The sequence below is a fragment of the Aegilops tauschii genome, chromosome 5 (genome assembly GCF_002575655.3).
Source record: "Aegilops tauschii subsp. strangulata cultivar AL8/78 chromosome 5, Aet v6.0, whole genome shotgun sequence".
In the NCBI taxonomy this organism is placed as follows: domain Eukaryota; kingdom Viridiplantae; phylum Streptophyta; class Magnoliopsida; order Poales; family Poaceae; genus Aegilops; species Aegilops tauschii.
Window position 1 is genome coordinate 288,728,470 of NC_053039.3, and position 72,089 is coordinate 288,800,558.

The 72,089-nt window shown below is 45.2% G+C and overlaps 3 protein-coding genes and 1 long non-coding RNA gene across 4 annotated transcripts; 3 read left to right on the plus strand and 1 right to left on the minus strand.

Annotated features, from left to right (window-relative positions):
• The first annotated feature begins 33,833 nt into the window (after positions 1 to 33,833).
• Positions 33,834 to 44,339, plus strand: LOC109782318 (GBF-interacting protein 1-like). Its single transcript, XM_020340922.4, has 11 exons — positions 33,834 to 34,313; positions 36,355 to 36,398; positions 36,831 to 36,936; positions 38,158 to 38,281; positions 38,866 to 39,203; positions 39,301 to 39,405; positions 40,146 to 40,530; positions 41,353 to 41,614; positions 42,063 to 42,221; positions 42,607 to 43,107; positions 43,526 to 44,339. The coding sequence occupies exons 1-11, from the start codon at positions 34,157 to 34,159 to the stop codon at positions 43,817 to 43,819; spliced, it is 2,475 nt and encodes an 824-aa protein (XP_020196511.1). The 5' UTR covers positions 33,834 to 34,156; the 3' UTR covers positions 43,820 to 44,339.
• An 818-nt stretch (positions 44,340 to 45,157) lies between these two features.
• Positions 45,158 to 48,045, plus strand: LOC120964934 (uncharacterized). Its single transcript, XM_040389997.3, has 2 exons — positions 45,158 to 45,899; positions 47,168 to 48,045. The coding sequence occupies exons 1-2, from the start codon at positions 45,277 to 45,279 to the stop codon at positions 47,793 to 47,795; spliced, it is 1,251 nt and encodes a 416-aa protein (XP_040245931.1). The 5' UTR covers positions 45,158 to 45,276; the 3' UTR covers positions 47,796 to 48,045.
• Positions 48,046 to 49,258: 1,213 nt separating this feature from the next.
• Positions 49,259 to 50,672, minus strand: LOC123494146 (uncharacterized). The gene is made up of 2 exons (XM_045228873.2): positions 50,170 to 50,672; positions 49,259 to 50,083 (listed from the first exon to the last, which is right to left on the minus strand). The coding sequence occupies exons 1-2, from the start codon at positions 50,647 to 50,649 to the stop codon at positions 49,427 to 49,429; spliced, it is 1,137 nt and encodes a 378-aa protein (XP_045084808.1). The 5' UTR covers positions 50,650 to 50,672; the 3' UTR covers positions 49,259 to 49,426.
• A 3,775-nt stretch (positions 50,673 to 54,447) lies between these two features.
• LOC109782316 (uncharacterized) lies at positions 54,448 to 55,638 on the plus strand. The gene is made up of 2 exons (XR_002237481.3): positions 54,448 to 55,102; positions 55,214 to 55,638. It is a non-coding gene; the product is annotated as an uncharacterized lncRNA (long non-coding RNA).
• Positions 55,639 to 72,089: the final 16,451 nt, after the last annotated feature.

A 72,089-nucleotide genomic window follows, 5' to 3' on the forward strand; every position in this document is an offset into this window, starting at 1 on the left:
GGTTCGCCGTCCGGCTTAAATAAATGTGCAGCATCACGTGTACCCGCGGGTGCACAAATTGTAACATACGTGTCTGCTTAAGTGGGCGTCATGTAACTGGTGTGTGTGTGTGAGAGATTCTGAGAGACAAAGTGCGTGTGTTCCACTCTACTCTTCGGACATGTACTCAACCTTTTGCATCGGGATATAAGTATAATGGTATTTACTTTAGCTAGTGATTTACGTGGCCATGTTAACGTGGTTGTGTAAAAAAAATGTCACTTCCTGCTCATGATATGCGTTATATAATTACGAGCAAGATGCTCGTGCATTGCACGGAACATTAATATGCATTTTTTTACAAAACACACGTTGTGATTTACCCATGCAGGAGTAATCCCATGTGTAAAAACTAATGATATTTCGAGAATTTTATCAGAAAACTGGTATCTCGAGTATGTCATCGAAAAAATGAAAGATGAGAGATAAGGTGAGGAGGAGTGGAGCGTGGTGGTGACTGGTGGTCGGAATGGGCGGAGGCATGGGGATGGACGGCGCCGGCAGGCGGTAACGGCCACCATGCTTGATTGTTCCGGAGACTTTCTTTTTTAATTTCTCAGCAATGAGGTGTGGGAGATAAGGATGTGGAGAGAGGTGCGGCTATCTTTTGTAAAATTATCATAGTTTGCTTTCTATCCGTCAGATATAGATCAGATGGTCTATATTACAAGATGGCAGGCACACCATCATCGCCGACTCGGTTTTTTATAAGGGTACAAATTATAAGTTTGCTAACTACTAAAGTAAAGTGGAATTTGTCCATGTTATACAAGTAAATTAAGGTGATTGTTTATCATACGGGTAAGGGTGGATGAAGGGTGGTAGGAACAAATGATCCGCCTAGAGCATGTGTGTGTGAGATGGAGTCTCAGTGTGTGTGTGTGTGGGGGGGGGGAGAGAGAGAGAGAGAGAGAGATGGAGTCTTAGTGTGTGTGTGTGATGGAGTCTTACTATGTGTGTGCGTGTGTGTGTGGGTGGGTGGGTGGGTGCGTGCGTGCATGCGTGCGTGTGTATGTGTGTGTTTGTTTGTGTGTGTGTGTGTGTGTGTCGCGGGGTCTTCGGTGGCGGATGTAATTTAAGTGTGCATGGCTTCATCATAGAGAGGTGATGTGTATGGCAGAGGCCACCAATGATGGGGTGCGAGAGAGAAAATACCCGTAGAGAGGGAAGAGAAGGTGTGTGCGCGTGAGAGTAGTCGACATCAAGAGAACGTGTTTGTTCGAGAGACACCAAGGAAGACTACTATATATCGATGGTGCATGTAGGTGGGAATTAAACGAAGGGATGGTCTTATTGGTTTCGGGGATATAGCGGAAGAGTGAGAGGGGGGTAGCTACAAGGAGATTGTTAAGTGTGAGTGTGTGTTTTACCCATCCAGGCGGAAGTTATGTGCACACAAGAAGAGAACGATTCGATGTGGCGTTAGGGTTGAGGGTAATTAACTACGTATGGAGACATAGAGACCTTCAACATGCATGTGTGAGAGGTATACATGTATACGTGGGATGTGTGCGTGTGTGTGCGTGCATGATCGAGATAAAAGAAACAAGACATAAGTCATAAGCTAAGATCAACGACATGGGAGAGACTGATCGGTATGACAATATGCATGCATGCGAGAATGCAGGGAAGAAGGCCCAACAATTGAGCATGTGTTTTTGTCTTTAAGAGATAGTGGCGTGGGCTGGAGCATGCATCTATGGCGAGCAGAGGGAGTGACGCACAAAGATTGTGCAAAAGAGATCAACCTATAAATGAAAGAAGGTTGATGGAGAAACAGATAAATAGAAAGATAAAGATGCTAGCTAGTGTGCGTTAGAGATAGGAGTCGAGTGGATCAGAAGGCTGAGTTATGGGTGTGGGTGTGAGAGAGATGAAGAAAGGGTGCATGTGACTCACATACAAACAAATATCGGAGAGAAATGAGATCCCGAGAGACGGAGTTTTGTGTCTGCGAGAGAGAAAGATATTTCAAAACGAGAGTGATAGCTAGAGAAACATATGAGGGAACGCAAGATATCTCTAGGGAGAGACAGTGTGTGTGAGCGACATGCAAGAGAACAGTGGAGAAATATGAGACCCTGGGAGTCAGAGTTTGTGTTTGTGTGTGAGAAAGAGATTAAGAGGAAGAGTCGTAGGTTCTCATACCTAAGGAGCGAAAGACATCTCTGTATTAGGGGTGTGCGAATAGCACACAGGGGAATAGTAGAGAGAAATGAGACCCCGGAAGACAAAGTTTTGTGTTTGTGTGAGAGAAAGAGATTCCACATGGAGAATCATAGTTAGAGACACATAGCAGGGAGCGAGATATACTTAGAGAGAGATAGAGTGATGAAGGTCAAGGGAGAGAGTACCGCCAGTGTGTTATGAAGATAAAAGATCATTGTCGACATACAGGTAGCACGAGAGATACCCGAGAGACGATGAACGCGTATAGGTCTAGAGAGATAGTCCTATATAAGCATGAGTGATAGTTATATGAGACGAATATTTGGATTAAATGGGATTCAAATATTTAAACTGGAGATCACGACATCGATAATATATAACGCAAATTGGTGTATCAAACATGCATATTCATTTGAATTTCGGGACACGTGTAATGTTATATAGTTTATTAATATTGGTGATCCATAGATTCTTTAATTAGAAACAGTGCATGGTTTATATGCAATTAATGTCTAAACGGGATACACTATATGCTGCGTGTGTGAAACACATTATACATGTTTGAGAAGTAAAAAAAAACCCGCATGAAACACACATCAATTGGAGACAGTTAGCGAGGAATGCATACATTGGATTTCAACATAAAGTGGTTTCAAATATTTGAAAATCCAAATTGATGGATACAACCTTATGAATCTGAGATCATGCCATTTGTAAACCATATTTATGTATAAAGGGTGTTGTGCTTTTGAAAGTATATATATATATAAATGATGTATATAGAATTTTATTCCAATCGAAAATGGATCCCGCCCGAAAAAATAGAATACAAACGGGATTCGAATTGAGTTGGCACGGTAAATCTGCACTCTGCAAAATTTGAACGAAGCGGGGAAAGTCGCAGTAACCGCCCGAAACCAAAATCTGCGAGATGGAAATTACTACTGCCTATCCCTGCCACGCAAAGCCTATCTGCTCGATTTTCTATAGGTTTTGATAGGGGTAGGTTTGTAATTTCACTCGAACGTGACATAACCGCCTCTCACCCGGATTCATACACGGTGGGCGCCAAAAAACAGTGTGTCCTCGGCCGAAATCGACTCCCTTTCCGATTCATACACGGCGGGCGCCAAAAACAAACTCTCATCGGCAAATATTCGGTGTATGCGAGATTACCGTCCTATCCCCAACCGACTAATATTGCTGTGATGTAGGAAATTTGAAACGGGGTCTAAGTTTGTAAATTTCCTCGCATTTGAGACAAGCGCGCCCTGAAGACATGGTTCCCCCTTCCTCTCCACCTCCATTTCCCCATTCGTACTCCGTGGGCGCCAAAACACCCTCTCCACCCCAGCCTCCTCCGTCCACCACCCCATCCACCACCGACCTCCTCCACCATGCCGGAGCTGATACCCCGACGCCGCCGTCCATTACAAGAGATCGACCTCTCTCATCCACGGCTTCGGACCGGGATCCTTGCATCCCGTCCTCTCGCTTCATCCCCGCCGTCGTCCACCTTGCCGGCGCCGCTCCTACGACCGTCTCGTCCACCGCGCCCCGCCGCCACTGTCTACCCTCCTAGATCTGCTTCCACACCGCCGACAGCCATCGCTACCGCAGCACCGTCAAATTCTCAGCAGATGCATACACGGCGCCGCACCAGAGGCGGTACTCTTTCGTATCTGCTCAACTTATTTATCGCAGCAAGAAAATAGATCGCCACTGCTTTACTCTGATTTCTTGTCCATCACTTACTTGCTAGTTGAGAGCAAACATTGGTTGCGAAGTTGCCTTTGTCCGGTTTGCACCTTCAGATCCGCCATGGCACGCTCAACACTATACTCCCAATGCTTATGGTTTTCCCCTTTTATATTCCACACTAGTTAAATCACAGTAGACTAAATTTAAAAATTGGGTCAGTCGATTTTTCAAAGCTCGCCGGAGTTCGCCGGTGCGAACGAAGGGGCTCAGGTGGGGACTTTGATTGGGGGGGTGGGGCGGTGGTGGGGCCTCGTCGAACAAAGAAAACTTGACGCGGGTGGGGGTGGGGGTGGCGGAGGAACATATGCGATGGGGGCCGATGGTCCGGCCGGCGGCCCGTGCGGTGTTCTGTATGGGAAGAATCAGAGACGAGGAAGAAGAAGGGTTAGGCGACGTAGGATCTTCATCCAACCGCCTGAAATGGTCGACTGAACCAAATGCAGACATGCCTTTATATTTAGTACCATCATCGTACCTGTTAGCACTGCTCCTGAATCCATCAAGCTAAACAACGTGCCACTCATAATTCCAAACTTGTTGCTCAAGTACGAATCTGATATGATGCTGATATTACTAAAACAGATAACATTTAATTGGTCAGCTAATGTTCCTACTTTACTTTTGAAAAAGCATGTGCACCACTGTAAGGGCATTTTTATCCCTTAGTTGGTTTTGGTGATTGATGACAATGCTTTTGCGGACTAATCATGTGCATCGAATATTTCAGATATATTGACTAGGCACAAGCTGATTGGGTTCCCCTCAAAGGCTATAGAAGACGGCGTTTCTCTTCGTTTCTTTTCGGTGGTATTGAGTCGTAGGGAAGCCGTACTATTAAGAGGGGGTCCGCATTGGAAAGGTTGGGTGGATTCATCACGTACACATCTTCCTTTGCACCTCCTTTCCTCTAGCCTTTGGAGTATCCTATGTTTCCTTGTCTATGCAAATATTGCTCTTGCCCGCTGAACTAGGGCTTGCGGTAGTACTGCTCCTTAGAGCAGTTGTACCGCGGGACCTTGCGGTAGTACCGCCCGCTGGTGCGGTAGTACCGCTTCTAGTAAGCGGTAGTACCGTGGTCTCTGACTTAGTTCCGCAAGTACGCGGCAGTAAGGGGCGGCTGTAATTTTTTACATCCGCGCCTCACGCGGTAGTACCGTTGCTGGCTTACGGTACTACCACGTCGGGTTTTTGCATCGACTCCAACTCTGCGGAAGTAGCCACGGATGTAATTTTTTTATATCCGTGCCTTCCCATCCCTGGACAGCCCCTACCTTGCGGTAGTACCGCAAGGGGGAGCGGTAGTACCGCGCCAGCAGTACTACCGCCCTCTGCTTTAGTGCATTTGTGGTTGTTCTGGTCTTTGTTGTGTGGGCGGTAGTACCGCGGGGCCCTGCGGTAGTACCGCGCCTCAGGTGCGGTAGTACCGCATGCCCTGCGGTAGTACCGCGTCTCAGGTGCGGTAGTACCGCGCTGCGCAGGCTGAGTTGGTGGATAACGGTTGGATTTGTTCTTCCACTATATAAGGGGTGTCTTCCTCCTCTAGTTGACCACATCTTCCACCTCCAAGCTCCATTGTTGCTCCAAGCTTCATTTTCGCCCGATCTCCTTCCCTAGCCAATCAAACTTGTTGATTCTCTAGGGATTGGTTGAGAAGGCCCCGATCTACACTTCCACCAAGAGAAATTTGAATCCCCCCCAGTAATCCCTTGTGGATCTTGTTACTCTTGGGTGTTTGAGCACCCTAGACGGTTGAGGTCACCGCGGAGCCATAGTCCATTGTGGTGAAGCTTCGTGGTATCGTTGGGAGCCTCCAATTAAGTTGTGGAGATTGCCCCAACCTTGTTTGTAAAGGTTCGGTCGCCGCCTCCAAGGGCACCAATAGTGGAATCACGGCATCTCGCATTGTGTGAGGGCGTGAGGAGAATACAGTGGCCCTAGTGGCTTCTTGGGGAGCATTGTGCCTCCACACCGCTCCAACGGAGACGTACTTCCTCTCAGAGGGAAGGAACTTCGGTAACACATCCTCGTCTTCACCGGCTCCACTCTTGGTTATCTCGTGCCTTTACTTGTGCAAGATTATTTGTGCTTTATCTCTTGCTTGCGTGTGTGCTTATTGTTGTTGCATCATATAGGTTGCTCACCTAGTTGCATATCTAGACAACCTACTTTGATGCAAAGTTTAAATTGGTAAAGAAAAACTAAAAATTGTTAGTTGCCTATTCACCCCCCCCCCTCTAGTCAACTATATCGATCCTTTCAACCACATATAGAGAGACAACAGGGAGTTGCTTTCTTAATGCGCTCTGGTTCATCATGTGTGGGCACTGCGCAACGAACATTTTATTATCCAAAATCTGCTTGCTCTTATTTACCATGTTCCTCTTCCGTTCTTCTTTAATAAGTACTCTCTCCGTTCCTAAATACAAGTCTTTGTATAGATTCCACCATGGACTACATATGGAGCAAAATGAGTGAATCTACACTCTAAAATGTATTTGGATACATCTGTATGTGATCCATAGTGGAAATCTCTACCAAGACTTATATTTTGGAACAGAGGGAGTATGATAGTAGTATAGTATGTTCCTTGTAGTGAAGATGAGTAGGGACATTTGTAGTGTAGAGGTCTATACGGTCGGTTGGTATGGACACTTTGAACTCGTCGGGCCTCTTTGATTCGTAGGATTTTGTAAACATGGGAATAAGATTTGTAGTGGCCTGCCCACTTGAATCCTATAAGAATAGCAAGAAAATGCGGGGAGCTGTGTCGCCTTTGAGAGTTACACTGATATTAACAGTACCACACCTTCAGTTGAAGAGAGCTGGTATCCGAAGCCTTTCTAGCCGTACCGGCAATACCAGCACATATATTCCAGCAAGTTCCACTTTGCTGATTTTACTCTGATGCTTATGGTTTTCCCGTTATATCTACACTATGATCTTGTAGCTGCTTTGTGTCGCACTAGCAGCAGTCCACTCTTGAAGCTAAACACCGCAATGACTTACAAAATTGGCACCAAGGCATTGAGTGCCATTCTGGATGCAATGAAACTCATACGCTCCCCACCTGTTGACTCTTGTTCAGAATATGATCCTAATGACTCTTGTTCAAAATTGCCACATATAGAGAGACAACATGGAATTGCATTTCTTTGGGCGCTGTGATTCATCATGAGTGGGCAACCAACATTGTATGCAATTAAGCGGAACCTCAAGAATATGCTTCCTCTTCTGTTCTTTAACATGTTCCTCTTTTGTTATTTTGTATTTAGTACGTACAGTATGTTCCTTGTCAGGAAGGGGAGCAGGGACATCTGCAGTCAACAGCTGATAGAGCTGGCATGTACTTGATCGATAGGCTTTCAATTACTAGCGGCAATACAACACCGTATTTTCAAGCCTGTTCCACTTTCCCGATTTATATATCGTGCTTATGGTGTACCCCTTTTATGTACACTATGATCTGCCTAGTTGCTGTGTGCTCTTGTTATCATGGTTTGGCAATAAACTCTCTATACAGTATATTTTGAACCTATCATCTGCCAACTATCCTTACTTCTGGAGCCTATTTTTTGTGTACTTGTGCCAGATTATATAAATGCACGCACCATATTACAGCACACATGAGCTCTCTCATCAGAATCCAGTGATAGCACACAAGTGTTTACAGGGGCGCCCCTATATTAGAATATCCTCTGCATTACAAAGATAATCTCACAACTATTTATGTTTTCATGGTTCTCAGATATTATACGTAATTACAGTGAATATCAAAATCCGCGCATCAGAAGAATATTGTGGAACACTGCAATGACTTACAAAATTGGCACCAAGGCATTGAGTGCCATTCTGGATGCAATGAAACTCATACGCTCCCCACCTGTAGATTCTTGTTCAGAATATGATCCTAATGACTATTCTAACCTCGAGGAGTCAAAGGCAGATAGCCTGTCATGTTCACCCATCAAGGTGCCTGCTCTAATTTGGCAAGGTTTTATTGATTGCGCATATCTTGCATATGTTGTCTTGCATTTCTTCTACTTTGTTGCACCGCCATCTGCTTAGTTTACTCATCATATATGTCGAGATGCCATGCCCATCCATTATCAATACATATTCCATCTGTCATCATACCATGTTTTTCCACTCAAATGTTGTTCTTGTGCATCAGACATCAAAAAGGAAGAGGGTGATTGCCGAACCTGAAGGAGCACCAGCAAAGTCCTTGAAAAACGTGGTTGTGCCAGATAAATCAGACAGCACCCCACTTATATTGGTTGTACAACCAGTGACACAAAACGTAGGACCGACTCCAGCAGACTGTACCCATACTTCACTAGCCACACCACTAGCCCCACCACACAGGACCTGCACTCCAGCAAAAGGTATGCCGATTTCAGTTGCCATAGCACCAGCCGTACCACAGAAAAATCCCACTCAAGCAAAAAGTACAGCAAGTCCACCGGCCGAAGACCTATCCCAACTGCAGAGACGGCCAATTCCTGCAGATTGGAACCCCATTCCAGTTATTCCCAGTTTAAAAGACAATGCTTTCAATGTTGTTAGGGACTACGTGCATATATTCCCATCATTGGAAGATTATAGTGAAGACAAACACCATTTTCACATCTTCATGTCCCACTTACGTGTAAGTGCTATTATTCATGGTGATTTTTTTTCCTGTTTTCTACTGATTGAACACATCAATGATTTACATTACATTGTTGTAAGTAGGCGAGGGTCAATCTGGATAGTCATGACGAGCAAAGCTTGCTTGCGCTTTTCAAGGAAGCATTGCAGCAGTATTGGTGTTACCTGAGGAAATCACACTTTGATGGCAAGTCTATAAACGAATTTCTGGTGAAGTCTCTTGTGCTAAATTTAGAAGACATTGAATGGAAAAACCTTGTTATGCACTGGTCTCGTTCCGAGGATGAGGTATTGTCTATGATATCGCATGACAATTTGAACTTCTACTTTTCCGCATGTGCCTTATGGATCTTTTTTGCAGGAAATCTGCTCGAAAAAGAATTCCGGTTTGAAAAGAACGACAGGATATCGCAAATATGTTGCCCGCTGCTTTGCTCTTGTTAGTACATGTTGTCCTGTATCACTGTACTTGCATACATACCTGGTTCATTATGTGACAGTAGTATGCATGATAGCTTGCTTATCAATTGTTCGCTCCAAATTATCTGATCTGTATGAATGGTTACATTAGTGTAGAATATATCCAATGCCAATGAATTTTTTTAGCTCTGCATTGTTCTTGTAAGTACCTACTGTCCTTTATCAGTGTACTTATATTGACAGGTAGTTGTTCATGTACTATCACTCTGCAGCTTATTTTCCTTTGCCCTCCATTTTCTACACATAAGATCTATATTTACTCTTACCATAAGGTTGGATAACACCGATGGTACTGAAGAAGTTTAGCTCTGCATTGCTCTTGGCTATACCTTTTGCCTGTATCGTTGTACTTACATTTATAGCTACTTGGATATGTAGCATCACTCTTCATCTTATCTTAAATATTCTCCATTTTTTCTTATATTGTCACATCTATATTTACTCTTAACAAAATGTAGAACAAAGGCAATGCTTATGAAGAAGATTCTGTGGTAAACTTCTTGAATTGCCCCCCCCCCATCAGCATGGACAAGGGCTTTATAGAGCCTGCCTTCACCAATAATGTAAGTTTGTCCTTCTCAAGCCTTCAAACTTTGTTGTGTATATTTGGTTAGGCATGACTGCAACAGCTGTTTATTTTTGGTGTTTGCATCAAATTGCATGTTTAAAGTTTATTATGTACTCCAGTTCATAAACAAAAGTTTATCCTTCTCAATTTAAGTTTTCAGTTGTACAACCAAGTTCCTTCTTCATACTATGTAAATTAAACTATACAGAGCAAGTGATCTTATTTTGCCAATCTGAAATGGGATAAATTAACAGCACACTAACCATTGATACTTATGAGTTCTTGATCTGTAATCCAGTGGTGTCGTGAAGCTGCCAACTCCTTCACAATGTCATTTCCTGCCATGTCTTGACCTGAATAATACCATATTGTGTTAATGCTATTTTAAACTGTGTCACTTTATTCGTCAGTAAGAAATGTGATGAATTGTCAGCACTGATACTTGTATGTGCAAAACCTGTCATCTGTCTACTTGTTTATCTTTAAGAGTGAGGAGGATATAAGTGTCAAACAAGTGCAGTCTCACCAGCTTGCTCAGCTGCTTGCGCTGCAGCTCCTGAGCAGGGCTATCCTTTCTTGAACTCTATTGAAGGGATGTCGGTTTTGTATATTATTTTGTCGGCGTGTTTAGTTGCACTGGTGGCGATCTTTGATGCCCAGTATATGTAATCCGCTGTCTGCTTGTGCTTTATTATCATAGTGGCGAACTTTGATGCCCAGTGGATGTAATATGTCGTAATTTCTTTATTATATAGTCTAGGTTTTTTCTTATTCACGATGCTGCAGTTATTTTACTGTATATATATCACGTCTTCGCACTAAACCGGCCAAGCCGTAAAATTACGGTACATAATCGGGCCGTCATGCAAATCACCATGTATGATCCGCATCATGGGCCCCGTCATCTTGGTCCGTTAACAGGCCTAAATGTAAACTGGCCCACTAGTAGATTCGGGCCTTTAATAGGCCGAGTAAACCGCCGGCCCTATTTTCCCAAGAAAACTCAATGGGCCTTTAGGAGGCTGAAAAGTAGGTTGGGCCTGAAACGTGCCGAACAGCTCACGGGCCGGCAGCAGGCCGAAATAGACCCCGGCCCATGAATGTGACAATCAAATCATGGGCTTATAACAGGCCAAAATTGTCTCGGTCCTTGTTTGGCCCAATCAGATTATCGGTTGCGAGCAGGCCGGATGCAAACCGTGTCGTAGTTAGGCCCAACTATATGACGGGCTTTTAACAGGCCGAAATTAATATAGGGCCAAAATGTTAAACGGGCCCTTAACAGGCCGAAACTAATATCAGGCCGAATTACTAAATGGGCCTTTAGCAAATGGGCCCAAAAGCGTAGTGTCCAGTTGACGGGCCGAATCTGATATGGGCCATAATTTAGCCCAAAGCCTCTTAAAGGGCCGGAACTGATCTGGGCCATAATTTGGCCCAGAACGTGGTAGGCTTTTAACGGGCTGGATCTCATATGGGCCATTATTAGGCCCGGAACGTGGCGGACCATTAATGGACCGGATCAAATATGGGCCGTCATTTGGCCCAAAACATGGCAGCCAGTTAATGGGCCAGCCTACTAGGGTCCTCAAAATCTTGTGGGCCTAAAGCTGGGTCGGCCCATTAATGTCAGCGAAATCTCATGGGCCTTTAGCTGGGCCGGCCCATTATGATCCACAAAAATCTTGTGGGCCTTCACCTGGGCCGGGCCATTATGGCGCGCAAAAATCTTGTGGGCCTTTACCTGGGCCGGCCCATTATGGCCCGCAAAATCTTGTGGGCCTTTAGCTGGGCCGTCCCATTATGGTCCGCAAAATCTTGTGGGCCTTTAGTTGGGCCGGCCCATTTAAACTTTATGGGCCACTGTTGGGCCGTGCCACGTGTCGACGTATCATAGGCGCTTTGGGTCCAATGAGTGGATGACATCTGTCCCAACGGTGAGCCGACATGTGTTTCCTCCAGCCAATGATGATTTTACACGTGGAAAATCCCTATTGGTCGGGGCTGTTAACGGGTTATCGGATCCAAAACCGGACCCGATAGCTTAACAGCATTCCGTTACGGTGGATGCCACGTGTCGGTCACCCTTGACGAAAGCACTTCTGTGATGCGCGATTTGTCATCATGGAAGTGGACACTTCCGTGATGATAATTTTGGTAATGTCATGGAACACTTCTACGACAGCACAGGTATGACTATCTTGATTCTGTCATAAATTTGTCATGGATGTACATGCATGACAGAAAACGACCTACTGTGACAAACACGTATCATCACGGAAGTGTATTTTTTTTTTGTAGTGAAGCGGAACTGCCCCAAGTATTTGGCGGATAAGAAGGATGGCAAGGTGAACAAAGGTATATGTGATATACATGTTATTGATGTGTACCTTACTAATGCTCGCAGTAGCACCTGGGTATTTCATACTGGTTCTGTTGCTAATATTTGCAACTCGAAACAGGGGCTACGGGTTAAGCGAAGATTGGCTAAGGACGAGGTGACGATGCGCGTGTGAAATGGTTCCAAAGTCGATGCGGTCGCGGTCGGCACGCTACCTCTACATCTACCTTCGGGATTAGTTTTAGACCTAAATAATTGTTATTTGGTGCCAGCGTTGAGCATGAACATTATATCTAGATTTTGTTTGATGCGAGACGGTTATTCATTTAAATCAGAGAATAATGGTTGTTCTATTTATATGAGTAATATCTTTTATGGTCATGCACCCTTGAAGAGTGGTCTATTTATATTAAATCTCGATAGTAGTGATACACATATTCATAATATTGAAGCCAAAAGATGCAGAGTTGATAATGATAGTGCAACTTATTTGTGGCACTGCCGTTTAGGTCATATTGGTGTAAAGCGCATGAAGAAATTCCATTCCGATGGACTTTTGGAATCACTTGATTATGAATCACTTGGTACTTGCGAACCATGCCTCATGGGCAAGATGACTAAAACGCCGTTCTCCGGAACTATGGAGCGAGCAACAGATTTGTTGGAAATCATACATACTGATGTATGTGGTCCAATGAATTTTGAGGCTCGCGGCGGGTATCGTTATTTTCTCACCTTCACAGATGATTTGAGCAGATATGGGTATATCTACTTAATTAAACATAAGTTTGAAACATTTGAAAAGTTTAAAGAATTTTAGAGTGAAGTAGAAAATCATCGTATCAAGAAAATAAAGTTTCTACGATCTGATCGTGGAGGAGAATATTTGAGTTACGAGTTTGGTCTTCATTTGAAACAATGTGGAATAGTTTCGCAACTCACGCCACCCGGAACACCACAGCGTAATGGTGTGTCCGAACGTCGTAATCGTACTTTACTAGATATGGTGCGATCTATGATGTCTCTTACTGATTTACCGCTATCATTTTGGGGTTATGCTTTAGAGACGGCTGCATTCACGTTAAATAGGGCACCATCTAAATCCGTTGAGACGACGCCTTATGAACTATGGTTTGGCAAGAAACCAAAGTTGTCGTTTCCTAAAGTTTGGGGCTGCGATGCTTATGTGAAAAAGCTTCAACCTGATAAGCTCGAACCCAAATCGGAGAAATGTGTCTTCATAGGATACCCAAAGGAAACTGTTGGGTACACCTTCTATCACAGATCTGAAGGCAAGACTTTTGTTGCTAAATTTGGATCCTTTCTAGAGAAGGAGTTTCTCTCGAAAGAAGTGAGTGGGAGGAAAGTAAAACTTGATGAGGTAACAGTACCTGCTCCCTTATTGGAAAGTAGTTCATCACAAAAACCGGTTCCTGTGACACCTACACCAATTAGTGAGGAAGCTAATGATGATGATCATGAAGCTTTAGATCAAGTTACTACCGAACCTCATAGGTCAACCAGAGTAAGATCCGCACCAGAGTGGTACGGTAATCCTATTCTGGAGGTCATGTTACTAGACCATGACGAACCTACGAACTATGAAGAAGCGATGGTGAGCCCAGATTCCGCGAAATGGCTTGAGGCCATGAAATCTGAGATGGGATCCATGTATGAGAACAAAGTGTGGACTTTGGTTGACTTGCCCGATGATCGGCAAGCCATTGGGAATAAATGGATCTTCAAGAAGAAGACTAACGCTGACAGTAATGTTACTGTCTATAAAGCTCGACTTGTTGCAAAAGGTTTTCGACAAGTTCAAGGGATTGACTACGATGAGACTTTCTCACCCGTAGCAATGCTTAAGTCTGTCCGAATCATGTTAGCAATTGCCGCATTTTATGATTATGAAATTTGGCAAATGGACGTCAAAACTGCATTCCTTAATGGATTTCTGGAAGAAGAGTTGTATATGATGCAACCAGAAGGTTTTGTCGATCCAAAGGGAGCTAACAAAGTGTGCAAGCTCCAGCGATCCATTTATGGACTGTTGCAAGCCTCTCGGAGTTGGAATAAACGTTTTGATAGTGTGATCAAAGTATATGGTTTTATACAGACTTTTGAAGAAGCCTGTATTTACAAGAAAGTGAGTGGGAGCTCTGTAGCATTTCTAATCTTATATGTGGATGACATATTGTTGATTGGAAATGATATAGAATTTCTGGATAGCATAAAAGGGTACTTGAATAAGAGTTTTTCAATGAAAGACCTCGGTGAAGCTGCTTATATATTGGGCATCAAGATCTATAGAGATAGATCAAGACGCTTAATTGGACTTTCACAAAGCACATACCTTGACAAAGTTTTGAAGAAGTTCAAAATGGATCAAGCAAAGAAAGGGTTCTTGCCTGTATTACAAGGTGTGAAATTGAGTAAGACTCAATGCACGACCACTGCGGAAGATAGAGAGAAAATGAAAGATGTTCCCTATGCTTCAGCCATAGGCTCTATCATGTATGCAATGCTATGTACTAGACCTGATGTGTGCCTTGCTATTAGTTTAGCAGGGAGGTACCAAAGTAATCCAAGAGTGGATCACTGGACAGCGGTCAAGAACATCCTGAAATACCTGAAAAGGACTAAGGATATGTTTCTCGTTTATGGAGGTGACAAAGAGCTTGTCGTAAATGGTTACGTCGATGCAAGCTTTGACACTGATCCGGACGATTTTAAATCGCATACCGGATACGTATTTACATTGAACGGTGGAGCTGTCAGTTGGTGCAGTTCTAAACAAAGCGTCGTGGTGGGATCTACGTGTGAAGCGGAGTACATAGCTGCTTCGGAAGCAGCAAATGAAGGAGTCTGGATGAAAGAGTTCATATCCGATCTAGGTGTCATACCTAGTGCATCGGGTCCAATGAAAATCTTTTGTGACAATACTGGTGCAATTGCCTTGGTAAAGGAATCCAGATTTCACAAGAGGACCAAGCACATCAAGAGACGCTTCGATTCCATCCAGGACCAAGTCCGGGTGGGAGACATAGAGATTTGCAAGATACATACGAATCTGAATGTTGCAGACCCGTTGACTAAGCCTCTTCCATGAGCAAAACATGATCAGCACCAAAACTCCATGGGTGTTAGAATCATTACTGTGTAATCTAGATTATTGACTCTAGTGCAAGTGGAAGACTGAAGGAAATATGCCCTAGAGGCAATAATAAAGTTATTATTTATCTCCTTATATGATGATAAATGTTTATTATTCATGCTAGAATGGTATTAACCGGAAACATAATACTTGTGTGAATACATAGACAAATAGAGTGTCACTAGTATGCCTCTACTTGACTAGCTCGTTGATCAAAGATGGTTATGTTTCCTAGCCATAGACATGAGTTGTCATTTGATTAACGGGATCACATCATTAGGAGAATGATGTCATTGACTTGACCCATTCCGTTAGCTTAGCACTTGATCGTTTAGTATTCTGCTATTGCTTTCTTCATGACTTATACATGTTCCTATGACTATGAGATTATGCAACTCCCGTTTACTGGAGGTACACTTTGTGTGCTACCAAACGTCACAACGTAACTGGGTGATTATAAAGGTGCTCTACAGGTGTCTCCAAAGGTACTTGTTGGGTTGGCGTATTTCGAGATTAGGATTTGTCACTCCGATTGTCGGAGAGGTATCTCTAGGCCCACTCGGTAATGCACATCACTATAAGCCTTGCAAGCATTGTAACTAATGAGTTAGTTACGGGATGATGTATTACGGAACGAGTAAAGAGACTTGCCGGTAACGAGATTGAACTAGGTATTGAGATACCAACTATCGAATCTCAGGCAAGTAACATACCGATGACAAAGGGAACAACGTATGTTGTTATGCGGTTTGACCGATAAAGATCTTCGTAGAATATCTAGGAGCCAATATGAGCATCCAGGTTCCACTATTGGTTATTGACCGGAGACGTGTCTCGTTCATGTCTACATAGTTCTCGAACCCGTAGGGTCCGCACGCTTAAAGTTAGATGACGATCGGTATTATGAGTTTTGTGTTTTGATGTACCGAAGATAGTTCGGAGTCCCGGATATGATCACGGACATGACGAGGAATCTCGAAATGGTCGAGACATAAAGATTGATATATTGGAAGCCTATATTTGGATATCAGAAGTGTTCCGGGTGAAATCGGGATTTTACCGGAGTACCGGGGGTTACCGAAACTGTAGGAGATATGCCCTAGAGGCAATAATAAATGATATTATTTATCTCCAAGTTCATAATTATGTTTATGTTCCATGCTATAACTGCTATGGTTCTCGAGTCTGCAATAACACGAGGCTCGGAGGAAGACTCATATGCACGTGTGGAATAATAAACGGTAAGAAGTATTCTTAGTTTGACCTCTAAGACTAGCTCAAGTGTTGCATGATGGTTCTGTTTTCCTGATCATGGGCATGTCAATGCTAGCAACTTTGAGGGCACAATGTTAAGAGAACATTTGTGTTGAATCGACCCGGATTGATGTTATGCTATGAGATTCATCCGTCACAAGTTAATGGTACATAACACAGAGATGGTTAACGTTTGCATGATTCCTTAGACCGTGAGAGTATCGAGTTTCTTCATGCTTGCTTCATGAACTTTGGGGTTTGTTAAACGTCATCCATAAATGGGTGGCTATTACAGCGGCTTACGGGTTCATGGAAAAGTATGTCAAGTAACTTGATAGCTCAAGATTGGGATTTGCTCCTCCGACGATGGAGAGATATTCTCGGGCCCTCTCGGTGTTACGGTATCCATAATCGTCTGGCCAGACACCTTGTGATTCGATCACTGGGATGCCGGAACACGGAAACGAGAAAAGAGAACAAAACCGGTAACGAGGTAACTTGCATGATGGACAAATTGTTCGTCCATGGGGATGCAATAAATCTCACCTCGGGTGTTTGTGACATATCACGAAGCAACAGGAATAGCTCACTTCAACTGGAGGTTCACTCGAATATTTTATTCGTGTGGGTATAGGGGGTCAATATGGGTGTCCACGGCTCCGATGTTGATCACTGATCGGAAGGGGTTCCGGGTCATGTCTATACTTCACCGAACCTATAGGGTCACACGCTTAAGGGTCATCTATCTGCTGAATACTAGACAGGGAGTCTGAGAGAAAAACACCGAAAAGTTTCGGACACTGAAAAGTTTCGAACAGCGGAAAAGTTCCGCACAGAGAGGTCACCGGATGAGTTTCGGTGAAACCGAAAAAGTTGTTTCGGGGTATGCTATTAAGTCAAAATGGTTTCGGCACATGCCTGATAATTCTTGGAGGGTGCCAGAATCATTCTGGAAACTTTTTGGAATTTTCAGAAATAAAAACCGGAAATGTTCCAGAGCTGCAGGAACCGGTTCAGATGCTTTTCGCAGATGAAAATCACTAAACTGGAATTGTTCCAGAACGCGTTGAAAATTATTATGGTGGGTACTGGAAATGTTCTAAGCCCACATAAATATTTTCAGTTCGAACGGACGCTGAAAAATGTCGTCGTGAATAGTGAAAGTGCTTTTTGGGATATTTTATGGAAAGCCACCTTTTGGGGCTTTACTCAAAAGATCTAGGGATGACATGGATGGATTGGGAGGCCCTCATGGGGGCCCCCCAAGGGGTGTGGCCGGCCACACTTGGGGCTCCACCTTGGAGCCCCTCTTGTTCCTTGGTTTCGCTCTTATGCCCTTGAGGAAGGACTTCATTCATGTGCATTTTGGGTTTTTGTGTTAAACTACCCTACCCCTTGGGATTTCCTATAAATAGAGGTGGAGGGGCAGCCCTCCACACTCACTCTTTCTCACATACAAGTGCCATGCATGATCTGGCTTCTCTCTCCCTCCCAGCGAAATAGTTTCGTAGAGCCGAAAGGCTGTGTGGGTTCCGGCAGGAACTAGTTCTGGACGGCGAAGCCCTGCCGGATAGATGACACCGTATGTGTGCAACCCCGTAGAGAGGTCGTAGTTTCGATCCTTTTGCCCGAGGGGCTGTTTTGAGAGTGCCTCCCGAAGGGCTGTCCAAGTGACGGTCCGAGTTCTGTGAATCCTCCCGAAGGGCTGTCCGAGTGACCGTCCGAGTTTCGATGGTCCTCGCGAAGGGCTGTCCGCGACACCGTCCAAGGGACTGTCCGACCGCCTCCCGGAGGGCTGTCTGTGGGGCGGATGAGGGTATACATCCTCGCGGTTGGGAGGTTGTAAATCCTAGCCACGGGGATCTGCACCGCCGTTCGTCATCGACTCTACTTCCGCTGCGCTACGAGTCGGTAACGAAAAAGATCAAACCATGTATGCAGTCTCCATAGTGGTCCTGGGCTGGTGCGTAAGTCAATTTTTTTTGTTTTCTGCTGCGTTACCCTACAGTGGTATCAGAGCCATGCTATGCGTAGATGCAGGTTGCGATCTAGAATACATGGAGATGTATGGGTGTTGCACAATATAATTAGGTAGTAGATGAGTTCTATTACTGAAAATTATTTGTGCGGGTAGCAGATGAAATATGTTACCCGATGTTCTTGTTGCTTCCCTTAAATTTGTAGTCTTGATCTTGACAGCATTGTGGAATCTGACAAAGTTCTGGCAATCCGCGATCCTTTCATGCTGCTCCTGAGCATGCTGATTGACAGATCAACGAAGTGCTAATAGTTCTTTGGGTTCCACTTTAGTCTAAGAAAGATGGATGTTTCGCAGACTAAAGGGCAATGCAGATATGATCTGCACGGGGGTCATGCGTATGACGAAGTTCAGTGTGGGGCTCGAGATTTTATTATCTCGTGTTTCATACACCCCGATAAGTTAATCTAGCACTTGAATTATCATACTTGATGATGGACGTTGGTAGCTTCGGTTTGTTTCGAAACCTTAGAAGCCATGAAAAACAAGTTTTTGCATGAACCGATTAGAAACGTCTAACTTGGTTTTGTAGGAGGGTTTGCATGTGCATGTGATGTGGTATAGCAATGCTCATAATAATTTGATTATGTATGAGTTGACTATATGATGTAAATTGATTAAACATGACCTGTGTGTCATGATTCGGCATGATGGCTGGAGCCATATGATTGCACTTTAATGACCTGCGTGTCAACCTTAAGTAATGCACTTATTTTATTAGCTATAGAGATAGCAATATTATCTAGTGCATCGACAAGGTGGTGGCAATCTTCGCGAAGGTGAACACCGACGCGTATGCCGAAGACGAAGAAATGAAAGACTTCTCCGTCAGAAAGGGCTATACCATATCTTGCTATTATGAATTGCCTAAGATGTTAATCCCTTATGATGCACCCTTCTTGATTGCGCGGTAGTCGCTTTTTATTAGGGTGATCTCTCACTTAAAATATCAAAGTAGTTAGTGTTCACCCAAGTGTAGCACCGTCTGAAATTTGTATCTTTTCGGGGTGCGCCATGTACACATGAGCACGAACGAATCGAGAGGAATGAGGCGGGTGAGGTCAGACCTCGCAGCAAGATCACTTGGTTGTCTTTGACGTTCAGGCAGGAGAGTCCTGAGCTCGGAGCACGCCCATCGAAATATGAACAAGAATCACATAGAGATGTGATCGGCAAGTTGGCCTACCGATTGAAATTCGTGTCATCAGTGATGAACCCGTCAATGGCATCGAATAGAAATATGGATCTTGAATCACTCTAAATTAATTATGAGAGATATTGATTTGAGTGGGAGCGCACTGTTGAATTAACATGTTTAATTCTCAGTGCAATTAATTATGAACACTGTCTAAGTGTTTCTTGCAAAATAGTTGTAGAATAATGGCTCGCGTTTCCACCTTCCCTGTTAAAATTGAATAGCTGTTAAATATCTGGTTAAAACTTTACGATTGGTAACGTAATGTGAGGATTGTCCTCAAAAGTGCCGAGAAGGACTTTGTCCTATCGCATGCTTTCCGTATCCTCCCGCTAATGCTATGGATCATGTGACTCTCATCCTTCGATCCAAAAGCTAGAATTCTGTTATGGTCAAGTGGAATATGTTTGCTTCCATGAAACCCAAACTTCGAAAGTTGGGATAGTTATATGATATTCATGGAACTGAAAATTGTTTTCAGATACAAACAAAGCAATGTTTGTTTGCAAGTATTAGTAAAAGTGTTTACTATGCATTTGGCTGTTGGGAAAGGGATCCAGAAGAACGCCTGTCATATAATGAAAGGTGAATAAAACAACAACTTAAAGAGAAAGGAAGTGTCCAAAGGGTGTTAGTATGACTTACACACCTAGGAAGTCCGGGGCTAACGCCACTCTTAAGTTGGGTGCTTCTTTTGCGAGTAGGAGAAATACTAAAAGTTAAACTGTGAGAAGTATAAAGGCAGAAAGAAAGATGACTGGAATATCCAGCTCATGTATGAATGTCATACAAGTTTTTGATGTATAGTAGGCTGGTCAAAGATATAGTTCTTGGGAATTATGGTTAAACATGTTAATCACTAATTCTTGGGTATTGTGAGTTAATCACAAAGATACCCGCTCGATTGCATTCAATTGCGAATCATTGTAAGAGCTACTATGGCCTAAAAAGACTAGCCAGAAATGAGGTTAAGGTATACACAGGGAACATAGTAAATGTTACTATACCTTCCATCGGTGTATTGCCGTCTGTATTTATTTTCATAATTCATTTAGAGTTTTACAAACTCTAGCCCATTTCATAAGGTATCTTGCAAGAAGGTTGTTCATAAGAGAACTTTTTATGTTCGATGTTATGAATAACACAAGGGCCATACATTCATTATGAATGAGATGTATGTTATGAATATTGATAATAATACAATACCTCTAGGTTTACTTTCATAATTCATTCTAGAGTTTCATACACTCTAGCCCATTGCACAATGTTTGTTGCAAAAGAGTTGTTCATAAAACCAACAATTGTTGTTAAGTATTATGAATAACGTGAAGGGCCATGCTTCCATCCAAGATGGGATGTATGTTATGAATATTGATGGTAATATGATACATCCATAACACTGACGCTAAATGTCGCAAGACTAAAAGAATACCACACAAGTGTGGCACTACATTTGGTCACATTGGAGAAACCCGCATGGAAAATTCCATTATGATGGATTTTGAAGTCTTTTTGATTTTGAATCATCTGACACTTGCAACTTTCCTCCGAAAAGTGAAGTGACTAAAATACCGTTCACAGGCCATAAGGAACGAACAACAAACTTATTAGTGATCATACATTTGATGTGTGTAGTCCGATAAGTGTTGTTAGTGGTGGATTTATTTATCTTCGGAAATGACTCAAGTAGATATATGGATATTTACTTGATGAGACGTAAGTCTGGATCTTTTGAAATCATTCGAAAGGTTTTCAAAAATGAAGTAGAAGTTATTGTAACAAGAAAATTATGTTTCTGCAATTTGATTGCACAAAGGAATATTTGAGTTACATGTTTAGCGAATGTCTGATGAGTTGTGAAACGGGTTTCATAACTTGCACCTCCCAGAACACCACTGCAAGTGGAAAGTCCGTGGAGATGTAATCTAACCATTTATGACCTGGTAAGGTCAAAGATGACATAAATAAATTTGCCATTATCCCTTTTAAAGTGATGCTTTAGAGACTGCGGCTTTTACACTGAAAAGAGCTACATCGGGTCTGTTGAAATGAAGCCATGGTATGGTACGCCCAACCATGTTATATCTTTTCTTAACATTTGGAATGTGGGGCTTGTGTAAAAGGTTACAAACCTATTCCAAATCAGAAAAGTGCTACTTTGTAGGTTATACCAAAATGTTGGGTATTCCTCCCTCACTATACCGAGGCAAATAGTTTTGCCGCGAAACGGTGTGCTTCTAAAGAGAATGGTTCTTTCAAAAAGGTGAGTGGGAGAATAGTGCAACTCGACGAGATAAACAGTATCTTCGTCATCAGATCAAAGGAAAGAGACCTTGGAAGTAATTCCAGAGTTTCCTACTGCGACTGATACGGAAGTCTCTACAATAAAATGTATGAACTTCGGTCGAAGTTGCAGCTGAACCACGTAGGCAAGGCTCGTGCAAACCTCTCAGGTGCGCAAACGAGATATTGTTGTTAGACAACATTATACCTACGATACACAAGGAAGCGTTGATGGGCCCTGACTCCGGAATTGGCTAAATGCCAATACAACCCGAGTTAGTTTCCATATAAGTGATTCAAGATTAAAACCTTGATACACCTTTCGGAAGACTTAGAGTCTAACGAATATTTATGGAACTTAAAACTGATACGGATAAAAATGTTTTATCCATAAAGCTCGACTTGTTGAAATGACAAGTTCAAGAGTTGACTACGATGAGGTTGTTTTCATCGTAGTGATGCTTAAAGTCGGTTCGGGTTGAACTAGCAATTAATACATATTTTAATCATGAGATATGAAATATGGATGACAATAGGATTTCCATCTGATGGAAATGAAACCAAGGACTTACATGTGTTACACTCCAAGGCATTTTGTCTATCCAGAGGATGCTAGTAAGGGTGCAAACTTCACAGTTCCAGCGATGGACAGAAGAGAGCAAAATGGAGTTGGAATCTTCGTGCTTTGATGAAATGGTCAAAGGGGTTTGACTTCATCAATGGGTAACAAAGATGCTTGTAATTCAAGAAAGTAAGTGGGAGCGTAATAATATTTCTAAAAACCTTATGTGCTTGACACATTGTTAATTGGAAATAAATTTCTTGACACGAATTAGGACTTCATTTGAAAATAGTTTTTTGATGAAGTGCTTAGGCTAAATAGCCTCAATATTAGGCATAATGATCTATGGAGATAGATTTACCTAATAGGGCTAAGCAATTAATACATATTGACAAGGTGCTAAAACCTTTTAGCATTTAAAACCGCCAAGGAGTGATTCTTGCCAGAGTCACATGGAAGAGTTTTTTGCCAGCCTCGGTGTCCCAAAACACTGATGAGCAAAATACATGATGCAGATTCCACACACTTTTGTGTTTGGATTAATCATGTATTCCATGGTATGTAAAACAACCAGATATGTCTGATACTCCCAAGGTGTTGCGAGTATGGATACTAAAGTGATCAAAGTACTGATCGTTGGACAATAGTGAAAGATGTCATTGAGTACTAGAGTAAGTACTGATGATATGTTTTCTCGCAAGCGGAGATCATGAAGAGTTCGTTGTAAAATGTTACATTGAAACAATCTTCATCTTTTCTCCATGCGATTTTCGATTTAAGTTAAGGGTTTTGTGTAACACACAATATGGTGGCACAATTAGTTGGAATTTGTTCAAACAAGTTACTGTGGCGAATTCTATAACAAAGGCAAAGTATGTTGCCGCCTTTAAAGCGACAAAGAAGATGTTGAATCATATAGTTCATTCATGAACTTAGTGTGGTTCCAAGATGGCTTTTGTCAATGGGACACTACTGCAAGTAGTTGCTCCATAACTCGGTCTGAGGAATCCAGGTTCGACCTGTGATTCGCATACATACCAAGCCAAGTCCACACAAAATATGAATTTTGTGAAAGCGTAAAAACACGAGGATATGCAAAGATACACACGGAGCTGAAGTCGTCAGATCCATTGGATATCAGGCTATACCACAAGCGAAGCATATTTACACCGGTGTGCCACAGGTGTGAAGTGCATTAGCATTAACTAGATTTTTGACTCTAGTGAGTGGGAGTCTGTAGGAGATATGCCCTAGAGGCAATAATAAATGATATTATTTATCTCCAAGCTCATAATTATGTTTATGTTCCATGCTATAACTACTATGGTTCTTGAGTCTGCAATAACACGAGGCTCGGAGGAAGACTCATATGCACGTGTGGAATAATAAACGGTAAGAAGTATTCTTAGTCTGGCCTCTAAGACTAGCTCAAGTGTTGCATGATGGTTCTGTTTTCCTGATCATGGGCATGTCAATGCTAGCAACTTTGAGGGCACAATGTTAAGAGAACATTTGTGTTGAATCGACCCGGATTGATGTTATGCTATGAGATTCATTCGTCACAAGTTAATGGTACATAACACAGAGATGGTTAATGTTTGCATGATTCCTTAGACCGTGAGAGTATCGAGTTTCTTCATGCTTGCTTCATGAACTTTGGGGTTTGTTAAACGTCATCCGTAAATGGGTGGCTATTACGGCGGCTTACGGGTTCATGGAAAAGTATGTCAAGTAACTTGATAGCTCAAGATTGGGATTCGCTCCTCCGACGATGGAGAGATATTCTCGGGCCCTCTCGGTGTTACGGTATCCATAATCGTCTGGCCAGACACCTTGTGATTTGATCACTGGGATGCCGGAACACGGAAACGAGAAAAGAGAACAAAACCGGTAACGAGGTAACTTGCATGATGGACAAATTGTTCGTCCATGGGTACGCAATAAATCTCACCTCGGGTGTTTGTGACATATCACGAAGCAACAGGAATAGCTCACTGCAACTAGAGGTTCACTCGAATATTTTATTCGTGTGGGTATAGGGGTCAATATGGGTGTCCACGGCTCCGATGTTGATCATTGATCGGAAGAGGTTCCGGGTCATGTCTATACTTCACCGAACCTATAGGGTCACACGCTTAAGGGTCATCTATCTGCTGAATACTAGACAGGGAGTCTGAGAGAAAATCACCGAAAAGTTTCGGACAGCGGAAAAGTTCCGCGGAGAGAGGTCACCGGATGAGTTTCGGTGAAACTGAAAAAGTTGTTTTGGGGTATGCCATTAAGTCAAAATGGTTTCGGCACATGCCTGATAATTCTTGGAGGGTGCCAGAATCATTCTGGAAACTTTTTGGAATTTTCAGAAATAAAAACCGGAAATGTTCCGGAGCTGCAGGAACCGGTTCACATGCTTTTCGCAGATGAAAATCACTAAACGGGGATTGTTCCAGAATGCGTTGAAAATTATTATGGTGGGTACTGGAAATGTTCTAAGCCCACATAAATATTTTCAGTTCGAACGGATGCTGAAAAATGTCGTCGTGAATAGTGAAAGTGCTTTTTGGGATATTTTATGGAAAGCCACCTTTTGGGGCTTTACTCAAAAGATCTAGAGATGACATGGATGGATTGGGAGGCCCTCATGGGGGCCCCCCAAGGGGTGTGGTCGGCCACACTTGGGGCTCCACCTTGGAGCCCCTCTTGTACCTTGGTTTCGCTCTTATGCCCTTGAGGAAGGACTTCATTCATGTGCATTTTGGGTTTTTGTGTTAAACTACCCTACCCCTTGGGATTTCCTATAAATAGAGGTGGAGGGGCAGCCCTCCACACTCACTCTTTCTCGCATACAAGTGCCATGCATGATCTGGCTTCTCTCTCCCTCCCAGCGAAATAGTTTTGTAGAGCCGAAAGGCTGTCTGGGTTCCGGCAGGAACTAGTTCTGGACGGCGAAGCCCTGCTGGATAGATGACACCGTATGTGTGCAACCCCGTAGAGAGGTCGTAGTTTCGATCCTTTTACCCGAGGGGCTGTTTTGAGAGTGCCTCCCGAAGGGCTGTCCAAGTGACGGTCCGAGTTCTGTGAATCCTCCCGAAGGGCTGTCCGAGTGACCGTCCGAGTTTCGATGGTCCTCCCGAAGGGCTGTCCGCGACACCGTCCGAGGGACTGTCCGACCGCCTCCTGGAGGGCTGTCCGTGGGGCGGATGAGGGTATACATCCTCGCGGTTGGGAGGTTGTAAATCCTAGCTGCGGGGATCTGCACCGCTGTTCGTCATCGACTCTACTTCCGCTGCGCTACGAGTCGGTAACGAAAAAGATCAAACCATGTATGCAGTCTCCATAGTGGTCCTGGGCTGGTGCGTAGGTCGGAATTTTTTTGTTTTCTGCTGCGTTACCCTACAGGAACCCCCCCCCCGGGGAAGTAATGGACCTATTGGGCCTTAGTGGAGAAGAGAGAGGGCAGCCAGGAGGTGGCGCGCGGCCCCCCTTGCCCTAGGCCGAATTGGACAAGGGAAGGGGGCGGCGGCCCCCCTCTCCTTCCATATCTCCACCTCCTCCTTCCCCCCTTCTCCTACTCCTACTAGGAAAGGAGGAGTCCTACTCCCGGTGGGAGTAGGACTCCCCCCTTGGCGCGCCCTCCCTGGCCGGCCGCCTCTCCCCCCTTGCTCCTTTATATACGGGGGCAGGGGGCACCTCTAGACATACAAGTTGATATGTTGATCTATTCCAGCCGTGTGCGGTGCCCCCCTCCACCATATTCCACCTCGGTCATATCGTAGCGGTGCTTAGGCAAAGCCCTGCGTCGGTAGCAACATCATCACCGTCACCACGCCGTCGTGCTGACGGAACTCTCCTGTGAAGCTCTGCTGGATCGCAGTTCGCGGGACGTCATCGAGCTGAACGTGTGCTGAACTCGGAGGTGCCGTACGTTCGGTACTTGGATCGGTCGGATCGTGAATACGTACGACTACATCAACCGCGTTGTGCTAACGCTTCCGCTTTTGGTCTATGAGGGTACGTGGACAACACTCTCCCCTCTCGTTGCTATGCATCACCATGATCCTGTGTGTGCGTAGGATTTTTTTTGAAATTACTATGTTCCCCAACAAGTCTGTACTCTAGTTGACATACGAGGTTCAGTAGTAACTTGATCTGAAGTTTCATGATCATCATCATTAACTTCCTCACTAATTGGTGTAGGAATCACTGGAACTGATTTCTGTGATGAACTACTTTCCAATTCGGGAGAAGGTACAATTACCTCATCAAGTTCTACTTTCCTCCCACTCACTTCTTTTGAGAGAAACTCCTTCTCTAGAAAGGATCCATTCTTAGCAACGAATATCTTGCCTTCGGATCTGTGATGGAAGGTGTACCCAACGGTCTCCTTTGGGTATCCTATGAAGACACATTTCTCCGATTTGGGTTCGAGCTTATCAGGTTGAAGCTTTTTCACATAAGCATCGCAGCCCCAAACTTTAAGAAACGACAGTTTAGGTTTCTTGCCAAACCACAGTTCATATGGTGTCGTTTCAACGGATTTAGATGGTGTCCTATTTTACGTGAATGCAGCCGTCTCTAAAGCATAACCCCAAAATGATAGCGGTAAATCTGTAAGAGACATCATAGATCGCACCATATCTAATAAAGTACGGTTACGATGTTCAGACACACCATTACGCTGTGGTGTTCCAGGTGGCGTGAGTTGCGAAACTATTCCACATTGTTTCAAATGAAGATCAAACTCATAACTCAAATATTCACCTCCACGATCAGATCGTAGAAACTTTATTTTCTTGTTACGATGATTTTCTACTTCACTCTGAAATTCTATGAACTTTTCAAATGTTTCATATTTATGTTTCATTAAGTAGATATACCCATATCTGCTCAAATCATCTGTGAAGGTCAGAAAATAACGATACCCGCCGCGAGCCTCAACACTCATCGGACCGCATACATCAGTATGTATTATTTCCAATAAGTCAGTTGCTCGCTCCATTGTTCCGGAGAACGGAGTCTTAGTCATCTTGCCCATGAGGCATGCTTCGCAAGCATCAAGTGATTCCAAAAGTCCATCAGCATGGAGTTTATTCATGCGCTTTACACCAATATGACCTAAACGGCGGTGCCACAAATAAGTTGCACTATCATTATTAACTTTACATCTTTTGACTTCAATATTATGAACATGTGTATCACTACAATCGAGATTCAACAAAAATAGACCACTCATCAAGGGTGCATAACCATAAAAGATATTACTCATATAAATAGAACAACCATTATTCTCTGATTTAAATGAATAACCGTCTCGCATCAAACAAGATCCAGATATCATGTTCATGCTCAACGCTGACACCAAATAACAATTATTCAGGTCTAAAACTAATCCCGACGTAGATGTAGAGGTAGCGTGCCGACGACGATCACATCGACTTTGGAACCATTTCCCGCGCGCATCGTCACCTCATCCTTAGCCAATCTTCATTTAATCCGTAGCCCCTGTTTCGAGTTGCAAATATGAGCAACAGAGCCAATATCAAATACCCAGGCGCTACTACGAGCATTAGTAAGGTACACATCAATAACATGTATATCAAATATACCTTTCACTTTGCCATCCTTCTTATCCGCCAAATACTTGGGGCAGTTCTGCTTCCAGTGACCAGTCCCTTTGCAGTATAAGCACTCAGTTTCAGGCTTAGGTCCAGACTTGGGCTTCTTCCCTTGAGCAGCAACTTGCTTGCTGGTCTTCTTGAAGTTCCCCTTCTTCCCTTTGCCCTTTTTCTTGAAACTAGTGGTCTTGTTAACCATCAACACTTGATGATCCTTCTTGATTTCTACCTCCGCAGCCTTTAGCATCGCGAAGAGCTCGGGAATTGTCTTTTCCATCCCTTGCATATTATAGTTCATCACGAAGCTTTTATAGCTTGGTGGCAGTAATTGAAGAACTCTGTCAATGACACTATCATCAGGAAGATTAACTCCCAGCTGAGTCAAGTGGTTGTGGTACCCAGACATTCTGAGTATGTGTTCACTGACAGAACTATTCTCCTCCATTTTGCAGCTGTAGAACTTGTTGGAGACTTCATATCTCTCAACTCGGGCATATGCTTGAAATATTAACTTCAACTCCTGCCTCCTGGAACATCTCATATGCTCCATGACGTTCAAAACGTCTTTGAAGTCCCGATTCTAAGCCGTAAAACATGGCACACTGAACTATCAAGTAGTCATCAGCTTTGCTCTGCCAGACGTTCATAACGTCCGCAGTTACTCCTACAGCGGGTCTTGCACCTAGCGGTGCTTCCAGGACGTATATCTTCTGTGCAACAATGAGGATAATCCTCAAGTTACGGACCCAGTCCGTGTAGTTGCTACCATCATCTTTCAACTTAGCTTTCTCTCGGAACGCATTAAAATTCAAAGGAACGGCAGCACGGGCCATTGATCTATAACAACATAGACATGCAAAAACTATCAGGTACTAAGTTCATGATAAATTAAAGTTCAATTAATCATATTACTTAAGAACTCCCACTTAGATAGACATCCCTCTAGTCATCTAAATGATCACGTGATCCATATCAACTAAACCATGTCCGATCATCATGTGAGATGGAGTAGTTTTCAATGGTGAACATCACTATGTTGATCATATCTACTATATGATTCACGTTTGACCTTTCGGTCTTAGTGTTCCGAGGCCATATCTGCATATGCTAGGCTCGTCAAGTTTAACCCGAGTATTCTGCACGTGCAAAACTGGCTTGCACCCGTTGTGTGTGAACGTAGAGCTTATCACACCCGATCATCACGTGGTGTCTCGGCACGGCGAACCGTAGCAACGACACATACTCAGGGAGAACACTTATACCTTGAAATTTAGTAAGGGATAATCATATAATGCTACCGCCGTACTAAGCAAAATAAGATGCATAAAGGATAAACATCACATGCAATCAAAATATGTGACATGATATGGCCATCATCATCTTGTGCCTTTGATCTCCATCTCCAAAGCACCGTCATGATCTCCATCGTCACCGGCTTGACACTTTGATCTCCATCATAGCATCGTTGTCGTCTCGCCAACTATTGCTTCTACGACTATCGCTACCGCTTAGTGATAAAGTAAAGCAATTACATGGCGATTGCATTTCATACAATAAAGCGACAACCATAAGGCTCCTGCCAGTTGCCGATAACTTCTACAAAACATGATCATCTCATACAACAATTTATATCTCATCACGTCTTGACCATATCACATCACAACATGCCCTGAAAAAACAAGTTAGACGTCCTCTACTTTGTTGTTGCAAGTTTTACGTGGCTGCTACGAGCTTCTAGCAAGAACCGTTCTTACCTACGCATCAAAACCACAACGATTTTTCGTAAAGTGTGTTGTTTTAACCTTCAACAAGGACCGGCCGTAGTCAAACTCGATTCAACTAAAGTTGGAGAAATAGACACCCGCCAGCCACCTGTGTGCGAAGCACGTCGGTAGAACCAGTCTCATGAACGCGGTCGTGTAATGTCGGTCCGGGCCGCTTCATCCAACAATACCGCCGAATCAAAGTAAGACGTTGCTGGTAAGCACTATGATTATTATCGCCCACAACTCATTGTGTTCTACTCGTGCATATATCATCTACGCATAGACCTGGCTGGGATGCCACTGTTGGGGAACGTAGTAATTCAAAAAATTCCTACAATCACGCAAGATCTATCTAGTAGACGCATATCAACAAGAGGGGAGAGTGTGTCCACGTACCCTCGTAGAGCGAAAGCGGAAGCGTTTAGTAACGCGGTTGATGTAGTCGAACGTCTTCACGATCCAACCGATCCAAGTATCGAACATACGGCACCTCCGTGTTCAGCACACATTCAGCACGATGATGTCCCTCGAGCTCTTAATCCAGCAGAGGGTCGAGGGAGAGTTCCGTCAGCACGACGGCGTGGCAACGGTGATGATGAAGTTACCGGCGCAGGGCTTCGCCCAAGCACTACGACGATATGACCGAGGTGTTAAATTATGGTGGGGGGCACTGCACACGGCTAAGAGATTGTCTGTTGTGCTTTGGGGTGCCCCCTGGCCACGTATATAAAGGAGGAGAGGGAGGAGGCCGGCGGCCATGAGGGGGCGCGCCAAGGGGGAGTCCAACTAGGATTCCAATCCTAGTTGGACTCCCTTTCCTATTCCAAGAGGGGAAAGGAGGGAAGGAGAGGGAGAGGAAGAGGAAAGAGGGGGCCACGCCCCCTCCCCCTAGTCCAATTCGAACTGCCCTTGGGGGGGCACCCTGTGGGCTGCCCTCTCCTACTCCCTTATGGCCCATCTAGGCCCATAACTTCTCCGGGGGGTTCCGGTAACCCCTCGGTTCCCTGATAAGTATCCGAAATGTCCCGAAACCTTTTCGGTGTCCGAATACCTTCGTCCAATATATCAATCTTTACCTCTCGACCATTTCGAGACTCCTAGTCATGTCCGTGATCTCATCTGGGACTCTGAACAAACTTCGGTCATCAAATCACATAACTCATAATACAAATCGTCATCGAACGTTAAGCGTGCGGACCCTACGAGTTCGAGAACTATGTAGACATGACCGAGACACATCTCCGGTCAATAACCAATAGTGGAACCTGGATGCTCATATTGGCTCCTACATATTCTACGGCGATCTTTATCGGTCAAACCGCATAACAACATACGTTATTCCCTTTGTCATCGGTATGTTACTTGCCCGAGATTCGATCGTCGGTATCATCATACCTAGTTCAATCTCGTTACCGGCAAGTCTGTTTACTCGTTCCGTAATGCATTATCCCGCAACTAACTCATTAGTCACATTGCTTGCAAGGCTTATAGTGATGTGCATTACCGAGAGGGCCCAGAGATACCTCTCCGATACTCGGAGTGACAAATCCTAATCTCGATCTATGCCAACTCAACAAACACCATCGGAGACACCTGTAGAGCATCTTTATAATCACCCAGTTACGTTGTGACGTTTGATAGCACACAAAGTGTTCCTCCGGTATTCGGGAGTTGCATAATCTCATATTCAGAGGAATATTTATTAAGTCATGAAGAAAGCAATAGCAATAAAACTAAACGATCATAATGCTAAGCTAACAGATGGGTCTTGTCCATCACATCATTATCTAATGATGTGATCCCGTTGACCAAATGACAACACATGTCTATGGTCAGGAAACTTAACCATCTTTGATTAACGAGCTAGTCAAGTAGAGGCATACTAGGGACACTCTGTTTGTCTATGTATTCATACATGTACTAAGTTTCCGGTTAATACAATTCTAGCATGAATAATAAACATTTATCATGATGTAAGGAAATATAAATAACAACTTTATTATTGCCTCTAGGGCATATCTCCTTCAGTCTCCCACTTGCACTAGAGTCAATAATCTAGATTACATAGTAATGATTTTAACACCCATGGAGTCTTGGTGCTGATCATGTTTTGCTCGTGGAAGAGGCTTAGTCAATGGGTCTGGAACATTCAGATATGTATGTATTTTGCAAATCTCTATGTCTCCCTCCTTGACTTGATCGCGGATGGAATTGAAGCGTTTCTTGATGTGGTTGGTTCTCTTGTGAAATCTGGATTCCTTCGCCAAGGCTGTTGCTCCAGTATTGTCACAAAAGATTTTCATTGGACCCGATGCATTAGGTATTACACCTAGATTGGATATGAACTCCTTCATCCAGACTCCTTCATTTGCTGCTTCCGAAGCAGCTATGTACTCCGCTTCACACGTAGATCCGCCACGACGTTCTGCTTGGAACTGCACCAACTGATAGCTCCACCATTCAATATAAATACGTATCCGGCTTGTGACTTAGAGTCATCCGGATCAGTGTCAAAGCTTGCATCGACGTAACCATTTACGACAAGCTCTTTGTCACCTCCATAAACGAGAAACATATCCTTAGTCCTTTTCAGGTATTTCAGTATGTTCTTGACCGCTGTTCAGTGATCCACTCCTGGATTACTTTGGTACCTCCCTGCTAAACTTATAGCAAGGCACACATCAGGTCTGGTACACAACATTGCATATATGATAGAACCTATGGCTGAGGCATAGGGAATGACTTTCATTTTCTCTCTATCTTCTGTAGTGGTCGGGCATTGAGTCTGACTCAACTTCACACCTTGTAACATAGGCAAGAACCCTTTCTTTGACAGATCCATTTTGAACTTCTTCAAAACTTTATCAAGGTATGTGCTTTATGAAAGTCCAATTAAGTGTCTTGATCTATCTCTATAGATCTTGATGCCCAATATATAAGCAGCTTCACCGAGGTCTTTCATTGAAAAATTCTTATTCAAATACCCATCATAAAGTACTGTGGTAATTTAAAACCTCAGTTTTTCAATATGTGAACAATAAATACTTTGGTTTTCAAAGACCGTAGCTTTCCTCTGTTTTGGCAAAATAGCCTATGCGTTTGGCAAATGATGTTTTACCATAGCTTTGACTCATTGCACCAACCTCAGTTATAATCAGCTAGATGATCAAAACAACTACCCGATGCAAATATCCATGCCATGCACGTCTAGTCCTCTCCTAGTTGGGGCAAATCTATGTGTGTAGGTGCGCCATTGTCTAGCTTTTGTTCTACTGCGTACGAGTGTGCTCCAACGACGAATTGATCTACTCCATGCCCAAGCTTTTGACTCATGTGTAATGGGCAGCCGCCAACCAACAACGAATATAAGCGTACAAGATCGCTAGAAAGGCCACAACAGGCATAGAAAAACTAATCACATATAATAGTTAAGAGATATACTAAACTTCGTTTAACAAAAATATACAGAGGGGGAGTCAGAGGAGGGGCGCTCTCCCAATTTCTCTCGGCCCAGTTTAGAAAAAAAAGTCAGAGTTTGTTTTCTAGATAGTGCAAAAAAAAGCGCGCTATGAGAGGCACCAGGGTATTCTGAGCTACAATATTGGTTTCATCCAAATGTCTCAAAGTATTTTATACCACTTTTTTTTCCAGAAACCATGGTATTCCAGAAAAATTGCAAAAACACTTTGCATCCAAATGCACCCTTATTTTGATTCTCATGTTATCAAGCTAAATTTTCATCAATCAATCATCGCAACAACGCGTGGGGTATTCTATAGTAACCGGTAATTTACATGCATTGCATTGGCACCTACTCCTACGCGATACGTTCACCTGCATTGCATTTGCACCTCCTACGTTGAAATTACATTTCATGCCATCGGAAACAGAGGTCCGGAGCCGGAAAGTGAATTTCGTACCCACTGTTCCACCGAGGGAAAAGAAAGCAGTTCTCGCACTGTTCCTGTTCGCGAGCTGCCGCCGCCCCACACACGAACACAAACACAAACACAAACGGAGTCACACGCACATTCCTTTCCTTTGCTCCCCCACAAAACCCTCCCACAAATCTCTCTCCCTCCCTCCCACCTCCCTCCGCTTCTCTCTCCTCCTTTCCCCCTCCTCTCTCCCTCCGCTCTGCTCACCTCTCCCCGCCTCGGGATTCGCGTCCGTCCCTTTCTCGCGTTCGTTCGTGCGGGGGCAGGAAACCAGGGTCGGCAGGGAAAGGGCGGCGGCGAGGAGCGGCAGCGGCGAGGAGCGGCAGCGGCGAGGAAGAGGGAGGCGATGGCGGCGGCTAGGGTTTCGATCCCGGCGGCGGTGCGGCGGACGATCCAGAACATCAAGGAGATCGCGGGGAACCACACCGACGAGGAGGTCTACGCCGCGCTCCGCGAATGCGACATGGATCCCAACGAGACCGCGCAGAAGCTCCTCCACCAAGGTATCCCCACTCCCCCCATCTCGGCCCCCTTCGATTCGATTCCGCGTGGAGCAGGCGGCCTCTCTCATCTCGCGCGGCGTTGGCGCGCTAGGTCTCGGCAGCGAGAAATGAGGGTTTCTCTCTCGTAGGTGAACGCAGGACGCGCGATGCCTAGTACGCCTCTGACGGCGCCCGATTTGACGCGAGCCTGGTTGGTTCTGTGTTCTAGGGTTTGTGCCGTTTCCTCTCGTTGTTTGAGGCTTCGTGATTGCTGCGCCCGAGATCCTGTTTTAGTGTACAACAACCAATTAAGAGTAGTAGAGCTTGGTGAAATCATGTTTTAGTTTTTTTCTCCTGTTGGATTCGGCTAGCTAGTTCTGCAGGGTTGCAATATCTATGGGGGAAAAGCCGAGTAGTTGATACTACGTCATGTATTGATTTTATTAGTGGAAACATGGTATCCTGTTTTGAAGGATAATAGCAGTACTAGTATGTATGTGGGTGCTTCCTGGATCTTCCAATCGTGTGTGTGTGTGTGCTGGTGGTGGTGCGGAGGGGGGGGGGGGGTGCTGTTTGGTTGCTGCTCCTTAAGAGTAGTTTGTGGCTTGCCTTAATTCGTCGGGAAGCAAAGCGTAGAAGGAACTCAAAGTAAATATTTGATTCAAGCAAAGCAAATTAAACTTGGATACATAAGCATTTGTACTAAATAAGATATGTATGAAACACGCAAGACATCGTTCTCTATGTTCAGTTTCACCTACAAGTTACAAATATCATTTGAATTTTCGTGCTGAAAATGGATTTAGACAAAGGTGAAAAGAAACTGCTAAGCAATAATTATGGGGTCTTACTAGGCAAAATGCCTCAAGGGGCAAGGCCGGGAACCTCGTTAGAAACTTGTGTCATACGAGGTAAAATGCATAGAGTGGCAAGGCTCGGGACATGGGACAATATCTTTTGACCTGAAAGTTGGATTAATTAACCTCCGGTTGCCACAAAGGTTACTGTATGTCTGAGGCCTTTGAGTTGAATCCTAGATGTTTCTGCGAGTTAACGAGGCTGCCTCTGGTTGCACAACTACGCATGTCTGCTGCTTACTGTTCTTTTATGATCGCTTTTGTATATTAGTGAATATTTGAAATTGCCTTTCTACATTAATTGTCACCTTTGTATATGTTTTAGGATCCGGTTGCACACAGCCAGCCAATAAAAGCTAGCCCTTTGTCTGTGCTTTTTTTTTTTGTGAAAATCTGAGCAAAGGCTAACCAAATAGGGATAAATCTTCTGTTTCAGTTCCTTTGTTATTGTATGACAGGGGTGTGTGTGTGTTTGTGCTTCTTGATTATGTTGGCTTAGGTCTTTAGGATTACAACTAGTATTGTGTGCACTCCAGCTAATTGGGGAACTCTTTAAATGCTGGAGTTTAACCAAGGGAGATGGTTTTGAAGATTCCCGAATCCCGATATCAATTGTTGATTCATGTTCAAGACGGATATGTTGGACTTGTGGTAACATGAACTTCGTTTGAGACCTTGTTGAATGGAGTTAGCTTCAACTTAACTAGTATGTAAACTGCAAAAGCTTAAGTCTAGTATTTTTGCTTCTAGAAAAAGCATGTGTTTTTGTATGTGCAAAGTAGATCATTCTAATATCTTACTCGCTGGAGAGTGGATATCATTTTGAGTTAAAGTAGCATATTATTTTGGTTATTCAGTTCGTGATTGATCGATAGGATGAATGTGAGAATGTCTCGTAACATCACTTTCTCCCAATCCTACTTAGTGGAGTTTCAACCTCACTCTATATTTAGAACTGCCAGAGATTAAACTCAAAAGCCTTTTTTCGCTGTGAAAAAAGCTTATGTTCTTGTATGTAGAGAACGGACCACTCTTATGTCTTATTCTCTGGAGATATGTTGAGGTAAACGGAAGTAATGACTTGTTTGAGGTATCCCTTTCTTGCTTCGCTGCATGTCATATCACCAGTGTGTATTTATTGTCGCACATTTGATGCTAGATCTTTTGGTATAATTGTACCTTAACAAGATCTCTCATTATTTCAGATACCTTCCATGAGGTGAAAAGAAAGCGTGACAAGAAAAAGGAGGTAAGAGGACCCCCCCTATTTTGACGCTCATATTGTTAGTGTGCAATACCTTCCCACATCTTTATCTGGTCTTTAATCTGTTTGCACAATCAAGCTTTCATTATTAGTTGGTATGTCATTGCAAGATAATGATGATAAAAAATAGTTTTGGATAAGTATTATTGTGGCATAAGCTAACATTGGGCGTTTGGCTCATTTCATCGGTGATACTCCCTCCTTTCCAAATTAATCAAAGTTCTAGCTTTGTCCTAAGTGAAACTTGTTTAACTTTGACCAAGTCAACTGTATTGGTTTATAACAGCTACTAAGATGAGCATAAGATGTCATATAACGTATTGACATAGTTACTATATGAGTACCCTTTTCTTTTGCGAAGGTTAACATATCCTTTTCTTTTGCGAAGGTTAACATATCCTTTTCTTTATCTTACAGAGCAACAAAGAATCTGTTGACCCCCGATGGAGACCTGGGACACAGGGGCGAGGTGGAAAAGGTGGCCGTGGGAACTATTCTTCACGCCAATTAAGCAACTCTAGTGGTAAGCTTGCATTACTCTGGAGAATTAAGTGCTGTAGCAAGTATAGAGATGTGGCATTCAGTTTTTGCTTTATGTCCAGTATGATGGCTGTTTTTCTTAGAAGTCTGCCTTTATACTTCATCTTGAAACTTATGGGTAGTTAGATGAAGTTACAATTGGTGGGAATGACGACATGTAATCGATGTTACATGATTGCTATTGCCCTTCCATTTTGTCAGTGCAATGTGAATATGCATTTTACAGTTAGTAGGGTTACATATTCACTACAAAGCATGGATACGGCAGAAACTGCCGAATTGCCGTCCTACTACGGGGGGATACGGGGGCACGCGTGGATACGCTGGGATACACGTATCCCGCAGTATCCCATCTTTTCCGAATTAAAAAAAGAGGGAAAGAAATCGGGATACGGCAGATACGGTGTGGACACGGTGGGGACTCGGGAGCCAGCCTCGCCGCCGCAGCCTAAGCTCGAGGCTGCAGCCGCCTGGACTCACTTCTCTGGTCGCCGGCTCGCCGCCGCCGTTTCCCCCAAGTCCAGCTCTTCGCCCGACGAAGAACGTCCATCCAGCAGAGAGGAAGATGGCAAGGCGTTCGAGGACAAGGAAGAAGGACCGGGCGGGGAGAAAGATGGGGACTGCAGCCAGCAGCGAGGAAGAAGAGCACTTCAAGAGGAGCTGCGGGATACGTGTATCAGGAACGAGAAGAGAACGGGTAGAGGAGAAGGTGGCGGCTGGAGGAAGCGAGAAGAGAACAGCTAGAGGAGCTGACTAGTCTAGGGTTTCAGGAACTGGACCTTATATGGGCTCTCAGTGGAGAGCTACATGGGCCTGAGTGGAGGGTTCGTATGGGACTATGGGCTGCCCCAAAGTCTTTTATCAATAGAAATGAGGCAACATATATCCAGTAATTCCTTTACAAAAAACATATATCCAGTACAAAATCTCTGATCTAAAAATTATCATTAAATCTTTATTGCATGCTGTTATTTTTTTCTATATATTGATATACCCTGCCGTATCCCCAAATGGCTGTTTTTGAAAAATGCCGTATCCCCGTATGCGTATCCCCGTCTTTCCGTCCCCGTGTCCGTGCTTTTTAGCATATTCATACACGATTAACCCATCTATCTTCCTGTATCCATTTCAAAGTATCCCAGAAGTGAAAACTAATTTATAATAAGCAATCCTTTACATATAGTCAAATTTCCTGTTATTGTAGATGGCACTGGGAGAAATGCTCCTGCTGGAAAGGAAAATGACCTGAATCCGAGCATGGATAAATGTACTAGCCCTTCACCTGTCAATCCAAGCACAGAAACGAAGCTATCAACTTCCATTTTAAGGTATTTATGTTGGAAAGGAACACCGTTGAACATTTACTGTTCATCAAGTTCTGTTTTTTTGTTTGCCCTGTATATTGTATTATTGTTTAGCTATCGTATTGGTGCTCTGTGCTTTTCTTAGTGTGGTCCGTTAATATTCTGAAATTGATGACAATTAAATACATGTACGTTTGGCAGAACTGTGCTTCTTTTCATTTTCTTCTTCGAAATGACATGTTGGTTCTCGGAGGATTCATTAGTCTTACTATAATACCCTTTCAATTGTAGTGCCACTGCATTTTAGAACAGGCTGTGTGGTTAGATGTTGCAACTTAGTATCTTGATCATTTTTCTAAGGTTTCTTGGATCACCTTGTATGTAGAGAAGTGTAGGACATTTATATTGTAATAGCAAATTTTGCCAAAAAGCATGATCATTTACGAGTTTATACACAAGAAACAGGATAAGAATGACTAATATCAATCATACAATGCACATTTGTGCATTTTCCACATTTTGAAATTTTACAAGTAGGCTTTACAAACGGGGCATGTGCACCTGAGTCCTGCTGCAGCTGTTCAGAAACGCAACTGACTTTTTAACAGTTCGTCAGGTGGCTTATCCAATGGTCCATCACAACCTCTTGCTCCTGTGGCGAAATATTCTCAGCCTACTTGTCATTTGCCACCTTCAGATTCAAAAGGACTGGCGGGTGTTAAAGGTACCCCAGAAGAGGCTGTCTTGGATTTAGGTTCACATGTAAACAACTCATCAATTCAGGCGCTAGGAGTGGGTACTTCTGTTTCAGACCCACTGCTTACGCCGCCCCTTCAACCCCACAGTCATGGTGGTGAGATCGTTGCCAACAAACATGCTGTCAGAAATCAGCGGTCAGCAGGTGAATATAAGGTGGTTTCTGATGATGCATCAGCACTTCCGAAAGGTACATGTATATATGCAGACACTTTCTCCAGTTGGAACCAGTAACCCATAGTTTGGTTATCTTTTGTTATGTTATTAACACATTTTCATGTGTCTAGACACGCCTCAGTCTTCTGGTTCATCTTCTACTGTGCTACCATCTGGTAGCAGGCCATCTTCTAGCTACAGTAGTCGCTCACAGCAGCCAAGTGGCTCGCAGAAAGGTACTTTCGAACTCTAATATATGAGCATTCCTCTGCATTTCTTATTGCAGAACAGCATGCATCCATTGCAAGTTTTGCAACCAGTTCTATAAGTCGTGGGTTAGTATCACTATTACTGTTTTAACTTCAGATGCCACACCATAGAGCACATGCAGTTATTGAATCACTGTTATGGTGGAAATAGCAGTTGCTGCATATAATTTACTGTAGATTATTTATTGGACAAGTAATTAGGCTTTCACTATCATTGTGGGATCTGTGTTGGTATATGGCTTGAGTACTTGTTGTCTTGACTCAAAACTCCTGTAACTATTGTGCTTCTCCGTTGATGAAAAGATGTGAAAAATGTCTTTTGCATGTTCTCTTAAGAAGACCCAGTATGAGGATCAGTGAAAATAATACGAAGCCATCTGAACTATCATAGTTATCTCCTAAATCCTTTCCTTCAATAGACACTGTTGTTTGTAATGGTACACTATATTTCTTCGTTTAATCCTGATCACTTAACGTAATTCTTCGTTTCACCCCAACACTCATTTTTTCTATGTTTGCTTTATACCATGCACTTACAGATTCTTTATAGCTGACAGCTACCTTTCAGACAAATAACAAAGCTTATTAGTTTTTTGTAGTTCTTACAATGTTTGTAGGTCATTGTTCTATATTTGAATGGAACTGTCATCTGTTATTGAAAATCTTTCCTTTGTGTTACTAATAATAATACAAACTTTGTTATCTAGCTGTTCCAAATAAAGAGTGGAAGCCAAAACCAACGAACAAACCCGCCCAAGCTGAAAATGTTACCCGTGATGATGTAGCTGTTACTGTGGAGGTTGTTCCACAGTCAGTTCCTGCACCAACTCCCATTAATAAGGAAGATATCTCTTCGGGATTGGACAAAAGACTCGGTGATATGCAGTTATTCGACAAGCAGCATGTCATTATTCCGGATCATCTTCAGGTCACAGAGTCGGAAAAATACGGACTCAGTTTTGGCAGTTTTGGCACCAGTTTTGAACAAGCTCCGAGCTTTCCAAATGACCATGGGAGCGAGAAGAGCTCTATACTGCCTGAATATGAATCATCACAAGATCTGGAGGAAGTTGCGGAAGAACCTGCCTCTAGGTTTGTATTTTAGTTCCAGTCTTTCATCTGATGCAATGTCAGGTTTAGTAAACCAGACGCTTATGCTTAGTAAACCAGATGCCATGTTTTCCATATTTAATGATGGATTTTTTTAGTGTGTGTGTGGATAGTAAATGTTTGCTCTTAGCAGCAATCTCCTCATTTTTGGTACATAGAATCCTTCCTGATGGTAAAGATATGGACTCAGTGGCAGAAAATTGCTTGCTTCTGCTTCGAGGAGTTTCCATTAGATTCAGTCAATTGATGTTTGTTATGGTTCTATATCTAAATTGTTAACTTCATTTCAGTAGTGTTAGGATTTTGTAGCATATTTTATCCACATTTTAGTTAGTTCTGCGCTTCATTCTTGCCAACCCATGTCTTCATATTGTTGTGTGTGAATCCCAATTTGTCAATCCAGATGCCTGGGGGAAATTACTGTGGAGTAGCGACCCCCCAAAAGTCATCTGAACAAAATGGGGTCTTTCAGTACAAATTTGCTTCTGAGAGGTCATGGAGCTTTCTTGCAGTACAAATTCTCTGCATGCTGGGCTTGCCATTTTCCCCAATATTTTCTTGTAGCTTTCTTGCAGTACATATATCTTAGCATATAACAATAGCTATCGTGGTCCTAAACCAATATTAGTTTTTCACCATTTGTGTTTATTGTGATTGAAGTTATTTTCTGTGTCTGAACTGTCATTTTTGTCATGAGTTTCCATGTGCTGTCAGGAAGTTTAGTACCTTTCAGTTTCCATGTACTTAATAATTGTTTGGTAACTTAATTCAGTCCTTAATAGTTGTTCGGTAACTGAATTGCAGTCATAAGAGTGCATCCTCCACTGTTGAAGCGGCAGCTGAATCTGGTCAGCAGCAGCTGACTGCTGAAATGACTGATAATATCTCACCTCAAGAGGCGGATAATTTGTCCAGTACTCCTAAAGTTGCAGAGTTCGATGAATCGAAGGACACAGCAGCTTCACACATGCCCCAAGATTCTGTCCAAAATGCGTACTCAACATTTGCAGTTCCACCACAATCACAAGGGAACCAGATTCCATTACTAGAGACATCTGAATATCAGGCACGTGCTGCACTTATTTGACCTATGCTTGTGTTCATATATTTTCCATTCATATGAAAGTGGTGTGATGCATGACTGCAAAGTCACTTTCATCCCACTAGATTAATTTTAATTTTCTCTGTTTGAAGTTGCATGTTGCATCACTTTACATTGCTCTTCTTTACTGGAAATATTATTCCCTAGCAAACAGTAGGCTTTCTAGCTGGCCTACATTCTTAACCTTAGTGCACTTGTTTACAAGCCAATTGTTCTGTCCCAAAGGGCTGATACAATTGTTGTTGGCCTTGGCCAACCTTCTATTTTCGTGGTGTGCTTCCCAACATGAGGTGCTTCAGAGTAGACTACCCTTTCTAACCTGCCACTACATACTATCCTGTCTCCTGTCTAATTCCTCTAATTTTGAAGTATAACGCTGTTTTGATATAATACTGCCAAATCGCGCATACAGGTGCAACAACCAAACGATTTTTCAGCGAATTATTATACACAAATTTACCGGCCAATGGCTGATGCCGACGGCCATATCTCACCATTTACTGCTCCTGGAGCTGCGATCAAGTCTGGGAACATGCCAGTTCTGCCTTCTCAAACTGGCCAGACTCCAGAGGTTTGCATCTAGACCTTTCTACATATTCAATTGTTCTGTTGCATCTCAGTTGCTGAGCCTGTTGAAACCTTTGCCAATCAATGGTAATTAATCTACGTATTTGATTTAAATATATTTTGTGTTCAGTGCATCACCATGTTTTTCATCCATTTCCTTGATTGCTTTTCATCCTCAATAATAGATAGGTCAAATATTGATGTTGTTTCTCTATGGCGTCAAAATTTCAAATACGAATCTCAACCTGCAGATTTCAGTTTGTTTTTAACAGCTGAACCCAGTAAATAATTTCCAGTATTTCCTTGTCAGCTTTTTTATGTTTCCTCCAAACATCTATAGTTTCCTTTTTCAGTATATCCTTTTGACTGTTCTCTTTTAACTACCACAGGAACTCAACTCAGTGATGCTGTCTTCGTCTGGACCCACTCCACTTGCCACTCCAACTCCTGGAGCTGTTCCAAGTTCTATTTCTATTCCGCAACAACCTCTTCCTATGTTCCGTCAGCCTGTGGGTGTACATGTACCCCATTATCAACCTAGCTTTATCCCATACAATCAGTATATCTCTCCTTTCTATGTTCCACCACATGCCCTTCACCATTTCATGGGCAATGCTGCGTTTCCTCAAGCTCCTTCACCTGGAAGCATGTATCCACCTGTAAGTTCAGCTGTTGCACCCCCAGTCAAATACTCAGCCACAGCATACAAACCTGGTGCCAACACTGGAAGTCAGACATATGCTGTAACGCCTGGTGCCTATGGAACATATGGTTCTAATCCATCAGTCTATACAAATAACAATGTGGTGCCAAGCGGCACTTCGGCAGAGAACGGTGATGTCAGTGGATCACAGTTCAAAGAAAATAACATCTATATTGCCGGACAGCAGGTAAACGTTTATGCATGTCTGTGAAATCGCACTTAACTTTCTTTATAATATCTCAATTCTTGGAATTTCCTTGCCATTGACGAGTAGAAGCTATAAGATCTGTTTTGGGATTATTTTAGTTGAAGTACTTGCTTGGAGATGTAGTATATGGAAACTTCATGTGTGGTTATTCGCATATTGGGCTGCTAAGAGCCATTCTGCTGTTAATGTTTGCTCTTTTAATGGCTTCACGTCCTAAATTTATGGCTTATTAGCTTGAACTGTGATGCAAATGCACAATAACTAAGCTCTCTGAAAAACTTGCTAGTACTACTGTAAAACCAGGATAAAGTTCATAAACATATGCAGTAGGCATTTTGTCTTCTTAGTGTTACTTAGCAAATACACTTGTTTCTCACTACTTGGTACATCTTGACAGAGTGAAGGCTCCACTGTCTGGATTCCTGCACCTGGACGGGACCTATCTGCTCTCCAATCTAGCTCCTTCTATGGCCTGCCTCCACAGGGGCAGCACCTGGCATTTGCCCCTGCCCAAGCTGGTCATGGTGCCTACGGAGGGATGTACCACCCAGCACAGACTCTTGCTGGAGCTGCCGTTCATCCTCTTCTCCAGCCATCGCAGACAATTGCTGGAGCTGTTGAAATGGTTGGGCCGCCTGCCAATGGTTATCAGCAGCCGCAACATGCTCAGATGAACTGGGCTAACTATTGACCACAGGCAGTATATTCTTGCGAGTAGCCACCATAGGATGAACAAAGAGAGCAGTCATTTGTTGGATACCTCGAAGTGTTGGTAAAGGAAGTTTTCCAGAGTTTTCAGCATAGGGGGTGCCTGATCAAGAGTGTATATATCAAGCATGGGTGATTTGCAGGGAAGGGTTGCAGATTCCCAGATGGTCTAAGTGTTCGTTCGTCACTGGTTTGATTTGTAGCAGGAACTGACCATTATGTTAGACAACGAGGGTCTACGCAGGTACCCGTTCTTTTGCCTCGCACCCCCACATCATTTTAAGTTTTGCTGCAAGAAAAGTTCCGAGCTTCGACTCTTTCTGAGGTAATAGATGCTCTGGACTTCGGAGTCATGGTATGGAAGTGAGCTAGGGGGATTTTCATTCTTTCCGCTGCTTTACATGTAAAGTAGTAAATTTTGGTGCTACGAGGACATGTCTGTACTGTTTGTACTTGGGTGTAATATGAACAGTAGTATAAACCAATCCCGAAGTTGCAGCAAAGCTTTATTTCTTTTGCGTTTTCTGATATTCGGTTTAGTAATAACATTCTGACGTACGTACCAACGAGGTTTTGACGGTTGATGTGCTGCATGGTCCTATAATAAAAGCAGAAGTGATTACTACTCTACTGCTAATAGGACAGGAAGATTGTCAAATTGAGGTAGTGAAATTCGCGTTAACATGAAATCAGGATCATTAACCACATGCTCCGTTGAAATGATGATGAAATTAGTTTTGAGCAAAATGTACTTGGTCAATGCCAAGTTTTTGTGATGGACACGGTTATGTTGGGGTTTTTTATTATCGGTTGTGCCACTAGTTGTGCCAAATTTTGGCACTAGAAGTTTCAAGTACTTGAAAAATGCCATCCCTCTGTTAAGTCTGTGCTTAGAAATAGTGGCAGAACTGATTATAAAAACCGTTGGCCGTGGTATTTGGGTCATTTCACTCCAGTCAATGGGCCGATGGGCGAGTTGCATTTTTGAGCACCTATTTAACGAAAGGATGATATTTTTGAGATGTTGAAACTTTAGTGGCAAAATGAAGTAGTGTGACCCAACTAACGGTAAAATAGATAAAAACCCTCGTGTCAGTAAATAATTTTGGTCACAGGCTGTATTGAATTATAACGAAAAAGCTTAGCGATATGGATGTGAACTAGAACAATTCTTGTTTTAGGTAGAATCAGAATAATTCTTTATTCGCTATCAAAAGAATTAAGCAGAGCATTTCAAATTTCATATTTCGAAGAGAGTTCACCCAAGGTGAGTGCTGTGTCAAGTTCAAAAATAGAGTAAGTGGTCTGGTCAACAGTACTGTAGCTGTAGGCTGCTTTTCCTTCCCAAAGCCTGATCCGAATGTACTCCGCTCTTTTCGTCGGTACAGAAAAACACATCCCTCCGTCCCTGCTACTGCTCCTTCCCTGCAAAGCCAAACCATGGCCGGACCACTCCCCACGCCACCGCCGGTGGAGGAGCCACAGACGGGGGCTGCAAAGTCGGGGACGACGGTCGATGCCCTCACCGTGGACACGCTCCGCGACATTCTCCGTCGCCTCTCCGTCGCCGACCTTCTCCGTGCCGCCCTCGCCTGCCACCGCTGGCGCCGCGTCGCCGCACGCTGCATCCCCCGCACCGCTCCTCTCCTCGGCTACTTCTTCCACCCCACCGCCACGGGTTTGCCGCCACCCATGCCCAAGTCATCCAAGGAAATTGACACCCCCGCCGTCTTCGCTCCCTTGGACGCCTCCGCCCCGAACCTCTCCCTCGACTTCGCTCCGGGGGCCTCCCGCTTCGTGCTCCACGACTGCCACCAAGGCCTCCTGCTTCTCGAACCGTTCGCGTCGCTCCCCAAGGGGACCATCCCGCGCTTCCTCGTCCTCGACCCGGCCACCCGCCGCCGCGTGCTCCTCCCGCCGCCACCGCGCGACACGGTGCCCGACGACCACCGCTGGCGCCGCTCCAGGTACTACGTCGGCTCTGCACTGCTCTCCCGCGCGCACCCGAGCAGGCTCTGCTTCGAGGTCGTCTGCTTCGCCATCGACGGCGGGCACCCGCGCGCGGGTCGCGGAGAGTAAATTGTATAAAACCACCTTCGAGGGTTAGGTTTGCGAAAAACACTAGGATACATTTTCTCTGCAGAAGACACCACATCTTGCGTAATTGTTTTGCAAAAATCACTGATCGGCGGATCTGGCCCTGTTAAGTGAGATTATGACAGGTGGGTTCCGTTTTTGTATACGTGGCGTAACGGCTCCAGCCAAACGACGTTAGGCGGGACACGGGGCTCACCTGTCAGTTGGGTCTTCTCCAATTCTTCTTTTTATCAAAAATATATATGAAAAGACCTCCGCTTTCTCACTCCACCGCCGGTCAAATCCGTCACGAGCTCTTCCCTGAGGTGAGATGCTGCAGCCACAACTCCTACTCTGGCCGAGCCGCCTGCACCCTTGCCGAGCCCCCTCCTTCTCTGGCTGCCGGAGCATCACCTCGGCCCTCCCGCGCTCTTCTTTCTCAGCTCCGGCCACGAACTCCACTCCTCGGAGCCGAGCTCGCCCGCCACGGTACGCCAACGAGCAGAGGGATTTCGGCAACGTGAGGTGAGCCCCTGCACGTGCACGTCGTCCAGCTGCATCATGGGATTTCAGCGATGCCACGGGCTCCTTGACGCTTCCCCGCAGGCTCCTTGAGCAGAGGGCACTTCACCGCGGGCTCCTCGACGATGCTCGCGTGCCCACGCCGCCCAGCAGAGTCACCAGCGCCCGACGGCCGTGCGTCTCCTCTCCCCTCCCTCTGCTCCTCCTGGTTGGGCGGTTCGTGGCCCCGAGTCGCAGCCGCTGAACCACAACGCCACGGGCGAGCGCCATGGACGCCGCCGCCTTGCCCGCGCAGCCACGCCGCCCGCCGACGACCATCTCCCTCGCCACCGCCCCAAGCATCCACGGCTTGCTGCGCCGCAGCCACTCCTCCCAGGTCTCGACGGCGCGCCCCCTCGCCGGCGACGAGACACGTCGTACTACTTCTTTGCTCGCGTGCTTGGGCCGACAAAGAGCTGATTGCTTTTCTTATTTTGATTGAAGGGTGTCCCTGTAAAATTACAGGGACTGGTTTGCAAAGCTAGAAAAATTCATCGTCAAACGTCGTTTGGCTGGAGCCGTTATGCCACGAATGCAAAAACGGGACCCACCTGTCATAATCTCACTTAACAGGGCCAAATCCGCCGATCAGTGATTTTTGCAAAACAATTACGCAAAATATGGTGTCTTCTACAGGGAAAATATATCTTAGTGTTTTTCGCAAACCTAACCCTCAAAATGATGGTTTTATGCAATTTACTCCGTCCGTGGACGACGGCCGATGCAGCTGGCGCGCGCTCCCGCGTACCATGGAGGTAGAGGTCGGTTTTGACCCCTGGTGGTTCGAGCGACGCTGCGTGCACGCAGCCGGGAAGCTCTACTGGCACATCTGCAACTCCTACCGCATGCTCGTGATGGACCCTGCCACGCTGCACTTGTCCTACCTGCTGGCGCCAGCTGCACTGTCGGACGATTTCTGCACGTACCGCGTCGGGGAGACGCCGGAGGACGGACGGCTTTGCCTCCTGGCCGTGGAGAGTCGTTCGAGGCAGCTGCAGCTCTGGGTCCGCGGGCAGGCCAGAGGGAGCGACAATGGGTGGCTTCTGGAGAGGGAGATGCTCAGCATGCGTGTGGTGTGGGACGCAGTGCCAGGCCTGCCCAATGACCTTGCCCACAGGGTCTACAGTGTTTGGCCCAGCGACATGGACGCGGGGCGTACCGGCAAGGTGTTCATCAAAACCATGGGATATGGGCGCTACTCCTTACATCTGGACACCGCCAAGATCGAGCGCCTGCACACCAAACATGGCAAGGAGTACGGCCACCCGATCTACGCCTACTTCCTCGCGTGGCCGCCTGCGTTCCTCGCTCCAGAATACTGACTTCCCGGTGATTGGTAAAACCTCCTTCCCTCTTAAGATACCACTCATCGACGTTGCTTGATCATGTGCTTAATGCTGCCTTGAGTTGTTCCTTGCATGTGCATGTGATGATAGGTGCATTCGATTTAGTTTACACTGCTGGCGTTGGTAGCAGATATATATCCATTTGTTGTCGGATTTTGCAAAGTTGCCAGGATTTCTTATTGCAAGACAGGCCTCTGAAGCCACTGTGCTCAAAGTGGTAACAAATGTGAAGCAATCATTCAAAATACTTGTCTGTTTTAGAATTTCTAGTCATGATTTCTTTCTCGATTCCGGTTTCGATATATGCTGGTGGTAGAAGGTCTAATGCATACATATACATTATTCCTCTACATGGATCATAGTCTCTAGCTACACTGCACGCATGTTCATTTCTATCCTGGTCTGTCATATTTCGCATACCAAAGTTTTGGCAATTTGATGGAGTTTTTTGAACGAATCAAATATTGCTATTTGTTACAGCCGTTAACAAGTATAGAACGAATAGAGTAAACATTCCTACTTGTTCTGCTGGTCGCAGCCATTAATTAACCATTAGCTAAACTCTGCCTTAAAAGGAGAGAGCCAGAAATAACCATAACGGTGTGTTTCCTAAAATTTGGTCATTTTTTTATTGAATGAGTAGTATTTGGTCACTTAGAAGAGCAAAGAAAGCTTAATTATGTTCATCGTCTCATTAGCACTTAAATAGTTTTTTTTCCGCGGAAGTACCTTATATTTTGAATTTTTGATTGCTTGAAATCATTAAATGCTGTCAGCGGTCTTTTGCTTTACCTGTACATGGGCTTAATGTTGTTCATCATCTCATTAGCACTTAAATAGTTTTTTCCCGTGAAAGTACCTTATATTTTGAATTTTTCATTGCTTAAAATCATTAAATGCTGTCAGCATTCTTTTGCTTTACTTGTACACTGGCCTAATGTTTGTGATCGCAGTTTGCTTGTACATAGTCATGGTTTAATGTTCTGAATAGCAATCTACTGGTCAATAGTTTTTCAGTTTAGCAAACAGCCCAATTGATACAATATTCTTCTCAGAATACTCAGCACCTTTCAGTTCAGCTGAAATTGTGCAAACTCTCAGAATACTCTTTCAGAAAAATTTTTATTGGAAAAGTGAGTACTCAGGCCTGTTTCATTTTTTGTAACACCATCTATATATAAGCTTAAAATTTTCTTTTGCTTATCAGTTTAGCTTTTATGGCTTAGAGCATTACTAGTAGAACCCTCAAACCCTCAAATCCTTAAAGCAGTTTTAAGGGTTGAGAAGTGCCACTTTTTGACACTTTTAAGGGTTGAAAAACAGGGGCAAATACTAGAACCCTTAAACCCAACCCTTAAACTGCTTTTAAGGATTAGATTTGAGGGTTCTAGTCTTTGCCTCGACCCCAACCTTTAAATCTATCATTTGACATCTCATAATTTATGACAACAAGAACACAATCAACTTCCAAACAAACTACCAAATGACAATCATTGATGCATGGTTTAATAGTTTACATCACAAAATCATCATCTTCCTCCTCTCATCGGCACCATCACCAAAAAGTTGCACCTCGGCGCCATCTCCTAGACCACAAGCGGGCTCCATCAAGCATCTCCATCGGCACCGGTGGAGTCGTACACACCGCCATCACCACAACTACTCATCGGAGTGTCACCTCGAAAAGTAGAGGACGCAACACGGAACATCCTCTTCCTCTCTGCGATGTCCTCCTTGGTGTCCTTCCACCATTGCAATTGGTCTTGATCCATGTCCTTCTTGGACATCATAATGTGCTCTTTCTCTTCCACCATGAGTTCTTTCCATACCTTTGCCTCTTTGAGCTTGATCATCCTCTCCTCCAACTCGGCCTTGCGCTTTGCTTCTTCACGCTTTGCTTCAACTTGTGCAAGCTTGACCTCTTTCTTCTTCTCGGTGATAAGAAGCTTCGTCTCCAATGTCTTCGTTGTCAATTCCTCTCTTGCCTTCATCATGTGGTCCATCTTCTCCCTTAGGCTTGACGCCTCTTCTTCCATCTTCACCCTTAGCTTGCCCTTCTTGGTTCCCTCGGGCTTGCCCAAGTTCCTCTCCTCCTCATCTTCACTATCATCCATCCTTAGCATTGCCGACTTCTTGGGTGCGGTCTCTTGATCCCTCAACTTCCACTTGTCAAAGGTTTGAAGAATTGACCAAACATGCTTAAATGGGAATGGCTTGCCCTTGGAAGCGGCCATCTCCTTGTACCTCATGCCGGCAATTGTCTCCTATCAACCACACATAAATCACATAAGAACCCACCAATAGCATAGTGCACACACATAATCAAAATAGTGAAGAAATATGTACTCACATAGTCGCTCTCCACGGTTCCACTAGGTGGTGCATCCCTCACTTGGTCCATGGCCGCACTCCAACGAGCACAAGCGGGCTTGATCAACTCCCACCGGCCTTGAAGCGACCGGAAAGTGCGATGGATGAACCCACTATTCTTCGGCTTGATCCTACAATAGACGTCCTCGATCCTTTGCCAATACCGTTTACCGGTTTGATCGGTGCCGGTGGTTGCATCCATTCCCATAGCTGCCCAAGCACGAACCAAGAGGACATCTTCCGGCTCGGTGTAGTTTGTCGACCGCGCGTGTGGGCGGGAAGCGGCGGTGAATGCCTCCTCCCCTATCTCGGCCACCTCCTCCTCGTCATCCCCTTCATCCTCCTCATCTTCCTCCTTTTCCTCCAAGTCGTCACCAACCCTAAAGGGGTCTAGGGGCGGAGCTCCGAGGTCCACCTCCGCGTTTTGGAGGAGGTCCATGAACGAGGATGGGGTTGCCATTTCCTCGAACACCTCGTGCGCAGCGGGAGGAGGTTCGGCGACGGCGGCGGGCGGGGCCGCAGCCTTGTTCCGCGGCTTGGTCACGGCCGGGGACGAGCCGGCGACCTTGGAGGCCGCCCCTCGCGGCCCATAAGAGGCCGCCTTCGGCCGGCTCTTCTTGGTGGCCGGGGCGGGAGCTGGGGAGGCGGCAGGAGGAGGTGCGAGGCCCGCCCGCCGCCGCTTGGCCCCGACGTGGGTCGCCGCCACCACGTCGGCCACGGTCGGGTGGGCGGGGGCGGGGGCGGGGGCGGGCGAGGCGGGCGGGACGGGCGGGGCGGGCGCGGCGGGCGGGGGCGCCGCGGCGGCGGGGCCCTCCATGGCCGGCGCGGCAGGAGGCGGCGGGAGGAGGAGGCAGTTGGCTCCCGCGCGAGAGAGGAGGAGAAGTGCGGGTTGGGGGGAGATTTTCCTCTCAACCCCTACTTCTTCAGGTTGCAAAGTGGTTTGAGGGTTGGACCTCTAATTTTTTTTACGGGTTTGAGGGTTTAGAGGTTCTAGTCTACGGCGTTTTTTCGGCAAAAACTGTAAAAAAGCGGTTATTTTTAGGGGTTTGAGGGTTTGAGGGCTCTACTAGTAATGCTCTTATATCTGCAATTTATGTGAATCAGGTTCCTGACTTCTGAGATGCGGAATCAGCACAGTTTTTGTTTGAAGTCAGTTGGAATCCTGTCACCTCGGCTCACTAATGCCATGTGCACCTTCACTCAACGCGAGAGGAAGAAGCGCTCCTATTACCTTGTTTAATTAGACTATCTAAGCAATGTCAGCTCTCAGCTCCTATATTTGTATTTTATCTAAGCATCATTTAGACTTGATATTCTCTAACTGTTATCTAAGCATGCCAGTAATACTCATCGCGCTTTTGATTCTTAACATTCTATTCTCCTGATTTGTTGAACTGCATGGTTGTGTACCGTGGACACACAACCAGATTTAATTGTCTCCGTAGGGACTGGTTCAAGTCTTCAACCTAGGTAGTTCGACGTTCTAGCTTAGTTTCAAAAATAAAATAAAAAATGTTGTAGCTTAGGGGCTGTTTGGAGTCCCTCTGCTCCACGCTGCCGCTCCCGGAGCTGATGGAGTTTTAGTTCAAAACTGTGGAGTGAGTGAATCCGTACTCCCCAGATTCCAAAAATCCAGGGAGCTGGTGGACTGCCGAACAGCCCCTTAGGCCAACTCCAGCTCGCGACCTCATTCCGTCCGGCCCCGTCCGTTTAGGGCAAAAGGGACAAACCAGACGGCCCAGCGCGTGATAGCCTAAACCCATCTGGTCCGTTTTGTGTCCGGGCCGACCATTTCGAGCGCATACATGCGCCGGGTTTGGGTCGCGGCGAACAGCAAACGGACACGTCGCTCGTCCGCTTCAGGGCAGCGTGGCAGACGGCCACCTACCTTCCACCGCCCGACATTAATGCGCATGCGCGGTCGGCCTCACCTGTCATCCGCCCAGGCGAACGGTCGCCGTCCTTCTTAAATGGGGAAGCCGTGGACCGATCGTCGTCCACACTCCCCACTCCAGCCCGTGCTGCCACCTCGAAACCTGACACGCCCCAAACCCTAGCTTATCCTCTCCCCGTCCTTGATCTCGCCGGCCGGCCGCCTCGCAGCCATGGGGTTCTGGAACCACGGCCGCAAGGGGAAGCACGACCGCGAGGCTGGCTCGTCCTCGGGCCACCGCCGCGGCTCCGTGAAAGAGGAGCCCGCATCACCACCGCATCGGGCCCCCGCACCTGCCCCATTCACCATCGGCCCTACGGCCGGCGGCGAGCGCGACCGCGTTATTGGGAGACGAGGACGCCGCACACGTGGAGCGACGTGCACCTTCCAATAACTGGCATCTCTTCGCCGACCGGGTCCCGATCCTGCCGGTCCCGACGAGCGGCCGTGCGCGCTGCGAGGAGATCGAGCGCCACCACCGCCTCCTGCCGGACGACCTGTACTACGACTCCAGGTACACCCCGACTCCGTGCTCTGGGACACGTGGTTAAGGGACGAGCACGACGTGCGACGCCCCTCTTTCTTCGTCGGTACCTCGTCGGGGCCGCGGCGGCCACGTCGAGAGCGCGCAACGCCTACTTCCCAGGTGCGTGGGCGTACGCGGGTGCGCGGCCGCACGCCCACGCCGTCGCCTTCACCATCTCCGTCGCCACCACCACCTCCTCGCATGACAGCGGAGGAGGAGGCCCGGCTCATGCAACGTGTCATGGAGGACTCCATGAACACCCATGATGAGCGCTTATGGGAGGGCCTCGAGGAGATGATGGCCCTCTCTGCGCCCGGCGACGTCGCCATCCCCGAGCTGGAGATGGTGAGGGCGGAGGAGGTGATGGAGGAGGAGCCCGTGGCTGCGTTCCACCCGGCCCTGGTGGGCCAGCAGTGGAGCTGGTCGTGCATGGCTCCGGAGATGGCCGACGCCGTGGGGGGCGTGAACTGGTGCCCCACACCGCCGCGGTCACCGGAGCGGGAGGCGCCGCCACGGGAGGAGGTGGTGCAGGCACCTCCTGCCTTCCAGCCCGCCCTCGTGTACCACGCACCGCCGTCCCACCTCTGGACGCCGCCCTACGTCGACCTCATCAGCGACGACGACGACAACGGCGGCCACTGAGAAGACGGCGACGGCCACGACATCGACGGGCACGGCAGGAGCGCACGGGCGGCGATTTTATTTTGTTTTTTATGTTAATTATGTTTATGTGAACCGTGAAACTGGGCCGTTTTGTGGCCGTGATGGTTAATTTATGTTTTATGTTTTTATATTTGCGTTTATTTACTTTTTTTCGGCATTTCATTTTAGTTTTTGTATTTTTTTAATCACGTCCACACCGGACATGATTTGGGGTGCGGCCGCGCATTGGGTGCACCGACAACCCAACGGATAGAAGTGGACATGTGCGAACCTATTGCCGCCCTAAAGGGATGAAATCCAGTCAAACCGGACGTCCGTTTGGGGTCGTGCGGTGGAGTTGGCCTTAGTTTCAATACTGCTCTTGAGCGAATTTGTGTAGAACATGTAGCATTCATCATTCAGCAGAACATGTAGTTTTGTGCTACATATGCTCGCTGGACTGGAACCCGTGAGCTTGTGTTCGTCGGGAAATAGGTAGCATGCGCTTGTGTCACCACGATTCCGTCAACCCTGCCACGAGCCAACTTTGTTCGCCGGGAAGCAGACCACGTAAAGCTATGCTCAATTAGTTTCGCAGTTTGGGGCAAGCCTTTTATACTTGCTTGGGAACCAAAGGGAGACAGTTTCCTATCTGGTGTAAGTTATCGCCTTTCAGTTTTCACTGTGCAAGCCAAAGCTGAGTAAAAGAAAAAGAAAAAGCGAGGGTGTGTTGTCTACATACTGCAGGACCGGACTGTGGGCTGAGCGAAGATAAAGGATGGTGCCGGACAGAGCAGTTGAAGCTCTCTACCCATAGCGTTGCTTTACATTGTACAGACTACATACGCTTTCTGTTGTTGGTCAGCAATGCAGTTTCCAGTTCGGTGAAAGTCTAATTTACGTAGCCAAAGCTAAGGAAAAAGCGAGGATTGCAGTTAGATGAGGTGCTAAGCATTATTGGACTTGTTGTAGTTAAGCTCCCTTCACTTAAATTATTTAGCAAGTTAATACCACAATTGGTACATAAACTTGTAGGGGTGGGAACAGATTCATAAATGAACTAAACCCCCCCAGAAAAGTGCCCCTCTACGCGGATTCAGTTTGGGTCCAAAACGGTCTGGACGCGACATTTGGTTCAGCTTATGGTGATTCTACAGAAAGCCCCTGCACTTTTTTGTTTTTATGTTGCAGTCGCTTCCTCTGTCTACATCCGCTGCACCCATCCATTCCCCACCTCCAAATCCCTAGCCCGGCTGCCGCCAGCTCCGCCCAGCTCTGCTGCCGTCACCGCCACCAACTCTCACCGTCGTTTTCTCCGTTGGCCTCGTGCGACATGAAGGGGTGGGCATCTTGAGGCGGGAAGTAGCAGGTTGGCCGCCGTGGGGCAGGGGCAGCTTCGTCGTTGAGCCATCCTCGCCCGCTCCATGGGTGTGACCTCGCCGGCGCCGACAAGACGAAGGACGACAAGCCCTGGGCGAAGATCACAGGTGAGGTGCGGTACATGGATGTTGATTCTTTCAAGGTGCGTGCCGTCCCTCTGCTGATGCTGTTGTAGGATTGTTTGATTGTAGGGTGATCTTTAGGCTGCCAGGACCAAAACATTTCATGCATTCAAATCTTGAAGTTGTTGTATGATTGTAGGGGACAGAAACATTGCCTGAATTTGACTAGAGTATACTTGTATCCTCTCCTGATGCTGTGTTCAATGGCACTGACAATAGTGACCAATGTTGTCATTTTATGAACCCAACATGAAGAGTTTGTTGTGAAGGATACAATTATGGTCGTAGATTCCTTGTCTGTCATGTTAAGGTTAGTCAAGTGCTGAACTCTTCCTTAAAGTGACATTGTAAAATGTTTTATCCAGTTAAGAATTCAGTTGTGTTTGTACTGAATGTGTGTTCCAAAATGCTATGTTTTCAGGGTTATGATACATGTGCTTATCTGAAGTGGGTGGACAAAGAGCGGCAGGGGAGGCCTAGGCAGGTGATTGGCAAACTTGCTGAAGAGAATTTGGCTCTACAAAAAACTGTGTTTGCCAAGGATGCTAAAATTATGAGGCTGAAAGTAGATAGGAAGGCCATGAACATGAAGCATAAGAAGGAGATGAAGAGTAGGGATAGTAGGGAACTTTGGTTAGCTTCTTTGGTCTGCTGCTCTGTAGTGCTGTATGGTGTTGTAGCTTTGATGATAAGAGGTTTTGTGCAAGTTAGGTAATGTACCATTTAACATTATGTTAGGGGTCAAACTATCTGTAATCAGTGGCTACCTATTAGCTATAATGTTGAGTGTTGTAAACATGCCATATTGTTTGCTGAAATCATTGCCTACCTATTATTCTTGAAAAAGTTTGGTTTGTACTTGTAATGATTCTCTTATTTGACATGAAAGTACACTCATTTGAGAGGCATAATTGGCATGAAGTAAAATGGATTTGACAGAGAAATTTCTGAAAAACTGAATTTGACAGCACGCAAATTCATTGTCATTGATAACATAATTTGAAAGGCACAGTAACATTACAAGAGCACACATGCACAAGCATAACAACACTGTAACATGCTTTAACAAACAAACTTATTACAAGAGCACACAGGCACAAGCAAAACATAATTTCAGAAGCCAACATCACAGAGATTCAGAAAATGGGCAGACAACTTCACATAACTTTTATCTTAGCAGACAACTTCAGAGCTCGTCGTAGTCTAGGCCTGGCCGTGGAGACAGAAACAACAGTGGATCCACCGGTTCAGGCTGCGGTGGAACGCTGGTCGGCATCCGACCTGCCAAGCACTCCCACCTCGCCTTGCCCAGTGGCCTCCTTGCATCCTCCCTTTCCCAGTTGATGACATCCAGCGCATGCACACTTGGGGACGGCATCTTGGCTCGCTCCTCCGCTGAGCTCTCGAAGTAGATTCTCCGACCTAAATTGCGTAGTTCCCAATCGACGTGCTTCTTGGCCACTTCAGTGAATCCTTCCCGTCGGACACGCGAGATAGTTGCATCTGCCTCCATCTCCGCTTGGACCTTCTTCCAGTCCCTCACGCTCTGCGACCACGCCCGAGCATCGTCGTGGATCCCCTCTACCCTCTGCTGTCACCGAAGTGCCCTCGTAGCCTCTAGGACCTCCGGTGAGACAAATCCCACCGCCTGCAGCAGCTTGGGGAAGGCCTCGTATACGTACGGGAGCGGCATGGCCGTGGGAGTGTTGGGGAACGTAGCATGCAATTTCAAAAAAAATTCCTACGCTCATGCAAGATCTATCTAGGAGATCCATAGCAACGAGAGGGGGAGAGTGTGTCCCCGTACCCTCGTAGACCGAAAGCGGAAGCGTTTGACAACGCGGTTGATGTAGTCGAACTTCTTCTCGTTCTGACCGATCAAGCACCGAACGTACGGCACCTCCGAGTTCTGCACACGTTCAGCTCGATGACGTCCCTCGAACTCTTGATCCGGCAAAGTGTCGAGGGAGAGTTTCGTCAGCATGACGGCGTGGTGACGGTGATGGTGAAGTGATCCGTGCAGGGCTTCGCCTATGCACTACGACAATATGACCGAAGGCGTAAACTGTGGAGGGGCCCGCCGCATACGGCTAACAGATGTTTGTGTGTCCTCTAGGCGCCCCCTCCCCACATATATATAGGTAGGGGGAAAGAGGCAGCCAGGGGGCGCCCAATTAGGCCGAGTCCTACTTGGGCTCCCCCCCAATTCGGCCCCCTTCCTTGTTTTGGCACTAGGAGAAGGAAGGAGGAGGTGGCGCCCCCCTTTCCTCTCTCCCTTGAGAAGGGGAAGGAAAGAGGGGCTAGCCCTCCTCCCTTGCCTTCCCTAGGGCTAGCCGGCCTGGTGGAGGGGCGCACCAGCCCCCTGTGGGCTGGTCTGTCCCTCCCTAGGCCCATTAAGCCCATATAGCTTGCCGGGGGTTGCCCGGAACCCCTTCCGGTGACCCGATACGTACCCGGTACCCCCGGAACACTTTTAGTGTCCAAATACTATCGTCCTATATATGAATCTTTACCTCCCTACCATTTCGAGACTCCTCGTCATGTCCGTGATCTCATCCGAGGCTCCAAACAAAATTCGCTCACCAAATCACATAACTCATATAATACAAAATCGTCATCGAACGTTAAGCGTGTGGACCCTATGGGTTCGAGAACTATGTAGACATGACCGAGACACCTCTCCAGTCAATAACCAACAGCGGAACCTGGATGCTCATATTGGTTCCTACATATTCTACGAAGATATTTATCGGTCGTACCGTAATGACAACATACGTTATTCCCTTTGTCATCGGTATGTTACTTGCCCGAGATTCGATCGTCGGTATCTTCATACCTAGTTCAATCTCGTTACCGGCAAGTCTCTTTACTCGTTCCATAATGCATCATCCCGCAACTAACTCAGTAGTCACATTGCTTGCAAGGCTTATCATGATGTGCATTACCGAGAGGGCCCAGAGATACCTCTCCGATACTCGGAGTGAGAAATCCTAATCTCGATCTATGCCAACCCAACAAACACCTTCGGAGATACCTGTAGAACATCTTTATAATCACCCAATTACTTGTGACGTTTGATAGCACACAAGGTATTCCTCCGGTATTTGGGAGTTGCATAATCTCATAGTCGAAGGAATATGTATTGGACATAAAGAAAGCAATAGCAATAAAACTTAACGATCAACATGCTAAGCTAACGGATGGGTCTTGTCCATCACATCATTCTCCTAATGATGTGATCCCGTTCATCAAATGACAACACATGTCTATGGCTAGGAAACTTAACCATCTTTGATTAACGAGCTAGTCTAGTAGAGGCCTACTAGGGACACTGTGTTTTGTCTATGTATCCACACATGTATCAAGTTTCCGGTTAATACAATTCTAGCATGAATAATAAACATTTATCATGATATAAGGAAATATAAATAACAACTTTACTATTGCCTCTAGGGCATATTTCCTTCATTCTCCCACTTGCACTAGAGTCAGTAATCTAGATTACATTGTAATGATTCTAACACCCATAGAGTCTTGGTGCTGATCATGTTTTGCTCATGGAAGAGGCTTAGTCAACGGGTCTGCCACATTTAGATCCGTATGTATTTTGCAAATCTCTATGTCTCCCTCATTGACTTGATGACGGATGGAGTTGAAGCGTCTCTTGATGTGTTTGGTTCTCTTGTGAAATCTGGATTCCTTTGACAAGGCAATTGCTCCAGTATTGTCACAAAAGATTTTCATTGGACCCGATGCACTAGGTATTACACCTAGATCGGATATGAACTCCTTCTTCCAGACTCCTTCATTTGCTGCTTCCGAAGCAGCTTTGTACTCCCTTCACACGTAGATCCCGCCACGACGCTTTGCTTGGAGCTGCACCAACTGACAGCTCCACCATTCAATATAAATACGTATCCGGTTTGTGACTTAGAGTCATCCGGATCAGTGTCAAAACTAGCATTGACGTAACAATTTACGACGAGCTCTTTGTCACCTCCATAAACGAGAAACATATCCTTAGTCCTTTTCAGGTACTTCAGGATGTTCTTGACCGCTGTCCAGTGATCCACTCCTTGATTACTTTGGTACCTCCCTGCTAGACTTATAGCAAGGCACACATCAGGTCTGGTACACAACATAGCATACATGATAGAACCTATGGCTGAGGCATAGGGAATGACTTTCATTTTCTCTCTTTCTTCTGCAGTGGTCGGGCATTGAGTGTGACTCAACTTCACACCTTGTAACACAGGCAAGAACCCTTTCTTTGACTGGTCCATTTTGAACTTCTTCAAAACTTTATCAAGGTGTGTGCTTTGTGAAAGTCCAATTAAGCGTCTTGATCTATATCTATAGATCTTGATGCCTAATATATGAGCAGCTTCACCGAGGTATTTCATTGAAAAGCACTTATTCAAGTATCCTTTTATGCTATGCAGAAATTCTATATCATTTCCAATCAACAATATGTCATCCACATATAATATTAGAAATGCTACAGAGCTCCCACTCACTTTCTTGTAAATACAGGCTTCTCTGAAAGTCTGTATAAAACCATATGCTTTGATCACACTATCAAAGCGTATATTCCAACTCCGAGATGCTTGCACCAGTCCATAAATGGATCGCTGGAGCTTGCACACTTTGTTAGCACCTTTAGGATCGACGAAATCTTCTAGTTGCATCATATACAACTCTTCTTTGAGAAATCCATTAAGGAATGCAGTTTTGATGTCCATTTTCCAGATTTCATAATCATAAAATGCGACAATTGCTAACATGATTGGCACAGACTTAAGCATCGCTACGGGTGAGAAAGTCTCATCGTAGTCAACTCCTTGAACTTGTGGAAAACCTTTTGCGACAAGTCGAGCTTTGTAGACAGTAACATTACCATCAGCGTCAGTCTTCTTCTTGAAGATCCATTTATTCTCTATGGCTTGCCGATCATCAGGCAAGTCAACCAAAGTCCATACTTTGTTCTCATACATGATCCTATCTCAGATTTCATGGCCTCAAGTCATTTTGCTGAATCTGGGCTCATCATCGCTTCCTCATAGTTCGTAGGTTCGTCATGGTCTAGTAACATGACTTCCAGAATAGGATTACCGTACCACTCTGGTGCGGAACGTGCTCTGGTTGACCTACGAGGTTCGGTAGTAACTTGATCCGAAGTTTCATGATCATTAGCTTCCTCTCTAGTTAGTGTAGGCATCACTGGAACTGATTTCTGTGATGAGCTACTTTCCAATTTGAGAGAAGGTACAATTACCTCATCAAGTTCTACTTTCCTCCCACTCACTTCTTTCGAGAGAAACTCGTTCTCTAGAAAGGATCCATTCTTAGCAACAAAGATCTTGCCTTCGGATCTGTGATAGAAGGTGTACCCAACAGTTTCTTTTGGGTATCCTATGAAGACGCACTTCTCCGATTTGGGTTCGAGCTTATCAGGCTGAAGTTTTTTCACATAAGCATCGCAACCCCAAACATTAAGAAACGATAGCTTAGGTTTCTTGCCAAACCACAGTTCACACGGTGTCATCTCAACGGATTTAGACGGTGCCCTATTTAACGTGAATGCAGCTGTCTCTAATGCATAACCCCAAAACGATAGTGGTTAATCGGTAAGAGACATTATAGATCGCACCATATCTAATAAAGTACGGTTACGACGTTCGGACACACCATTACACTGTGGTGTTCCAGGTGGCGTGAGTTGTGAAACTATTCCACATTGTTTTAAATGAAGGCCAAACTCGTAACTCAAATATTCGCCTCCGTGATCAGATCGTAGAAACTTTATTTTCTTGTTACGATGATTCTCCACTTCACTCTGAAATTCTTTGAACTTTTCAAATGTTTCAGACTTGTGTTCATTAAGTAGATATACCCATATCTGCTCAAGTCATTTGTGAAGGTTAGAAAATAACGATACCCGCCGCGAGCCACAACACTCATCAGACCGCATACATCGGTATGTATTATTTCCAATAAGTCAGTGGCTCGCTCCATTGTTCCGGAGAATGGAGTCTTAGTTATCTTGCCCATGAGGCATGGTTCGCAAGCATCAAATGATTCATAATCAAGTTATTCCAAAAGTCCATCCGCATGGAGTTTCTTCATGCGCTTTACACCAATATGACCTAAACGGCAGTGCCACAAATATGTTGCACTATCATTATCAACTTTGCATCTTTTGGCATCAATATTATGAATATGTGTATCACCACGATCGAGATTCAACAAAAATAGACCACTCTTCAAGGGTGCATGACCATAAAAGATATTACTCATATAAATAGAACAACCACTATTCTCTGATTTAAATGAATAACCGTCTCGCATCAAACAAGATCCAGATATAATGTTCATGCTCAACGCTGGCACCAAATAACAATTATTCAGGTCTAATACTAATCCCGAAGGTAGATGTAGAGGTAGCGTGCTAACGGCGATCACATCGACCTTGGAACCATTCTCGACGCACATCGTCACCTCGTCCTTAGCCAATCTTCGTTTAATCCGTTGCCCCTGTTTCGAGTTGCAAATATGAGCAATAGAACTAGTATCAAATACCCAGACGCTACTACGGGCATTAGTAAGGTACACATCAATAACATGTATATCAGATATACCTTTGTTCACTTTGCCATCCTTCTTATCTGCCAAATGTTGGAAATATGCCCTAGAGGCAATAATAAATGGTTATTATTATATTTCTTTGTTCATGGTAATTGTCTATTATTCATGCTATAATTGTATTGTCCGGAAATCGTAATACATGTGTGAATACATAGACCACAACCTGTCCCTAGTAAGCCTCTAGTTGACTAGTTCGTTGATCAACAGATAGTCATGGTTTCCTGACTATGGACATTGGATGTCATTGATAACGGGATCACATCATTAGGAGAATGATGTGATGGACAAGACCCAACTTAAGCATAGCATAAAAGATCGTGTAGTTTCGTTTGCTAGAGCTTTTCCAATGTCAAGTATCTTTTCCTTAGACCATGAGATCGTGCAACTCCCGGATACCGTAGGAGTGCTTTGGGTGTGCCAAACGTCACAACGTAACTGGGTGACTATAAAGGTGCATTACGGGTATCTCCGAAAGTGTCTGTTGGGTTGGCACGGATCGAGACTGGGATTTGTCACTCCGTGTAAACGGAGAGGTATCTCTGGGCCCACTCGGTAATGCATCATCATAATGAGCTCAATGTGACTAAGGCGTTAGTCACGGGATCATGCATTGCGGTACGAGTAAAGAGACTTGCCGGTAACGAGATTGAACTAGGTATTGGGATACCGACGATCGAATCTCGGGCAAGTAACATACCGATTGACAAAGGGAATTGCATACGGATTGATTGAATCCTCGACACCGTGGTTCATCCGATGATATCATCGTGGAACATGTGGGAGCCAACATGGGTATCCAGATCCCGCTGTTGGTTATTGACCGGAGAGGCGTCTCGGTCATGTCTGCATGTCTCCCGAACCCGTAGGGTCTACACACTTAAGGTCCGGTGACGCTAGGGTTGTAGAGATATATGTATGCGGAAACCCGAAAATTGTTCGGAGTCCCGGATGAGATCCCGGACATCACGAGAGGTTCCGGAATGGTCCGGAGGTAAAGATTTATATATGGGAAGTCTTATTTTGGTCGCCGGAAAAGTTTCGCACTTTATCGGTATTGTACCGGGAGTGCCGAAAGGGGTCCGGGGGTCCACCAAGGGGGGTCCACCAGCCCCGGGGGGCCACATGGGCTGTAAGGGGTGTGCCTTGGCCTATATGGGCCAAGGGAACCAGCCCCAAGAGGCCCATGCGCAAGAGATAAGAAAAAAGGGAGAGTCCTAAAAGGGGAAGGCACCTCCGAGGTGCCTTGGGGGGGAAGGACTCCCCCCTGGCCGCACCCTTCCTTGGAGGAAGGGGCAAGGCTGCGCCCCCCCCTCTCCCTTGGCCCTATATATAGTGGGGGGAAGGGAGGGCAGCAACATCTAAGCCTTGGGCGCCTCCCTCCTCCCATGCAACACCTCTCTCTCTCTCGCAGAAGCTTGCGAAGCCCTGCCGGAGAGCCGCTACATCCACCACCACGCCGTCGTGCTGTTGGATCTCCATAAACCTCTCCTCCCCCCTTGCTGGATCAAGAAGGAGGAGACGTCGCTGCACCGTACGTGTGTTGAACGCGGAGGTGCCGTACGTTCGGCACTCGGTCATCGGTGATTTGGATCACGGCGAGTACGACTCCGTCATCCACGTTCATTGGAACGCTTCCGCTCGCGATCTACAAGGGTATGTAGATGCACTCCCTTCCCCTCGTTGCTAGTAGACTCCATAGATGCATCTTGGTGAGCGTAGGAAAATTTTAAATTATGCTACGATTCCCAACAGTGGCATCATGAGCCAGGTCTATGCGTAGTTACTATGCACGAGTAGAACACAAAGAAGTTGTGGGCGTTGAGTTTGCCAATTCTTCTTGCCGCTACTAGTCTTTTCTTGTTTCGGCGGCATTGTAGGATGAAGCGGCCCGGACCGACCTTACACGTACTCTTACGTGAGACAGGTTCCACCAACTGACATGCACTAGTTGCATAAGGTGGCTAGCGGGTGTCTGTCTCTCCTACTTTAGTCGGAACGGATTCGATGAAAAGGGTCCTTATGAAGGGTAAATAGAAATTGGCAAATCACGTTGTGGTCATACGTAGGTAAGAAACGTTCTTGCTAGAAACCTACAAACCACGTAAAACTTGCAACAACAATTAGAGGACGTCTAACTTGTTTTTGCAGCAAGTGCTATGTGATGTGATATGGCCAGAAGATGTGATGAATGATATATGTGATGTATGAGATTGATCATATTCTTGTAATAGGAATCACGACTTGCATGTCGATGAGTATGACAACCGGCAGGAGCCATAGGAGTTGTCTTTATTATTTTGTATGACCTGCGTGTCATTGAATAATGCCATGTAAATTACTTTACTTTGTTGCTAAACGCGTTAGCCATAGAAGTAGAAGTAATCGTTGGCGTGACCACTTCATGAAGACACAATGATGGAGATCATGATGATGGAGATCATGGTGTCATGCCGGTGACAAAGATGATCATGGTGCCCCAAAGATGGAGATCAAAGGAGCATAATGATATTGGCCATATCATGTCACTATTTGATTGCATGTGATGTTTATCATGTTTTTGCATCTTATTTGCTTAGAACGACGGTAGCAAGTAGGATGATCCCTTATAATAATTTCAAGAAAGTGTTCACCCTAACTGTGCACCGTTGCGAAGGTTCGTCGTTTCGAAGCACCACGTGATGATCGGGTGTGATAGATTCTTACGTTCGAATACAACGGGTGTTGACGAGCCTAGCATGTACAGACATGGCCTCGGCACACACGCAATACACTTAGGTTGACTTGACGAGCCTAGCATGTACAGACATGGCCTCGGAACATGGAGGACCGAAAGGTCGAGCATGAGTCGTATAGAAGATACGATCAACATGGAGATGTTCACCGATCTTGACTAGTCCGTCTCACGTGATGATCGGACACGGCCTAGTTAAACTCGGATCATGTTTCACTTAGATGACTAGAGGGATGTCTATCTGAGTGGGAGTTCATAATCAGATGAACTTCATTATCATGAACATAGTCAAAAAGGTATTTGCAAATTATGTCATAGCTTGCGCTTTAGTTCTACTGATTAAGATATGTTCCTAGAGAAAATTTAGTTGAAAGTTGGTAGTAGCAATTATGCGGACTGGGTCCGTAAACTGAGGATTGTCCTCATTACTGCACAGAAGGCTTATGTCCTTAATGCACCGCTCGGTGTGCTGAACCTCAGCGTCGTCTGTAGATGTTACGAAACATCTGACATACACGTTTTGATGACTACGTGATAGTTCAATGCGTAATGCTAACGGTTTAGAATTGTGGCACAAGAGACGTTTTTGAAACGTTGCAGAACATGTGAGATGTTCCGAAGACTGAAATTGGGATTTCAGACTAGTGCCCACGTCAAGAGGTATGAGACCTCTGACAAGTTTCTTAAGCCTGCAAACTAAGGGAGAAAAGCTCAATCGTTGAGCGTGTGCTCAGATTGTCTGACTGCCACAATCGCTTGAATCGAGTGGGAGTTAATCTCCCAGATGAGATAGTGATAGTTCTCCATAGTCACTGCAACCAAGCTAGTAGAGCTTCGTGATGAACTATAGCATATCAAGGATAGTTATGATGATCCTTGAGCTATTCGCGATGTTTGACACCGCGAGAGTAGAAATCAAGAAGGTGCATCAATTGTTGATGGTTAGTAGAACCACTAGTTTAAGAAGGGCAAGGGCAAAAGGGATACTTCATGAAACAGCAAGTCGTTTGCTGCACTAGTGAAGAATCCCAAGGTTGAACCCAAACCCGAGACTAAGTGCTTCTATAATAAGAGGAACGGTCACTGAAGCAGTACTACCCTAGATACTTGGTAGATGAGAAGGCAGGCAAGGTCGACAGAAGTATATTGGATATACGTTATATGAATGTGTACTTTACTAGTACTCCTAGCAGCACCAGGGTATTAGATACTGGTTCGGTTGCTAAGTGTTAGTAACTCGAAATAAAAGCTGCGGAATAAATGGAGACTAGCTAAAGGTGAGATGACGATATGTGTTGGAAGTGTTTCCAAGGTTGATGTGATCAAGCATCGCATGCTCCCTCTACCATCGAGATTTGGTGTTTGCGTTGAACATGATTGGATTATGTTTACCGCAAAACGGTTATTCATTTAAGGAGAATAATGGTTACTCTGTTTATTTGAATAATACCTTCAATGGTCTTGCACCTAAAATGAATCTCGATCGTATTGATACACATGTTCGTGCCAAAAGATATAAAATAGTAATGATAGTACCACATACTTGTGGCACTGCAATTTGAGTCATATTGGTATAGAACGCATGAAGAAGCTCCATGTAGATGGATCTTTGGACTCAGTCGTTTTTGAAAAGATTGAGACATGCGAACCATGTCTATTGGTATATATGCATGAAGAAACTCCATGCAGATGGATCGTTTGGACTCACTTGATTTTGAATCACTTGAGACATGCAAATCATACCACATGGGCAAGATGACTGAAAGGCCTCGTTTTCAGTAAGATGGAGCAAGAGAGCAACTTATTGGAAGTAATACATTTTGATGTATGCAGTCCAATGAGTGCTGAGGCATGCAGTGGATATCGTTGTGTTCTTACTTCATAGATGATTTGAGTAGATGCTGAGTGTATTTACTTGATGAAACACAAGTCTGAATTATTGAAATGTTCAAGTAATTTCAGAGTGAAGTTGAAGATCATCGTGACAAGAGGATAAAATGTCTGTGATATGATCATAGAGATGAGTATCTGAGTTACGAGTTTGGCACACAATTGAGACATTGTGGAAAGTGTTTCACAATTAATACCGCCTGGAACACCATAGTGTGATGGTGTGTCCGAACATCATAACTGCACCCTATTGGATGTGGTGCATACCATGATGCTTCTTATCAAATTACCACTATCGTTTATGGGTTAGGCATTAGAGACAACCGCATTCACTTTAAAAGGGGCACCACGCAATTCCGTTGAGACGACACTGTTTATACAAACCTAAGTTGTCATTTCTTAAAAGTTTGGGGCTGCGATGCTTATGTGAAAAAGTTTCAGGCTGATAAGCTCGAACCCAAAGCGGATAAATGCATCTTCATAGAATACCCAAAATCAGTTGGGTATACCTCCTATTTCAGATCTGGAAGCAAAAGTAATTGCTTCTAGAAACGAGTCCTTTCTCGAGGAAAAGTTTCTCTCGAAAGAATTGAGTGGGAGGATGGTGGAGACTTGATAAGGTTATTGAACCGTCGCTTCAACTAGTGTGTAGCAGGGCACAGGAAGTTGTTCCTGTGGCACCTACACCAATTGAAGTGGAAGCTTATGATAGTGATCATGAAACTTCGGATCAAGTCACTACCAAACCTCGTAGGACGACGAGGATGCGCACTACTTCAGAGTAATGCGTGATCCTGTCTTGGAAGTCATGTTGCTAGACAACAATGAACCTACGAGCTATGGAGAAGCAATGGTGGGCCCATATTCCGACGAATGGCTCGAGGCCATGAAATCCGAGATAGAATCCATGTATCAGAACAAAGCATGGACTTTGGTGAACTTTCCCGATGATCGGCAAGCCATTGAGATAAATGGATCTTTAAGAAGAAGACGGACATGGACGGTAATGTTACCGTCTATGAAGCTCGACATGTGGCAAAGAGTATTTTCACAAGTTCAAGGAGTTGACTACGATGAGTTTTTCTCATCCGTAGCGATGCTTAGGTCCGTCGGAATCATGTTAGCATTAGCTACATTTATGAAATCTGGAAGATGGATGTCAAAACAAGTTTCCTTACCAGTTTTTCGTAAGGAAAGGTTGTATGTGATACAATCAGAAAGGTTTTGTCGATCCTAAGGATGCTAAAAGGTATGCTAGCTCCAGCGATCCTTCCATGGATTAGAGCAAGCATCTCAGAGTCAGAATATATGCTTTGATGGGGTGATCAAAATTTTTGGGTTTATACAAAGTTTGTTAGAAACTTGTATTTACAATAAAGTGAGTGGGAGCGCTACAACATTTCTGATAAATATATGTGAATGACATATTGTTGATCCGAAATGATGTAAAATTTCTGGAAAGCATAAAGGGTTGTTTGAAAGGAGTTTTTCAAAGGAAGACCTGGATAAAGCTGCTTACATATTGGGCATCAATATCCATAGAGATAGATCAAGACGCCTAATGATACTTTCAAAAGACAGCACACCTTGACATGATTTTGAAAGAGTTCAAAATAGATCAGCAAAGAAGGAGTTCTTGGCTGTGTTACAAGGTGTGAGTATTGAGTGAGACTCAAGACCTGACCATAGCAGAAGATAGAGAAAGGACGAAGGTCGTCCCCTATGCTTTAGACGTAGGCTCTATAGTATGCTATGCTGTGTACCGCACATGTAGTGTGCCTTGCCATGAGTTGGTCAAGGGGGTACAATGGTGATCCGGAAAGGATCTCATGACAGCGGTCGAACTTATCCTTAGTACCTAGTGGATTAAGGAATTTTTCTCGATTATGGAGGTGGAAAGGAGTTCGTCGTAAAGGGTTACGTCGATGCGAACTTTGACACTAATCCGGATGACTCTGAGTAGTAAACCGGATTCGTATAGTAGAGCAATTATTTGAAATGGCTCCAAATAGCGCGTGGTAGCATCCACAAGATGACATAGATATTTGTAAAGCACACGATTCTGAAAGGTTCAGACCCGTTGACTAATAACCTCTCTCACAAGCATAACATGACCAAACCAGAACACATTGAGTGATAATCACATAGTGATGTGAACTAGATCGTTGACTCTAGTAAACTCTTTAGATGTTGGTCACATGGTGATGTGACCAGTGAGTGTTAATCACATGGTGATGTGAACTAGATTATTGACTCTAGTGCAAGTGGGAGACTGTTGGAAATATGCCCTAGAGGCAATAATAAATGGTTATTATTATATTTCTTTGTTCATGGTAATTGTCTATTATTCATGCTATAATTGTATTGTCCGGAAATCGTAATACATGTGTGAATACATAGACCACAACCTGTCCCTAGTAAGCCTCTAGTTGACTAGTTCGTTGATCAACAGATAGTCATGGTTTCCTGACTATGGACATTGGATGTCATTGATAACGGGATCACATCATTAGGAGAATGATGTGATGGACAAGACCCAACTTAAGCATAGCATAAAAGATCGTGTAGTTTCGTTTGCTAGAGCTTTTCCAATGTCAAGTATCTTTTCCTTAGACCATGAGATCGTGCAACTCCCGGATACCGTAGGAGTGCTTTGGGTGTGCCAAACGTCACAACGTAACTGGGTGACTATAAAGGTGCATTACGGGTATCTCCGAAAGTGTCTGTTGGGTTGGCACGGATCGAGACTGGGATTTGTCACTCCGTGTAAACGGAGAGGTATCTCTGGGCCCACTCGGTAATGCATCATCATAATGAGCTCAATGTGACTAAGGCGTTAGTCACGGGATCATGCATTGCGGTACGAGTAAAGAGACTTGCCGGTAACGAGATTGAACTAGGTATTGGGATACCGACGATCGAATCTCGGGCAAGTAACATACCGATTGACAAAGGGAATTGCATACGGATTGATTGAATCCTCGACACCGTGGTTCATCCGATGATATCATCGTGGAACATGTGGGAGCCAACATGGGTATCCAGATCCCGCTGTTGGTTATTGACCGGAGAGGCGTCTCGGTCATGTCTGCATGTCTCCCGAACCCGTAGGGTCTACACACTTAAGGTCCGGTGACGCTAGGGTTGTAGAGATATATGTATGCGGAAACCCGAAAATTGTTCGGAGTCCCGGATGAGATCCCGGACATCACGAGAGGTTCCGGAATGGTCCGGAGGTAAAGATTTATATATGGGAAGTCTTATTTTGGTCGCCGGAAAAGTTTCGCACTTTATCGGTATTGTACCGGGAGTGCCGAAAGGGGTCCGGGGGTCCACCAAGGGGGGTCCACCAGCCCCGGGGGGCCACATGGGCTGTAAGGGGTGCGCCTTGGCCTATATGGGCCAAGGGAACCAGCCCCAAGAGGCCCATGCGCAAGAGATAAGAAAAAAAGGGAGAGTCCTAAAAGGGGAAGGCACCTCCGAGGTGCCTTGGGGGGGAAGGACTCCCCCCTGGCCGCACCCTTCCTTGGAGGAAGGGGCAAGGCTGCGCCCCCCCTCTCCCTTGGCCCTATATATAGTGGGGGGAAGGGAGGGCAGCAACATCTAAGCCTTGGGCGCCTCCCTCCTCCCATGCAACACCTCTCTCTCTCTCGCAGAAGCTTGCGAAGCCCTGCCGGAGAGCCGCTACATCCACCACCACGCCGTCGTGCTGTTGGATCTCCATAAACCTCTCCTCCCCCCTTGCTGGATCAAGAAGGAGGAGACGTCGCTGCACCGTACGTGTGTTGAACGCGGAGGTGCCGTACGTTCGGCACTCGGTCATCGGTGATTTGGATCACGGCGAGTACGACTCCGTCATCCACGTTCATTGGAACGCTTCCGCTCGCGATCTACAAGGGTATGTAGATGCACTCCCTTCCCCTCGTTGCTAGTAGACTCCATAGATGCATCTTGGTGAGCGTAGGAAAATTTTAAATTATGCTACGATTCCCAACACCAAATACTTGGGGCAGTTCTGCTTCCAGTGACTAGTCCCTCGAGTCATCTGAATGATCATGTGATCCATATCAACTAAACCATGTCCGATCATCACGTGAGATGGAGTAGTTTTCAATGGTGAACATCTCTATGTTGATCATATCTACTATATGATTCATGTTCGACCTTTCGGTCTCCAGTGTTCCGAGGCCATGTCTATACATGCTAGGCTCGTCAAGTTTAACCCGAGTATTCCGAATGTGCAAAACTGTCTTGCACCCGTTGTATGTGAATGTAGAGCTTATCACACTTGATCATCACATGGTTTCTTAGCACGACGAACTGTCACAACGGTGCATACTCAGGGAGAACACTTATACCTTGAAATTTTAGTGAGGCATCATCTTATAATGCTACCGCTGTACTAAGCAAAATAAGATGCATAAAAGATAAACATCACATGCAATCAAAATATGTGACATGATATGGCCATCATCATCTTGTGCCTTTGATCTCAATCTCCAAAGCACCGTCATGATCTCCATCGTCACCGGCTTGACACCTTGATCTCCATCATAGCGTCGTGGTCGTCTCGCCAACTATTGCTTCTACAACTATCACTAACGCATAGTGATAAAGTAAAGCAATTACATGGCGTTTGCATTTCATACAATAAAGCGACAACCATTAGGCTCCTGCCAGTTGCCGATAACTTTTACAAAACATGATCATCTCATACAATAACGTATATCACATCATGTCTTGACCATATCACATCACAACATGCCCTGCAAAAACAAGTTAGACGTCCTCTAATTTGTTGGTGCAAGTTTTACGTGGCTGCTATGGGCTTCTAACAAGAACCGTTCTTACCTACGCATCAAAACCACAACGGTGATTTATCAAGTTTGCTGTTTTAACCTTTAACAAGGACCGACCGCAGTTAAATTCAATTCAACTAAAGTTGGAGAAACAGACACCCGCCAGCCACCTTTATGCAAAACTAGTTGCATGTCTGTCGGTGGAACCGGTCTCATGAACATGGTCATGTAAGGTTGGTTCGGGCCGCTTCATCCAACAATACCGCCGAATCAAAATAAGACATTGGTGGTAAGCAGTATGATGATCACCGCCCACAACTCTTTGTGTTCTACTCATGCATATCATCTACGCATAGACCTGGCTCGGATGCCACTGTTGGGGAACGTAGCATGCAATTTAAAAAAAATTCCTACGCTCATGCAAGATCTATCTAGGAGGTGCATATCAACAAGAGGGGGAGAGTGAGTCCACGTACCCTCGTAGACCGAAAGCGGAAGCGTTTGACAACGCGGTTGATGTAGTCGAACTTCTTCTTGTTCCGACCGATCAAGCACCGAACGTATGACACCTCCGAGTTCTGCACATGTTCAGCTCGATGACGCCCCTCGAACTCTTGATCAATCAAAGTGTCGAGGGAAAGTTTCGTCAGCACGACGGCGTGGTGACGGTGATGGTGAAGTGATCCGCGCAGGGCTTCGCCTAAGCACTACGACAATATGACCGGAGGCATAAACTGTGGAGGGGGGGCGCCGCATACGGCTAACAAATGTTTGTGTGTCCTCTAGGTACCCCCCCTTCCCACATATATATAAGTTGGAGGGGGGAAGAGGCAGCCAGGGGGGCGCCCAAGTAGGCCGAGTCCTACTTGGGCTCCCACCCCAATTCGCCCCCTTCCTTGTTTTGGCACTAGGAGAAGGAAGGAGGAGGTGGCACCCCCCTTTCCTTTCTCCCTTGAGAAGGGGAAGGAGAGAGGGGCTAGCCCTCCTCCCTTGCCTTCCCTAGGGCTGGCCAGCTTGGTGGAGGGGGCCACCAGCCCCATGTGGGCTGGTCTGTCCCTCCCTAGGCCCATTAAGCCCATATAGCTTGCCGGGGGTTGCCCGGGACCCCTTCTGGTGACCTGATACGTACTCGGTATCCCCGGAACACTTCCGGTGTCCAAATACTATCGTCCTATATATGAATCTTTATCTCTCAACCATTTTGAGACTCCTCATCATGTCCGTGATCTCAT

Coding starts and splice junctions, on each gene's coding strand:
- LOC109782318 (XM_020340922.4), top strand. CDS start 34,157: ATGGCGGCGGCTAGGGTTTCGATCCCGGCGGCGGTGCGGCGGACGATC. Junction 39,406..40,145: donor GCCAAGTGGCTCGCAGAAAG/GTACTTTCGAAC, acceptor TTTGTTATCTAG/CTGTTCCAAATAAAGAGTGG. Junction 40,531..41,352: donor GCGGAAGAACCTGCCTCTAG/GTTTGTATTTTA, acceptor ACTGAATTGCAG/TCATAAGAGTGCATCCTCCA.
- LOC120964934 (XM_040389997.3), top strand. CDS start 45,277: ATGGCCGGACCACTCCCCACGCCACCGCCGGTGGAGGAGCCACAGACG. Junction 45,900..47,167: donor GACGGCGGGCACCCGCGCGC/GGGTCGCGGAGA, acceptor TGGTTTTATGCA/ATTTACTCCGTCCGTGGACG.
- LOC123494146 (XM_045228873.2), bottom strand. CDS start 50,649: ATGGCAACCCCATCCTCGTTCATGGACCTCCTCCAAAACGCGGAGGTG. Junction 50,084..50,169: donor GAACCGTGGAGAGCGACTAT/GTGAGTACATAT, acceptor TGTGGTTGATAG/GAGACAATTGCCGGCATGAG.